Source organism: Oncorhynchus mykiss, chromosome 21 (genome assembly GCF_013265735.2).
Source record: "Oncorhynchus mykiss isolate Arlee chromosome 21, USDA_OmykA_1.1, whole genome shotgun sequence".
Taxonomy (NCBI): Eukaryota; Metazoa; Chordata; class Actinopteri; order Salmoniformes; family Salmonidae; genus Oncorhynchus; species Oncorhynchus mykiss.
Window position 1 is genome coordinate 40,370,491 of NC_048585.1, and position 70,968 is coordinate 40,441,458.

The window sequence follows — 70,968 nt, forward strand, 5'->3', positions numbered from 1 at the left end:
TAGCTCTTCAGCTGTGGCTCTGTCTCTGACATATTTACAAAAAAGTAGATCCTCACACAGGGAGTTTGTCATGTCAAAACGTACATAAGAGATAAACAAACAGTCTTTGTTGCTGTCAGTTGCTTCATCAAACTGTAAGGCAATACGTTTGTCTTTGAGTTTATCTACCAGCTGTTCTTTAAGATCGTTAGCAATGTCATTTATACGTCTGGCGACAGTGTCATTGGACAGAGGGATAGTTGTTATTTTTGCAGCACTTGCGTCATCCAGCAGGACAGAGACCATGTCTAATGCTGCAGGCAGTATCAGCTCCTCTGCTATGGAGTGTTTTTTTTGTTGCACTGAGCAATTTGGTACGCCACCTTATAGGATGCTAACAGTGCTCGCTGGTTTACTGAAGTAGCATTCACAAAGCGGGAGGATTGTTGGCAATATTCGGCACGTTTTCGCTGAAAAAACTCAAGCAGCTTATCAGCGTGATTGGGGTGTAATGTCTTTAAGTGACGCCTTCATTTATTTGGCTCCATGCTGTCCGCTGCCAACATTTTTAGACACAGTAAACATACCGGTCTTTCCTCGTCTCCCACCATAGTCACAGTAAAGCCAGAGGGCCAAGCGCTACATATGCTTCGTCACATTTCCTCGTCTTAGCTTTCGGGAGACTTACGTTTGTCTCATTATCTCCGTCTCTCTCCGCCTTACTTTTCATCCCTGTTAAATATTTTTCCATGGTGTCTCTTAAGGGTTTGTTATCTGCACTTCATATCTCCTGCTCTGTGCTGTGAGCTCTTGTTCGGTGCAAAAAAAACCTACTCCCTGCGGGAAAAAAAAGCTTGTTCCCCGGGGTCACCCCGGGGTGGCATCGCTCCGAGCCCCCCCCCCAGCTGATCTAGGTGTAATCATTAGTCCAACAGTTGCAAACAAGAGTTTCTATTGGACAAATTCTGGTAGGTTTATTTACATTTTGGCCTGTTTGCTTCTGTTTAAGAATTGTTTTTTCAGCAGAATGAATACACTCCTGATCACTCTCACACACAGTACACTTTCATAGCAGCCACATAGAAACAGCATCATCTCTTTGCTCTTTGTATTATTCCTTCTTGCATCTACGCGCTCTCCTCTCACCTTTTCCCTTCGCTTGTGGACTTCAATGCACAACAAAACAGCTGTCTGTGACCAGGTGAAAAAACCTTTCCAAGCCAAACTTTCATACCATAACCGCTAACCGCTACAAACAGCCTAAATCGTTGTCACCATATTAGTTAACAGCATAGCTACTAGAACATAGCTACTAGAAGTAACACGTTAGTAAACCCGCTACATCCATGCAGTACAGTGTACAGCAAACAATGAAATCTCTCTCTCTCTTTCTCTCTCTCTCTCTGCTGCTTCTCCTTAATTTTTTAAGAAATTATTTTGTTCAAAACTGTTCAACTTTTGTCTTTTGATCTCTTTGAGTCAACTACTCATCACATTTTATGCACTGCAGTTCTAGTTAGCTGTAGCTTATGCTTTCAGTACTACATTCATTCTCTGATCCTTTGATTGGGTGGACAATATGTCATGCTGCAAGAGCTCTGATAGGTTGGAGGAAGTCCTGGAAGGGGGTGAGAACCATGAGACACTGGGGTTTTGTATTGAACTCAATGTACCCAGAGAAGTACAGCAAATAGCTACACCACGGTGCTTCCACAGAGAATTGATTGAACATGATTTGGAAAGGCACACACCTGTCTATTTAACATCCCACAGTTGACAGTGCATGTCAGAGAAAAAAACCAAACCATGAGATCGATGGAATTGTCCGTAGGCACAGATCTGGGTAAGGATACCAAAAAATCTCTGCAGCATTGAAGGTCCCCAAGAACACGGTGGCCTCTATCATTCTAAATGGAAAAAGTTTGGACCCACCAAGACTCTGAGCTGGCCGCCTGGCAAACCTGAGGAATCGGGGGAGAAGTGCTTTGGTCAGGGAGGTGACCAGGAACCCTATGGTCACTCTGACAGAGCTGCAGAGTTCCTCTGTGGAAACGGGAGAACCTTCTAGAAGGACAACAATCTCTGTTGCACTCCACCAATCTGGCCTTTATGGTAGATTGGCCAGACGGAACCACTCCTCAGTAAAAGGCACATGACAGCCCGCATGGAGTTAGCCAAAAGGCACCTAAAGGACTCTCAGACCATGAGAAACAAGATTATCTGGTCTGATGAAACCAAGATTAAACTATTTAACCTGAATGCCAAATCAAATCAAATCAAATTTTACTGGTCACATACACATGGTAAGCAGATGTTAATGCGAGTGTAGCGAAATGCTTGTGCTTCTAGTTCCAACAGTGAAGTAATATCTAACAAACAATCTAACAATTCCCAACAACTACCTACTACACACAAATCTAAAGGGGTGAATGAGAATATGAATCTGTAAGTATATGGATGAGCGATGGCCGAGCGGCATAGGCAAGGTGCAGTAGATGGTATAAAATACAGTATATACATGTAATATGAGTAACGTAAGATATGTAAACATTATTTAAGTGCCATTATTTAAAGTGCCATTGTTTAAAGTGACTAGTGATTAATTTGTTAAAGTGTCCAGTGATTGTGTCTCAATACAGTATATACAGTGCCTTGCGAAAGTATTCGGCCCCCTTGAACTTTGCGACCTTTTGCCACATTTCAGGCTTCAAACATGAAGATATAAAACTGTCTTTTTTTGTGAAGAATCAACAACAAGTGGGACACAATCATGAAGTGGAACGACATTTATTGGATATTTCAAACTTTTTTAACAAATCAAAAACTGAAAAATTGGGCGTGCAAAATTATTCAGCCCCCTTAAGTTAATACTTTGTAGCGCCACCTTTTGCTGCGATTACAGCTGTAAGTCGCTTGGGGTATGTCTCTATCAGTTTTGCACATCGAGAGACTGAAATGTTTTCCCATTCCTCCTTGCAAAACAGCTCGAGCTCAGTGAGGTTGGATGGAGAGCATTTGTGAACAGCAGTTTTCAGTTCTTTCCACAGATTCTCGATTGGATTCAGGTCTGGACTTTGACTTGGCCATTCTAACACCTGGATATGTTTATTTTTGAACCATTCCATTGTAGATTTTGCTTTATGTTTTGGATCATTGTCTTGTTGGAAGACAAATCTCCGTCCCAGTCTCAGGTCTTTTGCAGACTCCATCAGGTTTTCTTCCAGAATGGTCCTGTATTTGGCCCCATCCATCTTCCCATCAATTTTAACCATCTTCCCTGTCCCTGCTGAAGAAAAGCAGGCCCAAACCATGATGCTGCCACCACCATGTTTGACAGTGGGGATGGTGTGTTCAGGGTGATGAGCTGTGTTGCTTTTTACGCCAAACATAACGTTTTGCATTGTTGCCAAAAAGTTCAATTTTGGTTTCATCTGACCAGAGCACCTTCTTCCACATGTTTGGTGTGTCTCCCAGGTGGCTTGTGGCAAACTTTAAATGACACTTTTTATGGATATCTTTAAGAAATGGCTTTCTTCTTGCCACTCTTCCATAAAGGCCAGATTTGTGCAATATACGACTGATTGTTGTCCTATGGACAGAGTCTCCCACCTCAGCTGTAGATCTCTGCAGTTCATCCAGAGTGATCATGGGCCTCTTGGCTGCATCTCTGATCAGTCTTCTCCTTGTATGAGCGGAAAGTTTAGAGGGACGGCCAGGTCTTGGTAGATTTGCCGTGGTCTGATACTCCTTCCATTTCAATATTATCGCTTGCACAGTGCTCATTGGGATGTTTAAAGCTTGGGAAATATTTTTGTATCCAAATCCGGCTTTAAACTTCTTCACAACAGTATCTCGGACCTGCCTGGTGTGTTCCTTGTTCTTCATGATGCTCTCTGCGCTTTTAACGGACCTCTGAGACTATCACAGTGCAGGTGCATTTATACGGAGACTTGATTACACACAGGTGGATTGTATTTATCATCATTAGTCATTTAGGTCAACATTGGATCATTCAGAGATCCTCACTGAACTTCTGGAGAGAGTTTGCTGCACTGAAAGTAAAGGGGCTGAATAATTTTGCACGCCCAATTTTTCAGTTTTTGATTTGTTAAAAAAGTTTGAAATATCCAATAAATGTCGTTCCATTTCATGATTGTGTCCCACTTGTTGTTGATTCTTCACAAAAAAAGACAGTTTTATATCTTTATGTTTGAAGCCTGAAATGTGGCAAAAGGTCGCAAAGTTCAAGGGGGCCGAATACTTTCGCAAGGCACTGTACATGTGATACGAGTAATGTAAGATATGTAGACATTACTAAAGTGCCATTATTTAGAGTGGCATTGTTTAAAGTAACTAGTGATCCATTTATTAAAGTGTCCAGTGATTGGGTCTCAATGTGGGCAGCAGCTTCTCTGAGTTAATGTTTGCTGTTTAGCAGTCTGATGGCCTTGTGACAGAAGCTGTTTCTCAATCTCTCGGTCCCAGCTTTGATGCACCTGTACTGACCTCGCCTTCTGGATGATAGCGGTGTGAACAGGCAGTGGCTCGGGTGGTTGTTATCCTTGATGATATTTTTAGACTTCCTGTGACATTGGCTGCTGTAGGTGTCATGGAGGGCAGGTAGTTGGTAACATTGATCTCAAATTTGCCTTGTTAAAATCCCCAACTACAATAAATGCAGCCTCTAGATATATAGTTTCCATTTTAGATAGTCATGTGAAGTTCTTTGAGGGCCATCTTTGTCATGTATTGTCATGTTGTGTCTTTCTGTCCTTTCCTTTCACCCTGTCTCCCTCTGCTGGTCGTATTAGGTTACCTTTTCTCCCCCGCTTTCCCCCAGCTGTTCCTTGTCTCCTCTTGACTACCTCGTCACCCCTTCTCCCACCTGTTCCCCTTTTCCCTCTGATTAGTCCACTATATCTCTCTCTATTTTTGTTCCTGTCCTTGTCGGATTCTTGTTTGTTGTGTTTCATGCCTGAGCCAGACTATCGTCATGTTTGCTGTAACCTTGTCCTGTCCTGTCGGAATCTGCCGGTCTATCTGAGCCTACCACAGTTTGGTTATTAAAGAAGCTCTGTTTAAGTTAGTTCGCTTTTGGGTCCTCATTCACTCACCGTAACAGAAGAATCCGACCAAGAATGGACCCAGCGACTTCGGATCCTCTCCACTCAGCCGTCGAGATCCAGGGAGCGATGCTAGGCAGACACGAGCAGGAATTGTCTGCTGCTCGACATGCCGTTGAGACCCTGGCCACCCAAGTCTCCAACCTCACAGAACAGGTTCACCATCTCCGCCTCGATCCACCGGCCACTTCCAGGGCTTTCGAATCTCCGGAGCCCAGAATCAATAACCCGCCGTGTTACTCTGGGGAGCCCACTGAATGCCGCTCGTTCCTCACCCAGTGTGATATTGTGTTTTCTCTCCAGCCCAACACTTACTCCAGGAGCACTGCTCGTGTCGCCTACGTCATATCTCTCCTTATTGGACGGGCTCGTGAGTGGGGCACGGCAATCTGGGAGGCAAGGGCTGAGTGTACTAACCAGTATCAGGACTTTAAGGAGGAGATGATACGGGTTTTTGATCGATCTGTTTTTGGGGAGGAGGCTTCCAGGGCCCTGTCTTCCCTATGTCAAGGTAATCGATCCATAACAGACTACTCTATTGAGTTTCGCACTCTTGCTGCCTCCAGTGGCTGGAACGAGCCGGCTTTGCTCGCTCGTTTTCTGGAGGGTCTCCGCGCAGAGGTAAAGGATGAGATTCTCTCCCGGGAGGTCCCTTCCAGCGTGGATTCCCTGATTGAACTCGCTATTCGCATTGAGCGACGGGTTGATCTTCGTCACCGAGCTCGTGGAAAGGAGCTCGCGTTCTCCGTTGCCCCCCTCTCCGCATCACTACCATCTTCCTCTGCCGGCTCGGGAGCTGAGCCTATGCAGCTGGGAGGTATCCGCATCTCGACTAAGGAGAGGGAACGGAGAATCACCAACCGCCTCTGTCTCTATTGCGGTTCTGCTGGTCATTTTGTCACTTCATGTCCAGTAAAAGCCAGAGCTCATCAGTAAGCGGAGGGCTACTGGTGAGCGCTACTACTCCTGTCTCTCCTTCAAGATCCTGCACTACCTTGTCGGTCCATCTACGCTGGACCGGTTCGTCAGCTTCCTGCAGTGCCTTAATAGACTCTGGGGCGGAGGGCTGTTTTATGGACGAGACCTGGGCTCGGGAACATGACATTCCTCTCAGACAGTTAAGGGAGTCCACGGCCTTGTTCGCCCTGGATGGTAGTCCTCTCCCCAGGATTCAGCGTGAGACGCTACCTTTAACCCTCACTGTTTCTGGTAATCATAGCGAAACCATTTCTTTTTTGATTTTTCGTTCACCTTTTACACCTGTTGTTTTGGGCCATCCCTGGCTAGTTTGTCATAATCCTTCCATTAATTGGTCTAGTAATTCTATCCTCTCCTGGAACGTCTCTTGTCATGTGAAATGTTTAATGTCTGCTATCCCTCCTGTTTCCTCTGTCTCTTCTTCACAGGAGGAGCCTGGTGATTTGACAGGGGTGCCGGAGGAATATCACGATCTGCGCACGGTGTTCAGTCGGTCCAGGGCCACCTCTCTTCCTCCACACCGGTCGTATGATTGTAGTATTGATCTCCTTCCGGGAACCACTCCCCCCCGGGGTAGACTATACTCTCTGTCGGCTCCCGAACGTAAGGCTCTCGAGGATTATTTGTCTGTAGCTCTTGACGCCGGTACCATAGTCCCCTCCTCCTCTCCCGCCGGAGCGGGGTTTTTTTTTGTCAAGAAGAAGGACGGGTCTCTGCGCCCCTGCATAGATTATCGAGGGCTGAATGACATAACAGTTAAGAATCGTTATCCGCTTCCTCTTATGTCTTCAGCCTTCGAGATCCTGCAGGGAGCCAGGTTTTTCACTAAGTTGGACCTTCGTAACGCTTACCATCTCGTGCGCATCAGGGAGGGGGACGAGTGGAAGACGGTGTTTAACACTCCGTTAGGGCACTTTGAATACCGGGTTCTTCCTTTCGGCCTCGCTAACGCTCCAGCTGTCTTTCAGGCATTAGTCAATGATGTCCTGAGAGACATGCTGAACATCTTTGTTTTCGTTTACCTTGACGATATCCTGATTTTTTCACCGTCACTCCAGATTCATCTTCAGCACGTTCGACGTGTCCTCCAGCGCCTTTTAGAGAATTGTCTTTTTGTGAAGGCTGAGAAGTGCACTTTTCATGCCTCCTCAGTCACATTTCTCGGTTCTGTTATTTCCGCTGAAGGCATTAAGATGGATCCCGCTAAGGTCCAAGCTGTCATTGATTGGCCCGCCCCTAAGTCACGCGTCGAGCTGCAGCGCTTTCTCGGCTTCGCGAACTTCTATCGTCGTTTCATCCGTAATTTCGGTCAGGTGGCAGCTCCTCTCACAGCCCTTACTTCTGTCAAGACGTGCTTTAAGTGGTCCGTTTCCGCCCAGGGAGCTTTTGATCTCCTCAAGAATCGTTTTACATCCGCTCCTATCCTTGTTACACCTGACGTCTCTAGACAGTTCGTTGTCGAGGTTGACGCGTCAGAGGTGGGCGTGGGAGCCATTCTTTCTCAGCGCTCCCTCTCTGACGACAAGGTCCACCCATGCGCGTATTTTTCTCATCGCCTGTCGCCGTCGGAACGTAACTATGATGTGGGAAACCGCGAACTGCTCGCCATCCGGTTAGCCCTAGGCGAATGGCGACAGTGGTTGGAGGGGGCGACCGTTCCTTTTGTCGTTTGGACTGACCATAGGAACCTTGAGTACATCCGTTCTGCCAAACGACTTAATGCGCGTCAGGCGCGTTGGGCGCTGTTTTTCGCTCGTTTCGAGTTCGTGATTTCTTATCGTCCGGGCTCTAAGAACACCAAGCCTGATGCTTTATCTCGTCTCTTCAGTTCTTCAGTAGCCTCCACTGACCCCGAGGGGATTCTCCCTGAGGGGCGTGTTGTCGGGTTGACTGTCTGGGGAATTGAGAGGCAGGTAAAGCAAGCGCTCACTCACACTCCGTCGCCGCGCGCTTGTCCTAGGAACCTTCTTTTCGTTCCCGTTCCTACTCGTCTGGCCGTTCTTCAGTGGGCTCACTCTGCCAAGTTAGCCGGCCACCCTGGCGTTCGGGGTACGCTTGCTTCCATTCGCCAGCGTTTTTGGTGGCCCACCCGGGAGCATGACACGCGTCGTTTCGTGGCTGCTTGTTCGGTCTGCGCGCAGACTAAGTCCGGTAACTCCCCTCCTGCCGGCCGTCTCAGGCCGCTTCCCATTCCCTCTCGACCGTGGTCTCACATCGCCTTAGATTTTGTCACCGGACTGCCTTCGTCAGCGGGGAAGACTGTTATTCTTACGGTTGTCGATAGGTTCTCTAAGGCGGCTCATTTCATTCCCCTTGCTAAGCTTCCTTCTGCTAAAGAGACGGCACAAATCATCATCGAGAATGTTTTCAGAATTCATGGCCTTCCGTCAGACGTCGTTTCGGACAGAGGTCCGCAATTCACGTCTCAATTTTGGAGGGAGTTTTGCCGTTTGATTGGGGCTTCCGTCAGTCTCTCTTCCGGCTTTCACCCCCAGTCTAACGGTCAAGCAGAACGGGCCAATCAGACTATTGGTCGCATCTTACGCAGTCTTTCTTTTCGCAACCCTGCGTCTTGGTCAGAACAGCTCCCCTGGGCAGAATACGCCCACAACTCGCTTCCTTCGTCTGCGACCGGGCTATCTCCTTTTCAGAGTAGCCTCGGGTACCAGCCTCCGCTGTTCTCATCTCAGTTCGCCGAGTCCAGCGTCCCCTCCGCTCAGGCTTTTGTCCAACGTTGCGAGCGCACCTGGAAGAGGGTCAGGTCTGCACTTTGCCGTTATAGGACGCAGACTGTGAGGGCTGCTAATAAGCGTAGAACTAAGAGTCCTAGATATTGTCGCGGTCAGAGAGTTTGGCTCTCCACTCAGAACCTTCCCCTTAAGACGGCTTCTCGCAAGTTGACCCCGCGGTTCATTGGTCCGTTCCGTATTTCTCGGGTCATTAATCCTGTCGCAGTTCGACTTCTTCTTCCGCGATACCTGCGTCGCGTCCACCCGGTCTTCCATGTCTCCTGTATTAAGCCCGTTCTTCGCGCCCCCGCTCGTCTTCCCCCCCCCCCCCCCATCCTTGTCGAGGGCGCACCCATCTACAGGGTCCGCAGGATTTTGGACATGCGTCCTCGGGGCCGTGGTCACCAGTACCTCGTTGATTGGGAGGGGTACGGTCCTGAGGAGAGGAGTTGGGTTCCCTCTCGGGACGTGCTGGACCGTGCGCTGATCGAGGATTTCCTCCGTTGCCGCCAGGTTTCCTCCTCGAGTGCGCCAGGAGGCGCTCGGTGAGTGGGGGGGTACTGTCATGTATTGTCATGTTGTGTCTTTCTGTCCTTTCCTTTCACCCTGTCTCCCTCTGCTGGTCGTATTAGGTTACCTTTTCTCCCCCGCTTTCCCCCAGCTGTTCCTTGTCTCCTCTTGACTACCTCGTCACCCCTTCTCCCACCTGTTCCCCTTTTCCCTCTGATTAGTCCCCTATATCTCTCTCTGTTTTTGTTCCTGTCCTTGTCGGATTCTTGTTTGTTGTGTTTCATGCCTGAGCCAGACTATCGTCATGTTTGCTGTAACCTTGTCCTGTCCTGTCGGAATCTGCCGGTCTATCTGAGCCTACCACAGTTTGGTTATTAAAGAAGCTCTGTTTAAGTTAGTTCGCTTTTGGGTCCTCATTCACTCACCGTAACAATCTTGGTGTTTGCCTGAGTGGGGGGTGTTTGCTTGAGGGGGTACACAGCTGTGACTATAACAGACGAGAATTCTCTTGGTAGATAGAATGGCCGGCATTTGAATGTAAGGAATTCTAGGTCAGGTGAGCAGAAGGACTTGAGTTCTTGTGTGTTGTAATGATCACACGATGAGTTGTTAATCATAAATCATACACCCCCGCCCTTCCTCTTCCCAGAGAGGTGTTTATCTCTGTCGGCGCGATGCATGGAGAAGCCCGGTGGCTGGACCGATTCCGACAACATATCCCGAGAGAGCCATGTTTCTGTGAAACAGAGAATGTTACAATCTCTGATGTCTCTCTGGAAGGCAACCCTTGCTCGAATTTCGTCTACTTTGTTGTCAAGAGACTGGACATTGGCGAGTAGTATACTCGGGAGTGGTGAGCGATGTGCCCATTTACGAAGCCTGACCAGAAGACCGACTGTATGTAATAAGACTTAAGATTTGCTGGGGTAACAATGTAATAAATAATACATAAAAAAATAAATGCTGCATAGTTTCCTAAGAACGCAAAGCGAGGCAACCATCTCTGTCGGCGCCATGTTCCAAGCATCACGCCTGGAGGAAACCTGGCACCATCCCTACGGTGAGGCATGGTGGTGGCAGCGCCATGTTGTGGGGATGTTTTTCAGCGGCAGAGGCTGGGAGACTAGTCAGGATCGAGGGAAAGATGAATGGAACAAAGTTCAGAAAAAAAAAAATCTGCTCCAGAGTGCTCAGGACCGCAGACTGGGGAAAAGGTTCACTTTCCAACAGGACAACGACCCACAGCCAAGACAGTGCAGGAATGTCCTTGAGTGGCCCAGTCAGAGCCCGGACTTAAACCCGATCGAACATCTCTGGAGAGACCTGAAAATAGCTGTGCAGAGACACTCCCAATTCAACCTGACAGAGCTTGAGAGAATCTGCAGAGAAAATTTTGAGAAACTCCCCAAATATACAGTGGGGCAAAAAAGTATTTAGTCAGCCACCAATTGTGCAAGTTCTCCCACTTAAAAAGATGAGAGGCCTGTAATTTTCATTATAGGTACACTTCAACTATGACGGACAAAATGAGGAAAAGAAATCCAGAAAATCACATTGTAGGATTTTTAATGAATTTATTTGCAAATTATGGTGGAAAATAAGTATTTGGTCAATAACAAAAGTTTATCTCAACAATTTGTTATATACCCTTTGTTGGCAATGACAGAGGTCAAACGTTTTCTGTAAGTCTTCACAAAGTTTTCACACACTGTTGCTGGTATTTTGGCCCATTCCTCCATGCAGATCTCATCTAGAGCAGTGATGTTTTGGGGCTGTTACTGGGCAATACGGACTTTCAACTCCCTCCAAAGATTTTCTATGGGGTAGTGTGTTTGGGATCATTGTCATGCTGAAAGACCCAGCCACGTTTCATCTTCAATGCCCTTGCTGATGGAAGGTTTTCATTCAAAATCTCACGATACATGGCCCCATTCATTCTTTCCTTTACACGGATCAGTCGTCCTGGTCCCTTTGCAGAAAAACAGCCCCAAAGCATGATGTTTCCACCCCCATGCTTCACAGTAGGTATGGTGTTCTTTGGATGCAACTCAGCATTCTTTGTCCTCCAAACACGACGAGTTGAGTTTTTACCAAAAAGTTATATTTTGGTTTCATCTGACCATATGACATTCTCCCAATCTTCTTCTGGATCATACAAATGCTCTCTAGCAAACTTCAGACGGGCCTGGACATGTACTGGCTTAAGCAGGGGGACACGTCTGGCACTGCAGGATGCGAGTCCCTGGCGGCGTAGTGTGTTACTGATGGTAGGCTTTGTTACTTCGGTCCCAGCTCTCTGCAGGTCATTCACTAGGTCCCCCCGTGTGGTTCTGGGATTTTTGCTCACCGTTCTTGTGATCATTTTGACCCCACAGGGTGAGATCTTGCGTGGATCCCCAGATCGAGGGAGATTATCAGTGGTCTTGTATGTCTTTCCTTTCCTAATAATTGCTCCCACAGTTGATTTCTTCAAACCAAGCTGCTTACCTATTGCAGATTCAGTCTTTCCAGCCTGGTGCAGGTCTTCAATTTTGTTTCTGGTGTCCTTTGACAGCTCTTTGGTCTTGGCCATAGTGGAGTTTAGAGTGTGACTGTTTGAGGTTGTGGACAGGTGTATTTTATACTGATAACAAACAGGTGCCATTAATACAGGTAACGAGTGGGGGACAGAGGAGCCTCTTAAATAAGAAGTTACAGGTCTGTGAGAGCCAGAAATCATGTTTGTAGGTGACCAAATAATACATTCATAAAAAATCCTACAATGTGATTTTCTGGATTTTTTTTCTAATTTTGTCTGTCATAGTTGAAGTGTACCTATGATGAAAATGACAGGCCTCTCTCATCTTTTTAAGTGGGAGAACTTGCACAATTGGTGACTGACTAAATACTTTTTTGCCCCACTGTAGGTGTGCCAAGCTTGTAACGTCATACCCAAGAAGACTGAAGGCTGTAATCGCTGCCAAAGGTGCTTCAACAAAGTACTAAGTAAAATGTCTTAATATTTATGTAAGAGAGTTAAATCAAGTAAATGAAAGCATGTTAAACGGTGATAGGCCTTCATCAGGGTTGCGGTCAATTTGAATTGAAGGAACTTAATTCAGGAAGTGATGATTTTTTTTGTTTTTCTTGTAATTCATTTTTCTTAAATTATTTACCCCTTTTTTTGTGGTATCCAATTGGTAGTTATAGTCTTGTCTCATCACTGCAACTCCCCCACGGACTCGGGAGAGGCGAAGGTCGAGAGCAGTGCGTACTCGAAAACACAAACCAACCCAACCAAGGCCCACTACGTCTTGACACATTGCCCACTTAACCTGGAAGCCAGCCACACCAATGTGTCGGAGGAAACACCGTACACTTGGCGACCATGTCAGCGTGCACTGCGCCCGCCACAGGAGTCGCTAGTGCGCGATGGGACAAGGACATCCCTGCCGGCCAAACCCTCCCCTAACCCGGAAGACGCTGGGCCAATCGTCTGCTGCCCCATGGGTCTCCCGGTCGCGGCCGGCTGTGATAGAGCCTGGACTTGAACCCAGAATCTCCAGTGGCACAGCTAGCACTGCGATGCAGTGCCTTAGACCACTGCGCCACTCCGGAGGCCCATGTTAATTTAAAATAGAAAGATTGAAAACTTTTGAAATAAATTGTTTCTACTTACACTGAACAAAAATATAAACGGCAAGTGTAAAGTGTCGGTCGCATGTTTCATGAGCTGAAATAAAAGATCCCAGAAATGTTCCATACACACAAAAACGTATTTTGCTCAAATGTTGTGCACAAATTTGTTTACATCCCTGTTAGTGAGCATTTCTCCTTTGCCAAGATAATCCATCCACCTAACAGGTGTGTCATATCAAGAAGCTGATTAAACAGCATGATCATTACACAGGTGAACCTTGTTCTGGGACAATAGAAGGCCTCTCTAAAATGTGCAGTCACACAACATAATGCCACAGATGTTTCAAGTTTTGAGGGAGCGTGCAACTGGCATGCTGACTGCAGTAATGTCCACCAGAGCCGTTGTCAGAGTTTAATGTTAATTTCTCTACTTTAAACCGCCTCCAACATCGTTTTAGGGAATTTGGCAGTACGTCCAACCTGCCTCACAACCGCATACCACGTGTATGGCGTTGTGAGGGCGAGCGGTTTGTTGCTGTGCCCCATGGGGGCGGTAGGGTTATGGTATGGGCAGTTATTAGCCATGGACAATGAACACAATTGCACTTTATCAATGGCAATTTGAATGCACTGAAATACTGTGATGAGGTCTTGAGGCCCATTGTGAGGCACATTTTTTTAATGTATCTGTGACCAACAGATACATATCTGTATTCCCAGTCATGTGAAATCCATAGATTTGGGCCTAACAAATGTATTTAAATTGACAGATTTTCTCCTACTAACTGTAAATCTGTAAAATCTTTGAAATTGTTGCATGTTGCGTGTATATTTTTTGTTCAGTATAGGTATTAAGAAGTCATTGAAAGTAGATTACCTTTAAAAAAATGTAAACGTTTAATTGAATTTTACTTTCTGAATTGACTGCCTTCATTTCCAATTCCAATTGACCCTAAACCTGGCCTACATGAAATCACATCTGAATACTCAAGCGTTCTCTCAAAGAGATCCTATTCAATTACTCTAATTCCTGATTCTAAACATTCCCAAACTTTAACTGGAGTTGTTCAGTCTGATGCTGATTCTCCTCTTCTTGCTCATGACCCATTTGACCTTGTGGAAGTGCCTTCTTAATGCTAGAGGGGAAGCACTGACACCATCTGGGAGTTTTCCAACACTAAACAGTCATGGGAAGATTATAACACTGATGTGTGTAATATTATCTAACGTCATCTTCCCCTTTCCCAGTACTCGTAAGGGCTGGGAACTCTCTGTGATAACTTATTTACAGTACTTTTACAGTACATCCTGCATTATACAACAATGAGAACACTGCAACTAGTAAAATACTGTTACTTAGTTGCATAACACTGTACATTTGGAAAACTGTAGAGCGGCTGCATTAGTTTGAAATTGTACGGTTAGGTTAATGAAATTATTGGAAGCCATTTATTTTTGCAACTCGCTGTTTTCTTGTTTGTGTATTTATGACATCAAAAAAGAAATGGGCTAATGTTGCACAATCCAGGTGTGGAAATCTTTTAGAGACTTCCTCAGAAAGACTCACACTTGTAATTGCTGCTAAAGGTGCTTCTACAAAGTATTGACTCAGGGGTGCTAATACTTACGTAAATGAGATATTTCTGTATTTTATTTGGGCCATTATGGGTTATTGTGTGTAGATTGTTATTTAATCCATTTTGAATTCCGGCTGTAACATGACAAAATGTGGAATAAGTCAAGGGGTATGAATAATTTCTGAAGGCACTGTAAGTGTATGTGTGGGGTACAGAGATGAGGTAGTCGTAAAAAAAATCATGTTAAACACTATTATTTCACAAAGAGTGAGTCCAATGTGACTTGTCAAGCTAATTTCTACTCTTGAACTAATTTAGGCTTGCCATAACAAAGTGTTGAATACTTATTGACTCAAGACATTTCAGATTTTCCTTTTTTATTAATTTGTAAAAGTTTCTAAAAATATAATTCCACTTTGACATTATGCGGTATTGTGTGTAGGCAAGTGACAAAACGTTTCAATTTAATACATTTTAAATCCGGGCTGTAACACAACAAAATGTGGAAATAGTGTGTGAATTTTCTGAAGGCACGGTGTACAAAACTATTAATTCAAATATTTATATGTGTAATAAAGTACAACATTTGTATCTGACCCTAACCCAACCCTAAACATGGCTGTAGCCCTAATCCTAGCCTGAAACAAGTCTTTCACCTTCAATGCCAAACAATGATTGATCAGCCTATTTCTGTGATGACCAGTGGATCTGAGTTCTTCTTTCCATTCAGAAGATGTGGGCTGAGATATGGATACATTTCCCCAGTGAAGGAATACCCAGTGAAAGAATATATATGAGCCTTAGCTTCCACATCATAAAAAGACACCAACCCTTCCTCATAATCCACAAACACCCCCACCTTCTGGGGTTTCTCCATCAGTGACAAGAGAAAAGGAGGGTCCCCCAAGGCTCCGTATTGGTCCCCATTATAATGCACTATTGCCCAGTAACCATTAGTAGGATTCACAGAGAGTTGCCCCTTCCTGTTGGCATCTCCTCTTGCAATTCCCAGATCCCAACCCGTCTTGTTCCCGACATCCACCTCCCAGTATGATCTCCCAGACGTTAACATGTTGTGCCCCAGCACGCTGCCGAAGTGATCAAAGCGATCCGGACGGTCAGGGAGGTCCTGTATCTTCCCTCCGTCTCTCACCTCTTTCCCGTCCTCAGAGAGAACCAGCTGTATGTTGGCTGTGTCTGGGTCCAGGGTCACATCAACTGAATAATATCAGATATGGACGTTATTGTTATGACAAGATACAGCACAGTATTTGGGCATGTACAAGGCCTATCAGTTGGCCTGAATGAAGTTAAAATGTGGCCTACTACAAAGTGAATGTGGTTGAGATCGATGTATGTTAATGAAGATTGAAGTCTTTATATACTAATGTATTTCTACCCTGAAATGTAACAATACACACCTGCAAACTTCAGGATCCTCTCAAGTTCTGTGGAAGAAACACATTTTTGTGCTGTCATGGTCAATTGTAGTATGACAAAGTTAAACAAAGAATACAGCAATGTATGCAGATTATATGTCTAAAATGTACAGTGCATTAAAAAAAGTATTCAGACCCCTTTGACTTTTTCCACATTTTGTTACCTTACAGCATGAACTGACAACTGTGTGACGTTATATAGACAGGTGTGTGCCTTTCCAAATCATGTACAATCAATTGAATTTACCACAGGTGGACTCCAATCAAGTTGTAGAAACATCTCAAGGCTGATCAATTCTAACAGGACACACCTGAGCTCAATTTCGAGTCTCACAGCAAAGGGTCTGAATACGTAAGTAAATAAGGTAAAAAAATAAATTAGCTAAAAAAAATCTAAAACTTGTTTTCGTTTGGTCATTATGGCGTATTGTGTGTAGATTGATGAGGAAATGTATTTATTTAATCCATTTTTAGAAAAAGGCTGTAACGTAAACAAAATGTGGAAATGGTCAAGGGATCTGAAAACCTTCCGAATGCATGTATATGTATGGTTTTCAACACTGTTGTCATCTCACCAATCGAGGAGAGCTTCTCAAGCTCCTGCTCAATTTTCTCCATCATGGCTGAACGGCTGCTTCTCATGGTACCAAAGGAGACTTCAGTATCAAGTGAGACCTCAGTCCAGTCTCTACCATCACCCAGCCCCGACAGAGATGGGAAGGTCTGGTGGAGAGACAGATGGAGAGGAAAGAGAGAAGAAAAAAAAGACTGTCACAGAGAAAGATGATTCAACAGTTTTATTTCGTTATATCATTATAGTGTATAATTATATAAATCAAATTTGAAAACAATTTGACAGACAATAGTCGCCCAGTCCAGTACAATCCATGCATTTCACACATACTGGTACACAAACACATGCATCAACCAACTTAGGAACAGCTTGCGGACTTTTCAGTCACCTAGCCCCATACAGAGTGCGAGCAGCTTGCAAACTCTTCAATCATATAGCGCAATAAAGAGTGCGAGCAGCTTGTAGACTGTTCAGTCATCTTCCCCAATACAATGCGAGCAGCTTGCAGGCTGTTCCGTCAACTAGAGTGATACAGTCCCGGGAGGAATCATTTGTGGGTGATCTATGCCGCTCACAGAGCAAAAGGGTTAAACGTTCAAGTAAAGTCGCTCACCTGCAGGAAGTGAATGTGATCCTCTAGGTTAGCAACGTCCTCCAGCTGACCGATGATGTCTCTCAGCTGTCTGATCTCTTTCTGCAGCTCTTGGGTGAGTTCTTCTGCCTCTCGCTCCATGTCCTGTTGCCTCTTCTCCAGGGGCCCGAGAGCCTCTCGCCGGGTCTCCTCTACAGTGGTCATCACTACTTCAAACACAGAGTCTATCTCCCTCCTCTCCCTGTCCAGTTGGGCCTAAAGGGATAGGTGGTGGACAACAACTAAGTAATACCTCAATGTCGATCTCATTCCCTCTCTGTTTTTCCCTCTCTGTCGGTCTCACTTTTCACTTGGCTTTTCTCTGTGCTTGTCTCACTGTCTGTGCGTGTACCGTATGTCTCATGTCTCCAGCTCTCTTTCTGTATGCACGTCTCACACTCTGTACCTCTTGTCCCTCTCTGTGTACAACGGGTCTCTCTGTCTCATGTTTAACTGTCTCACTGCTACAGTGCTCCACCTCTGCATGTGGACTTGTAGTACCGCACTCTGACTCACACAGGACTCCCCTTGCAGGCATATACCTAATGTATTTATGCATGCAGTCCTTAGTACAAAATATATATATTTCTCTCTCTCTCTCTCTCTCTCTCCCCCCCTCTCTCCCTCCCTCCCTCCCTCCCTCCCTCCCTCCCTCCCTCCCTCCCTCCCTCCCTCCCTCCAGAGCACTGTTACAGCACAGCTCTGTGCTTGCAGGTAGACATGTAGTACCTCACTCTGAATCACTCAGGACCCACCTTGCAGAGGTCCATGGATTCCCTGATCTCCTCCACCTTTCTCTCTCTCTCCAGGATCCTTTCCTGCATCTCAGCCAGGCTGCTGCCCAGCTCACCCTTGTAAATGAAAAAAAAACATGGAAAGAAAAAGGAATCATACATTAGTTTATCATTATTAATGTAGTAATCACGCAATACACACTCTCCTTCAGACTCACCCAATACTATACACATAGCCATAATTGAACCCTTAGGAATTATGACCTCACCTTCTTCTTGTCCCACTCCGTTTCTGTGGAGACGACCTCGTGACCCTCCTCCATGCAGAGGGCACAGACACAACGCCCCTCCGCCCTGCTGTACAACTCCAGGGGTCGACCATGGGTCAGACAGGCCCTCCCATCCAGGTCATCCACAGGGGCCACCAACCTATGTATACACATGTTTACACTTTCCAATCAAGAAAAGTAAGAATAAAAAACAAGTGTATCCAAGTGTGTTTTCTGGTGTATTTCCTATTATGTAAATTCAGAGTTTCTTCAAGTTCTTTGGTATGAACTGTGATTAAGAATCAATAAAGTCAACCTGTGGCCCTTCAGCCTTTCTGCAGAGGTGTGGGTTTGCAGGTGAGTCTCGCAGTATGAGGCCAGGCACAGCAAGCAGGACTTATGGGCCTTGAGTTTTCTCTCAGTGCAGACATCACAGGCCACCTCGCCCAAGGCTCCGGAATATTCCTCTGGCTTACTTTCCTGGGCCTTCTTCAGTTCTTGGATTAGGGACCTGAGGATGATGTTCACCTGTGGGTAACATTGTATTGCGCTATTATGCTTTGTTTATGCATTCATTATTCAATCTAATACAACTTTATTTATCACCTCAGGGACAATTAAGAAAAGCAAACCAGTTTTTTATTCCTTATTTTATCCGGTGAGTTGACTGATAATATGTTATTTACGTCAATGACTTACAGAAAGTTATAAAACATAGTCAAAATTTATACTTAACTGACAAAATATATAAGCAAGCAAAAAAACACAAACATTCGAAAATGTCATAGAAACATAAGATTGAGCATAGAATCATAAGAAACACGTTCTTCCTTAAAAAGGTCCTCAGACAGCCGTCTGAACTGCCTCAGAGGCACCAATTCCTCCAATTTCAGCGAACTCGGTAGACTCAGGCGTACTCAACTCTTACCCTACGAGGTCCGGATGACCGCTGGTTTCCTGTTCTACCTGATAATTAATCTCACACACCTGGTGTCCCGGGTCTAAATCAGTCCCTGGTTAGAGGGGAACAATGTCAAAATGCAATGGAACTGACTTCGAGGTCCAGAGTTGAGTTCGAGGGCTGTAGACCATTCCATAAGCAAGGTGCAAAATAGCCTTAAGGCAGATTTCCCTAACTCTGTTGAGATCTAAGGGATCTCCAGGGTGAGCCATCCCTGAGACCGTGTCTGATTTCTGTAGGATAACAGAGAAGTGAGGTACGGTGATTGTTTACGCAAGAGGGATTTATAAACAAAAAAAAGTGTGCAAATGCATCTATGAAACTTCAAACTTGGCCAGTCTACTTTCTGGTATAGAGTTCAGTGATGTGTGCTGAAACTAGCACCCGTAATAAAGTGTAATGCAGAAACTGCATCCAGTGGCCTCAATACAGTGGCAGCTGAGTTCATATTAGATGTTATCGCCGTAGTCTAAGACAGGAGTGAATATCGACTGAACTATTTGTTTACTGCTATTGAACGAAAGGTGTGGCATGTTCCGTTAAAAGAAGCCCGTTCTTAACAAACTCCTCTACATGCTCTTTGAAGGAAAGCCTATCATAAATCTAGATGCCCAGAAATGTATACGCGGTGACACGATCAATGAGAGCACCATCCAATGTATGTATGCATAAATCATCGGACACATTTTTGTGATTTGTGAAGAAAAATCCATATACTTGGTTTTTTACCTGCATTACATACCAATATAAAGCTCAACGAAGGTTACAAGTATCATTATCAACACATTCTCCACACAAAAAAAAAATTAAGTACACAACAGACATCATACCCCAATACAATACATCCACCCCAACCACATGTGACGTATTTATGTTGATGTAAATACTGCCAACTAGTGGGGGAAAATGGCTGAGACAGGATGTGTTATATTGAGTTTTTCTAGCACTTAACTGCCTTATTACTTGTGAGTTTGTCCATAAATGCATCGTGAAGAAGAAGAGGAAGACTAGTACTTCACCTGCGGGTTACCCCTCAGATGCTTCTTGCAGAGGGGGCACGTGAGGTCATTCAAGTGGAGGTTGCGGCCCAGGCAGGACTGGCAGAAGCTGTGGCCACAGTGGGTGGTGACGGGGTTTTCAAACAGGTCCAGACAAATAGAGCAGTAGAGATGGTGCTTGATCAGAATGGGGGTGTCCATGTTGACGGAGTGTAAGGAAGAGGAGGCCATGTCTGGAGCTGGAGTCCTTTAAACCTGTCAATATCAAGTATTTCAGAGTGTTGGTCGTCTGCAATTTGATAAATAAAAAAGTTGAAAGAGGTGTTGTTGGAGATTCATTATTTATCATTAATACCCTGCTGAAAAAAAAACAGCATTGACCAGCTGATCATGATGGTGACTTCACTGTGTTTTGGACAATGATGACCAGCATAAGCTGGTGATGCTGGTAACAATCATCAAAGTGCTTAATTATTTATTTTTTCCCAAATACAGTGGCGACAACAGGCCTGCAAGCAGTGTTGCCAACTCCTCAGTAAGGAAAGTAGCTATTGGCTGTCCTAAAAGTTGCTAAATGACGTCATCACCGAATTTGCATAATTGGCCATGTGTATGTAATTGCGATGGACGCTGTAGGAGAGAGGAATAACGTGGGTGCAATAATTGAATAACATAGATTTCTAAATTAATTTTGCAATGCTCGCGCACACGACACGAGCGGTGTGGTCAGCCCGTCCCCAAATTAATATAATTGGTTGAGAGTTTGTTTTGATATTTGATCACACCAAACGCGATCACCTGCATGTAGTGATCGCGTTTGGTGTGGGGGGGACAAAATACATTTATGCACGATGGGGCACAGCCGGTTTGGGTTCCGTGTAACAGGCTGACCACACCGTCTGTGTCGCGTGCGTTGCAACATAAATGTTATTCAATTATTGCACCCACACTGCTCGCTCGCAGCAACGAGCGTCTGCGTTGCCAAGGGCTAAAATAGAAATCTATTTCTGACACAGATTGCGCTGCAAGTCCTGCCTCACCCATCTCCTCATTGGTTTATAGAAGCGGGTACCAACGTGCCATCTCCTCATTGGTTATACCCACGTGGGCGACTGAGAGATGAACGTCAGTGGCGGTATTGCACCTAATTTATGAATGTTGCCAATCTCAATATAAAGTCAAGAGAAGAAAAAGCCTGGAAGGAAGAGAGATGACTAGAAATAATTCGGTTGACCGTTTTATGTGTGGATTAAATGGTGGAGTAGAGGACCTTGTGCATTTCAGGTAAAATAACAACTCAATGTTTATATCCCAGGACAAATTAGCTAGCAACAGAAAGCTAGCTAAATAGGACAAATTAGCTAGCAAGTGCAAGCTAACTAGCTAAATTGCCATAAATGTTTAATGCTTTTCGACCGGTCCCCAAATTAATATAATTGGTTCAGAGTTTGTTTTGATATTTAAACCTGCGTGTCATGATCGCGTTTGGTGTGGGGGGACAAAATAAATGTATGCACAATGGCACACGCGCGCAGCCTGTTTGGGTTCCGTGTTAGACCATGCTGGACCAGTATAGACCCGCATGGACCAGCATCACCAGCCTAAACTGGTCACCAGCATACCAGCTTGAGTAGCTAGTCGGCCAGCCTACCCAGCTAGATGATGCTGGTCGGCCAGCATAAGCAGATAGAACATGCTGGTCATACCAGCTTGAACAGCATCAGAACAGCATGGACCATCTTGAAATTTAGTCGAGTATATGCTGTTTTTTTCAGCAGGGTAAGTATTCATCATTCACTGAGAGACTAAAAGCATATCACCGATGTCATCTCTTTCCAATGCTGCCTCTCAAGTTTTGATGAAAGGAAGGAGTTTATGTGCTTTCTTGGTCTTACTTTTAACTACCCACAAGTCACAATTTTGGAGATTCTGGAAGGCAGTTGCACCACTGAATTACAGTGAATTACTGCCCTCTGGTGGTCGGAGTACAGTAAACTCCAGAGTACATTGTCTACTGAGGTAAATGAATTAGCCAAATGAGAGTGAGCAGTGAGCACACAGACATGCGGGTATGCCCACAGATGGTCTGACTGGCGCACCTAGGTAATGAGACAAGCCCGAAGGCACTTGTGTACCTACAGTAACTTCCGTATCACAATAATCAGAACACAATAAAGAATAAAACAACCACAAACATGACACATAATAGCAGTATATGTTAGAAGTGTTTTTTTTTAATATGTTTTGACTATATTTTAAAGAGTTATTAAATAAGGGAAATTGTTGACTGGTTTTGATACAGAAATGAGAAAAACATTGTCGTAATTATTGTAATGTGTCAAAATGTACAATAAGTATATCTATAGTACAGTACCTTATTTCATCTCATGTATTACATGTATAAGCATTGTACGTGTCAATCATACTTACATTGTACATCATCAACCAAAAACAATCAATTACAAATGACATGTATACCTAATTTCTTGACAGTAGCATAATGTACACTTAAAAGTAATACACTGTTATATATGCAACAAAGAAAGTATTGCCAGTACCTTTCAGATGATGTGAACTTCCTTTACTCTGGGCTCATATGGGCATCCTTTACTTTGTCCCATTCTTTTTCCCCTTTAAGTTTCATTTCAGCTAAAATAATGACCAGTTCCCTTTCCGTGAAGGAGGTATGTCTTCATCAGTAGTAGAATTGGCCTATGCATGGGTGTGTGGAAAACCTGTTTATGCGTGTGTGTCAGAGGAGCCTGGTGGGAGGAGCACGGGCTCATTGTAATGCCTGCAATGGAATTAAGTGGAACGGTATCAAACACAACCATATGGAAACCACGTTTGACTCGATTCCATTGATTCCATTCCAGCCATTACAATGACCCCATCCTTCTATAGCTACTTCCATCCGTCTCCTCTGGTATGCACATGCAGTTTCTTTTACTTGAGAATTGAAAGTCAAACACCTTTCCATTAGGCTAACGATAGGCTACAGTATTCACTTAATCCAATGACAAACTCTGCTAAATGCACAATCACAAATTCGTACAACCCTGCATAATACTTGATTGGTGGTCATACATTCTCTGGCACGGTACTAAACATTTTGAATAAATTCTAAGATAAATGATATATATATATATATAAATTAATTAATTAACATTTACTCTGGTCAAATTGTAACAAGACATAAATAATCCACCATGGCTGCACACTGTGGATAGGATAGGCACAATGATAAACTCGACATAAGCATAAATGATACACATTAAAGTCACATTTCCTTTGGTAAAATGCTAAGTCAAGGTTACAATGAACAAATAGTTCCCGATATTTCTCATTTCCCACTTGAGGACAGAACGATGTTAAACAATCATAAAATGTTCCTGAGTAAAAAGACGTGTCTTATTTTAGGAGGAGGCTCAATGTAGTTTTCTACTATCTCTTGAGGATATTTCTAGTTTCCCCTGTAGTTCTTGGATCAGGGACTTGATGATGTGTGACCAGTCCTTGTTGTGTAGAGGAGTGGACAGTGATGGAAATCTCTATATGTAGAGGGGGGAAACCCGTCAAAAAGAGTAACAACTTGTTGTTGGGCTCATTTGTGTTGTGAAATATATATATATATGTTATATATGTTATATGTTACAAATGTTAACATTTGATTTATAAAGACAGGAAATGGGGACACTGACTTGTAGAAGGGTGAGGTGGTCCTCGGTGTGTGAGAGCTGCTCCAGCGCAGTGCTTCTCCTCTGTAGCTCAGTGATTTCCTGCTCCATCTCTTTGACGAGCCCCTCAGCCCGCCTCTCTGCTGCTTTCTGCTTCTCCTCAGTCACGTCAACGAGCCCCGCTGATTGTTGGAGGTCCTCCATCTTCTTCAGTCTCTCCTGGATCATCTGCTGAAACTTCATCATGGACTTCTTTAGCTTAACCTGTGGATGAGTCAGTGGACTTCAAATCAGAAGAACGTACAATATCAGTCAACTCTCTAAGTTGGGAAAAAAACGTTTCAAAATATCTGCGGACTCAGTTAAATCATATCTGCATTTTGGCCTAATGTTTGAAAACCCTGAATCGCTTACAGTACATACTGTATGTACGGATGCATGTACAGATTCTTACAGATACAGTATCTCTGAATGTTAGGTGTATGTGCTGTACAAATGATTTAATGACTTTGTGACGGAGAAGTTCGTCACTGGCAGCGGGCAGGATTTGGTCAACTAACACACCCACACTCATCTCCCCATCCCTGCTCCGTTTTCAGCTACATTAGCAACGTGGGTAGGCACAAGTTAATTTAGCGATCTCAGGTCATACATTGCACACATCACTCTTACCTCCCGTCAGTAACAGCTGGGTATGGTATGAAGAATTTGCAGGCAACCTTTCATGTTTAATCTAAGTGATGTTTTTTTGTACTTTTGTACTCAATGTTTTGGATCACCGCTCTATTTGTGCCGGTTTCTCTCTCCGTCTCTGTAGCTTCCGGGTATGCTGGAATAAGGACTACTAAAAATGCTGACCCAGTACATCCTGTCCTTTGACCTTTTGATCAATCTGTGTAAATGGCCACAAAATCCTAATACACAGTATCCCGACATCTCTTAAACAAATCAGACGGATCAACACCCTCCTCACCTTCCTATAGTTTCTCCGAACACTTCTAGATCAACTACCGGAGGTGCGAGTAGCCATGGAGGATTGATAGGAAAAGCTACTTTTAGACTAAACTCCCTTCAACACAGTCCCATCTCCTTCGCCTCGGTATTACCCACCCACCGCTTGTGTTCTGTCTTCGCTTATGTTCCCTGCATGCCTGTAAAATCCCTTTCGCGGGATGAGACACCCCTTGTCCCGGTAGGTTGACCCAATAATCAATTGCCAGCTGCGGTCTTCTAATCTGCAATGGCATATCCCCCATCTCCACCTGTAGTGCAGCCAATGGGGAGGTCTGAAACATCCCACTACATACTCTGAGTCCTTGCCCCTGTATGACATCTGGCCTTTCCAATGAGGTGCAGGCCGGCTAAACCATACGCTATACTGCCAAGGTCTATTACAGATCGGATCAATGCAACATACATGGTCCTCAATGAGGAACGCCCAGCCCCCCCACTCTTTCCCCATCAAACAGCACCTTCTTACACTTCCCTACCACTCTCTCAATGTGTTCTGCACCAGGTCAGTCTAGTGTCAAACTATACCCCAAGGAACCTGAAAGAAACCACCCTCTCCAAGTTTTTCCTCATATAACCTCAAGCATACCTCATCTCTCACCTTCCTCCTGGTACAGAACATTAATGCCCACCGCTCTACCTCATCAATTGCTTCCTGTACCTTCCTGACTATGTATGGAACATTTCTTCCTCTCTTCCATAAGGCCCCATCATCTGCAAATAACATCCTCCCAATATCTGGCCGTACCTGAGAGTAAACATCATTGATAATGATTGAGAACAACAGAGGACTAATCATGCTCCCCTGTGGTGTACCGTTATCCACTAGGTAGCTGCCCCCAACCCCCCTTTACGCTGCTGCTACTCTCTGTTTATCATATATGCATAGTCACTTTAACTATACATTCATGTACATATGTACATGCTACCTCAATTGGCCCGACCAACCAGTGCTCCCGCACATTGGCTAACCGGGCTATCTGCATTATGTCCCGCCACCCGCCAACCCCTCTTTACGCTACTGCTACTCTCTGTTCATCATATATGCATAGTCACTTTAACCACATCTACATGTACATACTACCTCAATCAGCCTGACTAACCAGTGTCTGTATGTAGCCTCGCTACTGTATATAGCCTGTCTTTTTACTGTTGTTTTGATTTCTTTACTTACCTATTGTTCACCTAACACCTTTTTTGCATTATTGGTTAGAGCCTGTAAGTAAGCATTTCACTGTAAGGTCTACAGCTGTTGTATTCGGGGCATGCGACAAATAAACTTTGATTTGATAGAGACTTCCCCAACCTCACCTGGATAGACCTTCCAAACAGGAAATCCTTTATCCAGTTGTATGTTCTTCCGCCTACCCCCATAATATCAAGGTTGATTAACAAGCCCTCCTTCCACATCATATTATACAACTTCTCCACGTAAAAAAGTCAGCTACAACAGTCTCCATGTTCAGCTGAGCATTCCTGACTTCCACTTCTAAGCAGAGCACTGGGTCCATAGTTTCCCTACCCTTCCTGAACCCACTCTGATGTGGTGATACTAGCCCCCTGCTCTACAGGAAGTAAGTTAGGCTCTCCGTAATCAGACGTTCCATAATCTTACATACATTTTGATTTTAAAGCTATTGGCCGATAGGTTGTTGGCCTTGTTGGGTCCTTCCCTGGCTTCCGGATTGGTACCACTACTGCCTCCTTCCAGCTGGCTGGTAGTCTCCCCTCCTCCCACCCTCTGTTGTACAACACCAATACCTTATCCAGTGCCTCATCACTAAGACGGGCCAATATAACATAGCGCACCTTATCTTTCCCAGGTGGAGTTAACCCAGCCTTACCCATTGTCCTTTCCATCTCAGCCATGTCAAATGGTGCATTCAACGCATCATTTGCATCCTCTCTCCTATCCAGCACTCCAGGATGCTCCTCTCTCGTTCTCTTTCTCCCCACTACCCCTCCTCTGACAAATCATCTCTGCCTTCTCCTCATCTGTTACTGCCACATCCTTCCCCACTCGTCAACATGGGATAAGCCTACTCCCTTCTGACCCCACTCATCTTCTCAATCACCCCCCCCCCCCGACTCCCTCATCTACCCGTCGCCCTTCCAATGGTGTCACAGACCTCTCTCTCTAGACCTCTTGGCCTGAGGGACAGTTCTCCTCACCAGAGCCTGGGCCTGCCTTATACTGAATCAGATGGTGGAAGTTATGCGTCCTTTTCCGTACTCCAAATGCCCTGTTCCTGCTCCTCACCAACGCCCCACATTCCTCCATCCACCTTGGGACTGCTTCCCTCCTCGTCCTCCCTGAACTCTTAGGTATAGCGTCAGTAGCTGTCCCCACTAAAGCTGTTCTCACCCAGTTATTCATACTATCCACATCCCCTCTCATATCTACCTGAGCCATCACCTCCTCACTCAACTCCTGAAACTGATCCCACTTTGTCCTTCCACACAACCAACCTCCCGACTCCGTCCACTGACACCACCTGCTCCCTCCGGCCTACTGTGCATACTATGGGGTAATGATCACTCCCTACTGTCAACTCCCCCCCACACCCCACACTCACAGATTCCTGCCATGGCACTAGATACCAGAGTGAGGTCCAAGACAGACGTTTCCCCTCTGGCTCCATCCTGGTCCCTCAGCAATCATTCAGGCACACCAGATTCTCCATCACTTGGCCATTTCCACCCCCCCACCCCCATTAAAATCTTATAGTAGTTCACTACCATTAGCACCCCTCATCTCAACCACACCTCCACCACCACTACGAGCCACTACATATGCCTGTACGGTAAACTCCACAGTACATTTGAGCCATGTTTCCAGCACACAAATCACATCAGGCTTAGCTGGCATGTCTACAATGAACTGCTTGAACTCCTGCCCATTAGCCAACAGGCTTTGAGCCTTCCATTGTAGTACTATCACAATAACTAAGACCCAGTAAAAATTACTCCAAGACCCGAACTACGGCAATCAGGCTGGGTTTGTAGTGCCCAGCCACGATTCATGTGTATTGGTGTATTGAAAGATACCATGTCAGTAGCTATAGGGTTATGTAAACGTGTTATGTTGTGATATATTGTATTATGATAAACCAATTGCAAAGGTTCAATGAAGATATGTCTTGATATGTTTAGCTGAGTGGAAAATGTAGGCTTTGATGTTTGTGATGGCTTAATGAATTCATGAGTTCGGTATGTTCTGATGGTAGGGGCTTCCCCTACAAAATGAGCCTCTCTTTCAGTTCAAGGGGGGACCTTTCTCATTAAGCTGTTCATTGAGCGCTGGTTAGCTGTCCCCATAATGTGTACTTTTGTGGTAGTACGGTTTTCTTTCAGAATCACTATGTAAACAAACACACTTGCACAGAAGTGCTTTTACGGCTCCGCCAGCATTTTATTTGGTAGAGTTTAAGTTTAATATAGGCTTAAGTTTGAGTTAAGGTTTTTCAGTTTAGCCTTCCGGCCTACTCTACGCGACAGACTTGGTACATAAACTGTTGAATGAATGCAATGTGAAATCTCAACATGCTAACTATAATTTTCCACCAAAAAAAACATATTAATGTATTTGTCTTGCCTTCCTTTTTGTTGCTTCCATGGCGATGGTGACCACCCGATGACCCCTGTGATCAGTCTGGACACACATAGCACAGATGCAGGTCTGATCGCTCCGACAAAACCTGGCCAACTGCCTCCCGTGGAGTCTACAGACAGGCTCATCCAGGTTCTTCCACACAGTGACCAGTGGATGGCGCCCTAGAGCCGAGTCCCTGTAGTGAGGCTCCAGGTGCATCTCACAGTACGAGGCCAGGCACACCAGACATGACTTCACTGCTCTACACCGCTTTTCTGGACAGATATCGCAGGGCACCTCACCTGCTCTGAGTGCGGCTTGGTTTTCCTCCCGCGGTGCAACATTATGTAGGGTTGGCTTCGTTTTTAGCTGTGGCCTGATAGGGGAAGTGGTGTAAAAGTGTGTAAAAGTTGCACACACTCTATAGCTGTGTACCCATTTTATACTCATTCAACTATTTGGAGTTGAGCATTATATTAAGTGTGCAACTTTCTTTTTATTATATACTGTATTTAATGTACTATTCAGTCAGTGCCTCTCCTACTGTTTTGTGTGTGTGTCAATGCGTGGCTTTCTACCTTATGGGGAAACATGTCATACAGAGAGGACACTGGCAGGCACCATGGAGTCTCCAGTACTCCCCGATACAGCCCAGGCAGAAGCGATGGCCACAGGGGATAGAGACTGGATTGGTGAAGTCATCGAGACAGATGCAGCATTGAGGCAGTGCAGACATCCCTGAGAAAAGAACAGAGTAAATTGATTTTTTTTTCCCGTGGAGGAACTTGTTTTTTTTGGAGTGAAATCAGGAAATGGTTTGGTACATGGGTATAGAGGGAAAAAAATCCTGAAAAAATGAGCGTTGTTTGGAAGCATATCAGTTGTAGGATATTGGCTACAATGTTTATAGTTATTGTACAGATAAAGGAAGGCGGCATCTGGGAATTGACACACTCATACACAGGAATGCAAGATCACAATGTCATCATAGTGATGGTTATAAAACGTCATGGCTGAGTCCCAAATGTTATTCCCTATGGGCCCTGTTCAAATGTAGTGCACAATAAAGGGAATAGGGTGCCATTTAGGATGCATGCAACCCCATATAAAGAAAAAGTGTTCCCGGAACTGTGCGTTGTGTAACACTTTTTAAATCCTCAGTGTAATCTGAACATTAGTGATAATGCGGCTGGCTTCCTCTGTGATTTGGAACAGAGATAGTTAACCCATTAGTGACTAGAGGCCATTGGACAGTAAACCGTCCACAGCCATTCATACAAACAAAACAAAACAGACCACAGAACCGCTGAGACTCTTTGGATTACTTTAATAGGAACACTTATTGGGCAGGTTTCCCCAAACACAGATTAAAATTAGTCCTGGACTAAGAAGCACTTTTAATGGAGAATCTCCACAGAACGTGTATTTTAGTCCTGAACTAGGCTTCAAAAAAAGGCACAGCATCCATCAACCACAACAGAAGCAAATGACCACATACACATGTTAGATGACAGCTTACTTTTAGCAACTGTTCCCCCACCTCTGGCTCTAACTCCTTCTACAGGCACATACAGCATGGCACCACAGTGTAGAAAAACATCAAATGAAAAGTACTTTCATTTATTAATACTAGTGATGTTCATCTAATAATATAAATGATCCAAAACTCATTTTACCTACCAGCTCTGTGCCAAGGATGACGAATTGTCAAATCAGGTCCTAGGCTTATAGTGGCACAAGTGTGTATGTGCTATAAACTAGTACTCTCACAAGGCAAGGACACGCCTTATCACTGCTGGTAAAGGGGAGGTACATTTGGACTCTGAACGAGCTGTATTGCAGCATCCTTATAAACATATTCTTATAAACATTCCCTAAAGTGGAGTTGTTCCTTCCTTGTTCACTCTAATCAGTTGTACTTTACCCTCTTGCAAATCTTACATACACAACATTCAAAAAAAAAAAAAAAATGTAAATAAGGAATCATTTCACACACACGTGATCTCAGCAGTGACAACTTGTAATTCCTTTCTAACTTTTATCATTGCTTGTTATCAGGAAACGAACCTCTGTCACCAACAACTGGATTTTCCGGTTTTTGTAGTTTTTGAAACTAGATCCTAGTTTCATGCGTTTCTTTTACGTCTGCGACGTTAGGTTATGAGGTAACAGATTCTACATACACCTCCGCATTTCAATACATCAGAGGAAAATAGTAAGGTTTGCCACGTCCTTTAGTTTTGTGTTAACACCTTTCACGGTGTCTGTATCTTCATTTCGCGGTACTGGATAGACCTCTCAATCTGTACTTTGTACTTCTTTATCCAATCTATGAAAATGACCAACGACTCAGACTTCTTTTTCATGCTGTAGAGTTAAACATAGGGGTAAAGATTCCCGGCGGAGAAAAAGCCAAAGAATAAGTAGATGTGTGACTTTTCCAGCACGTCATAAAAAAGACACCTGTCCTTTCTCGTAATCCACACACACACACACTTCTTCTCGGTTTAGGGTTCAGGTAGATAGATGGTGGTGACGCTTCGAACACCCCGTCTACGTCATTGCATCACTGCTGCGTAACATTTTGCGCCCCTAGGCAACTACACTGATGCAGGTACCTTTTGCAAATGGTCGCATGCGATTGGACACATGGAGGAGAGAATCATTTTCGCAGTATCCTCAAAACCATGTACTTTTGACACAACTTCTGACAGCTACAGGGACATAAACACAACAAAAATGCTGATTGGAGACAAGTGTCCACGATAGTAGGATTGCCAGGTCAGTTTAGTAGTAAGCTTGTGCTAGATGTGGCTAGTTAGCGTTAGCTAGCTAGCTAACCTAGCCAATGAGGTGTGTGTGTTAAAGAAATAGTCAAATAAATTATGCTAGTTACTACCCCTGATAAGTACCAAATAATCATGTTTGAAAGAGTGTGTATGCTATATAAATAGTAATAGAAATGGTCGATACTACTGTACCCCTGATAATTTGGTCAGATAACCCTGTGTGTGTGTGTCTATGTGTACAGTAGGTGACATGTCCATGATAGCTATCTAATAACTATAGTTATGCTAGGTAATGGTTTGGCTTATCATGTTCATGTCTATGTAGAAGAAGACTGTAGGAGGAAGTGGAGAGGACTCAGGGACAGGTATCAGAGAGAGAGAAGGGCAGAGAAAGAGAAGAGGTCTGGGTCAGCAGCTTCAGGCCAGCAGCCTTGGCGCTTCTGCCACATTCTTTCTTTTCTGGATCCATTTATTGTGCCTAGGGCAATGAGTGGCAATTTTACAGCCAGACCCTCTACTACGTCATCCACAAGTGTTGTTGCCACCGGCGCATCAAGACCCTCAACGTCACCTACAAATGCGACCATCACCTCCACGAGTATGACCACTACCGGTGCAGCCATGGAAGACGATGAAATGGAGGAAGCACCTCTGGATCTAGGACCACCTGAGATAATTATGAACCTCACGGAAGTGACCACTGAGGACCTCGTTGAACAGGATGTGGCCGTGGAGAGAGACAGAAACTAAGAGAAACAACGTCACACCAGGCGTCATCGGAGGTACCAGCCCCCAGATCCACTCAACTCATTTCAGCAGAGGCTCTCCTCCAAGACGTCGAGAGGGATGCAGCCCAACCTGATGCTCACAGGAAGGAGGATGAAGAGACCCTCTTTGCCATGAGCCAGGTGCCAACACTGAAGAGGCTGCCTCAGCAAAGAAAAGCAGCAGTCAAGGTTAAAATGTATCAGCTGCTTTTCGAAGCCGAGTTCAATGGTACGTTTTTTTTCTCCACATCACAGGTAGTGTCATAAGTGTGCGACAGTGAAGTAAAGTAGGTCATTTTTACAGTATAGTCATGTAGGTTAATTGGTATTTCAGATCAAAGTATTAATATGAGGCAAATGTATAGCTGTTGTTTCTGGGTTAGAAAATATCCTAAAACAGTTTGCTGTCGAAATATCTGCCTGTCATATTCATCTTTTGATCTGAAATACAAATTCCATGAGTAAACAGCCAGTATTACCAACTTTAACACACTGTTTCTATATTTATGCCACTAACTACACTATACAAGCAGTATTTCGTTCACATAAATCTCACCTTTTATGGTGTCATATTATGTTAAGCTTGTATGTGTTGTTTTTCTCTTCCCTTTCAGAAATGGAGTCGATTTAGCCGACCAGCTCACAGGAAGGACAGGAAGAGGAGTTGTCTGGTTGTTGTTTTGACCTCCCTCATTGTACCTTTCTTTTCACACACGTCAGTTCTGTTTAAATTCAGTCAATACATAAAGTAATTTGTTTATAAAGTCTTAGGATAGCTTTCATTATTAGTGTTGCATAGATTTCTGAATTGAAACTCATACGTAGTTTTCACAGATGCTCTTGGTCTCTTACGAGACTAAAGGTCAATATATTTATTTCATTTAAAACCACTTGAAAACCAGGGTGTTGAAACATTTTGTGAAGTTATGTTCCATCGACTGGTCCGTGACGTCCAGGGGCCATTTGTTTGTTTAGCTGTCTTATGGCTACATATTATTCCCTTTTTCTCAGAGACAGAGACACACACACACCTCTTCGTACCTCAGATCTCCAGTGCCCTGCCCTCTCTCTCTTTATGGCCATGTCTGAAGTTCCCCTACTAAGTCTAGGCTTTATGAGTAGTCCCTGTATCGGTCTGCAGTTGTGCCAAAAATACATGCTCTTGCTGTTCTCTTACAGATTACAGGCTACACATTCATTTAAAACAAATAATAATAATTTACACGCACGTACACACCTCTTTCAGTAGTTTTATTTTTTTTTAAACATTTTTACAACACACTGTTGTTCTTGTCATGTTCTTTCCTGTACTTGAATACTTATTCAATTATAATGTTTTCATAGTCAGTTGTTTATTAATATCTAATTTAGACTTAATCTGCTTATTTCTTCCCAACACCTTTGCTGATCTAAGACAAGATGAAAGTAAAAGCACATTCTCTTCCTAATTAGTTTTTTTACCACCTGTATTTTGTCAGGCCAGTGAACATGGTGGTAAACTGTACTATTTGTATGGACCCTAGGTTACCCTTTCCCTTTGTTATCATACTAACTGTATGTCGTATAACCTTAATTAGTGCTCCCGCTCACCTGGTGTACCATGCCAGGTGTGTATAATACTGACGTTAATGGGAGAGGGACGGGGTTAAGGTGTGGTCTTTACTCCCAAATTTCACTTAAATATGGCATCCAAATGAATAGAGACAATGATACATAAAGTCATCTGGGGGGAAAAATGCAATTTTATGGACAACGGTGGATGGTTCTTAAAATAACCTTTGTGTTATGGGGCTCTTAAATTACCTCCGCAGGTATTTGTGGAGAATACGTGGCCTTCACGCAGGCTTCGACATTTGAGGGGCTGAGACCAAGCACTCTCCGATACATTCTCCATCGGGCTGCCAGAATCCCAGAGGCGCATTCAACAACTAACCCTGGACAGTTGTTTGTTAAAGATCCTTACAGGCTTTGGCAATGGCAGCTGACGTCCAGCGTAGGGCCTCATGAGGTTGGGTCTTAAAGGGAAGGCCTCATCGCCGACGAAGACGTGGGGAACAGGTCCCAGGTCTTCAGCCCCAGGGAGTGATGCAGGTGGTGGAATATCCAGGGTGCCATCCTGAAGTGCCTGGCCAAAGGCAGAGTCCCGGAGGGTCCCGCCATCACTTCCCTTGCCGTAAGCACCAACATCGACAACACGGAAACAGTAGATGGCATCTTCTACAGCCAAGAGTATAACTGAATATGTACCCTTGTAGTTGTAGAATTGGGAACCTGAGCACGGTGGAGCCTGGATTACTACATGTTTCCCGTCAAATGGAGCCAAGACAGTTGGGGAAATTCCACCTCTCTAGGAACTCGGCAGCGATGGCCCTCCAGTCTTCCTCCTTGGGGACAGGCATGTATTCACCAACCAGACAGTCCCAAATGGCTTGTGCGACAGAGGGGACAATGCCTGCCAGCGTGGACCGTCCAACTCGGAAGCTGAATCCTATGGTCCTGTAGGAGTCCCCTGTCGCCAAGAATCTAAAATATAATTCAAAATAATGATCAATATTGTGTATAACTTGAATTCCACCCACATATTATATCTACTCATATAGCTACCTCATTACTGTTTATTATGCTTTACTAATTATTTTGTAATACTCATCAACCATCATTAACAATGCCTTGAAACAGTACAATTCAGTCTATGACTATCAATAAACTGTAGTCCAAGCCAACTCTACTCTTAGAAAGAATGGTACTATCTACTTTCTCTGGCTGTCCACATAGGAGATCCCTTTTAGGTTCCAGGTAGTACTCCTTTTGGTTCCAAGTAGAACCCTATTGGGTTCCATGTATTATACCTGGAACCAAAAATGGTTATCCTATGGGGAAAGCAGAAGGACACTTTTGGAACCTTTTTCTCTAAGAGTATGAGTACAATAAGAATGTATGGGTCCTGGAGAAGACTAGCCTACCTTCATCAGGGCAGAAGGCACCTTTCTTTTCATTTGGTAACATTGTATAATTAAAAAAGGATTATAAACCAACTTTGGGAAAAGTTATAGTCCCAATGAACATTCTGTAAAAGTACATCTAATGTCAAATATGGACTATTAACTAGAGCCCTTTAGCTAGCACATAAAAACAATGTATCAAATATCAATCAATTATGGTATCAAAGGCTTTAAAAATGTACTAGAATGTAGCTTACCGGAGACAAATCGCCATGGGGTTCAAATGTGCTGATGGACTCCCGGTAGTTGGTATCCATCCGGGTGATCCTGGCTCCAACCATCTGGAGCAGGTGATCGAACTGTCTTCGGTCCAGACGAAAGTAACTTCGGAATTCCTCTCCAAACAGTCGAAGCTCTTGAATTAGACGGTGGAACTCCCCTGCCTGCTTTCGGTACTTTAACCATCTCTGGACCCACACAGACCTGCGCTTTCGGCGGGGCTGGTCCCGGCCCAACAGCGCGATCAAGACCACCTTCCTCAACGTTGGTCTCATTGTTGAAAGAGCCTACTCTGCTATCTTGACTATTTATTATTGCATTTCGCTCCAAAACTGCATTTTGGAGGGAAATTATATTATAGGCTCTCACAATTAATTTGTGGTTGTCATCTAATAAATAATATACTTGGCAAATAAATTAATAAAAAATGTAAAGAAATTATGCAATCAAACTGTTTTTATGTAATCCCACATTTTTACTGAATATGTGTGCAAAAAAAAAAAATCAACATTCATATTTTTTCTACTTTCTGTCAAGTCTACGCATACAATTTGACACAGAACGCACTGCAACTGCTTATGCAACGCTTCAAGGCAAATGCAGCGTTCCATTGGAAATTAATGTACTTCTGGTGTATCGAAACGCAAAACACAGTCGGTGTGTTCGAAGCGTAAGTCTTTTTGCCCGCCTTCTTCCTGTTGACAGTCTTTTTGGAAACTCCCAACTCTTCTTGGAAACTCCAACTTCCCACCAACGGCGTCTAGAGTGGAAGCCCTTCTCTCCCATGACCGCTGAGTTGTAGTCTAAACTTTTTGGGTTGTCACTGTCTGGGATATTTTGGTTTACTTTATTCGTGTCTTTCCTGGATACTCTTCTGCGCCTCTGCCTTCGTGGACCTATGCGCAGCCTGTGGGAAATGCATGTAAATAATGCACGAAGACAACTGCTAAAGGAGGGCTGAATTGCTTGCTTTATCCTTGGTTTCAATTCTCATTAGGAAATGCGACTGAGAACGAGATTTGTGTCTTGGAGGCATTCTTCGATGTGGGAAGCACTTGTACTTTCACTCTACCAATACACTACACAGTTACAGTCACTCATCCTTCTAAATAACTTGAACAAGTCTAACCATGTTGTGTATCTGGAAGTAGTCTAGACTAGCTAGCAAGCTAGCCAACTTTTTTCGTTTCAGCCGGCCGCTGGGCTAGTTAGAAACGGACAATAAATTACACAATGTAAATGGGACAATATTTTCATATCTTTTTGTTGTCTCAAATGCTTTCATCATTTGTATATGCATTTCTACAACATATAGATGGTTTGGGGTTTTTAAGTAATTGACATTTGGAGCTATTGGCATTTATTTATTTTGATCAGGTCGGGTGCAGCTGTGCTCCCAGCTGTGGGCAGGATTGAAATAAACCCAACCTAAGGAAAACTGTTATGGTCCCCTTCATTCTGTGACATAAAATTTCTTCCTAATCATTTTACAAATCTCTGTTTTGGACGAGATTGACTTTGTTACCAAAATGATCCTATTTACACTTTGTATTCAATTTTAATACTAGAATGTTTGACTAATATCGATGCTACGTATACCGTTTTCTACCAGATAAGTTGTTTATTGCCTTCAGTTTTTCTTTAAGGAGAGATCTAGAAAATAATGATTGAATAAATCTAATACATGTTTTACCTTTTTGTTTGACTCCCTCCTCAATGGCCACAGTATTGTGACACTTGTGGCCTGTCTCAGTACACAAAACATACACACAGTTCTGGTCACTCCTACAGAACAGCTCCAGGAGTCTTTCGTGCTTCTTACACATCCTGTTCTCCACATGGTCAATCAGCTTGTGTCTCTTCAGAGTCACCACTCTCTGATGAGGCTCCAGGTGAATCTCACTGTAAGAGGGCAGACACGCCAGGCAGGACTTAGGGGCCTTGAGCTTCCTTGTAGTACAAACATGACCAGCCATTTAACAGTGTGGAGACTTCAGGTTTCACATAGAACCGTTTCTTACATTTTGGACATTGGCATATCTCACTGTCACCCCAGTGTCCACCAATACAGGCTTTGCAGAAGGTGTGGCCATAAGGACCAGTAACTGGATCAGTGAACACATTCAGGCAGATATAGCACTGGAACTGCTCTTCTGGCAGAAGGCTTCTGTCAACATTCAATGATGAAACCTCTATGGGGGGGGGGGGGGGGGGGATTATGCTATTATTACATTATTTTGGATCTTGAATCATCCATATACCTTCAGCACAGTATTGATGAGGTTGATAAGAAATTACTACAACTCAAATAGTGTAAAATACCCATGTCAAATATGTAAAAACATATGTATAACATTTTAAGCAGGTAAAGTTGAACTAGACTGCAAGCAAAGGCTTGTCCCTGTATCATCAATAATACGACTGGTCTCCACCCTTTTGATAATGACTTACTGTATGAGTTTAACCCAACACCTCTAACCAATTAACCGAAACCTCAACATAAAAGCATCAGTTTCTTCAACTTTATCAAAGCAAAATACTCTGTTGTATTTCCACGAAACAAGTAAAAAGTAAGCTGAAAAATGTAGGTATACCTGTTTTTTATGTTTTCATTAGCAAGATTTGTCTGGGCTCACATTTTTTAATTCGGATGGAAATCATCACCAGAACATACAGTTGAAGTCGGAAGTTTACATACACTTAGGTTGTTTACAGACAGATTATTTCACTTATAATTCACTGTGGGTCAGAAGTTTACATATGCTAAATTGACTGTGCCTTTAAACAGCTTGGAAAATTCCAGAAAATGATGTCATGGCTTTAGAAGCTTCTGATAGGCTAATTGACATCATTTGAGTCAATTGGAGGTGTACCTGTGGATGTATTTCAAGGCCTACCTTCAAACTCGGTGCCTCTTTGCTTGACATCATGGGAAAATCAAAAGAAATCAGCCAAGACCTCATCCTTGGGAGCAATTTCCAAATGCCCGAAGGTACCACGTTCACCTGTACAAACAATAGTATGCAAGTATAAACACCATGGGACCACGCAGCCGTCCTACCGCTCAGGAAGGAGATGCGTTCTGTCTCCTAGAGATGAACGTACTTTGGTGCGAAAAGTGAAAATCAATCCCAGAACAATAGCAAAGGACCTTGTGAAGATGCTGGAGGAAACAGGTACAGAAGTATCCATATCCACAGTAAAACAAGTCCTATATCGACATAGCCTAAAAGGCCGCTCAGCAAGGAAGAAGCCACTGCTCCAAAACGCCATTAACTTCGAGATAGGGGGCGCTCTTTTAATTTTTGGATAAAAAACGTTCCCGTTTTAAACAAGATATTTTGTCACGAAAAGATGCTCGACTATGCATGTAATTGACAGCTTTGGAAAGAAAAAACTCTGACGTTTCCAAAACTGCAAAGATATTATCTGTGAGTGCTACAGAACTGATGCTACAGGCGAAACCAAGATGAAACTTCAAACAGGAAGTGAGCAAAATTTGAGGCACTGTTTTCCATTGTCTCCTTATATGGCTGTGAATGCGCAAGGAATGAGCCTACACTTTCTGTCGTTTCCCCAAGGTGTTTGCAGCATTGTGACGTATTTGTAGGCATATCATTGGAAGATTGACCATAAGAGACTACATTTACCAGGTGTCCGCCTGGTGTCCCGCGTCGAAATTGGTGCGTAATCTCCAGCTGCAAGTATTCTTCCATGTGATTCAGAGGAGAAACCAGACTTCCACGAACGATATATCATCGAAGAGATATGTGAAAAACACCTTGAGGATTGATTCTAAACAACGTTTGCCATGTTTCAGTCGATATTATGGAGTTAATTTGGAAAAAAGTTTGGCGCTTTGATGACTGAATTTTCGGTTTTTTTTGGTAGCCAAACGTGATGAACAAAACGGAGCGATTTCTCCTACACAAATAATATTTTTTGGAAAAACTGAACATTTGCTATCTAACTGAGAGTCTCCTCATTGAAAACATCTGAAGTTCTTCAAAGGTAAATTATTTTATTTGAATGCTTTTCTTGTTTTTGTGAAAATGTTGCATGCTGAATGCTAGGTTTAATGGTATGCTAGCTATCAATACTCTTACACAAATGCTTGTTTAGCTATGGTTCAAAAGCATATTTTGAAAATCTGAGATGACAGTGTTGTTAACAAAAGGCTAAGCTTGAGAGCTAATATATTTATTTCATTTCGTTTGCGATTTTCATGAATAGTTAACGTTGCGTTATGCTAATGAGCTTGAGGCTATAAATAGGATCCCGGATACGGGAATTGCTCGTCGCAACAGGTTAAAAAGCCAGACTATGGTTTGCAAATGCACATGGTGATAAAGATTGTAGTTTTTGGTGAAATGTCCTCTGGTCTGATGAAACAAAAATAGAACTGTTTGGCCATAATGATCATCGTTATGTTTGGAGGATAAAGCGGGAGGCTTGCAAGCCGAAGGACACCATCCCAACCGTGAAGCACGGGGGTGGAATCATCATGTTGTGGGGGTGCTTTGCTGCAGGAGGGACTGGTGCACTTCACAAAATAGATGGCATCATGAGGCAGGACAATTATGTGGATATATTGAAGCAACATCTCAAGACATCAGTTAAAGTTAAAGCTTGGTCGCAAATGGGTCTTCCAAATGGACAATGACCCCAAGCATACTTCCAAAGTTGTGGTAAAGTGGCTTAAGGACAACAAAGTCAAGGTATTGGAGTGGCCATCACAACACCCTGACCTCAATCCCATAGAACAATGGTGGGCAGAACTGAAAAAGCGTGTGCGAGCAAGGCCTACAAATCTGACTCAGATACACCAACTCTGTCAGGAGGAATGGCCCAAAATTCACCCAACTTATTGTGGGAAGCCTGTGGAAGGTTTCCCAAAATGTTTGGCCCAAGTTAAACAATTTAAAGGCATTGCTACCAAATACTAATGGAGTGTATGTAAATGTCTGACCCACTGGGAATGTGATGAAAGAAATAAAAGCTGAAATAAATCATTCTCTCTAATATTATTCTGACATTTCACATTCTTAAAATAAAGTGGTGATCTTAACTGACCTAGGAAAGGGAATTTTTACAATGTTTAAATGTCAGGAATTGTGAAAAACTGAGTTTAAATGTATTTGGCTAAGGTGTATGTAAACTTCTGACTTCAACTGTAAACTGAATAATATTCCCTTTAGAAGGGAGAAGAATGAATGTTTGAGAGGGAGGAGCTAACCCATAGGAAAAAATCTGTTGCTCACTCGGATATCCTCCAGATCTTTTGAGACTACCTAGAGCTTCTCAATTTTGAATCATTCTGTGACCGTTTGTGTCTGGGCTATTGCTCCTAAAGGCCCCTTAGGAGAAATACTGAGATGAAGTTAGAGACTTCTATGAGACATGTATAGGACACATGAAGTTGAATTGAGATAATTGTTTTAGCGGTATTGGGGAAGTATGATCAGCAGGGGAGGTCTTGTCATTGTATACCGTTGAGCTCCTTCTTGCCTCTTTATTTTGTTGGAGCAATAATGATGAGTTCCTGAGACAAGTTTGAGACTTTTATTGGGCTAAGGATCTGTCTGTGGTGATCTTTTCAGAAATAAGTATGAGCCATAAAGGAGATCTCTACATTGTATGTGCAACGTCTCCTCCGTGTCTCATCTATTTCTCTTAAAATTACTACAGAAGCTATACATGAGCCTGATTAATGAGATATAAGACACAATTGAGAATTGAATTTGTTGGCATTAATTTGCAGTCTTAATTATGATTAGCTGTTAAAAACAAGAATGAAAACTGATGTAGTTCATCAAATGTACAGTATTCAACAGTGCTTATTACATTAAACAAGCATCTAACTTTTCATTCCCAGCACAAATTGGGTTCCAGTAACTGTAAGAACGCAAATAAAGTAAATATACAGCATATGCTCTTGTACTTGATTTGAAACATTAGGTAAACCCCAAAATAATATTGTAGAGATGAAAATAGGCTGTTGTCACCCACCAGATGTAGTCAACAAAAAGTCTAACCTACATGTAACGCCAAGCACATAACAGTAGGTTCTTAAATGAACCTTATGGCAAATATGAACATTACACATTGTACACAAACAAAAATATTTGAGTCACTACTCTGTCCTGCTCTGGTCCTACATTTGTTGATGAATGCCTTTCATCGATTCCGGTCCAACCATCCAAGGTAGCAGATCGCAAGACGTAGGCTGGAATAAAGTATATAAAACATTTTATGAATATTTTGACAAATAACACATAAATAACACATGACAATTCTACTCAAGGACTCACAGTATGCGAAACACAAACGTCTCAAAAGGACATTGGGGATTTTGGTTTGTTTTAGAGGTATTTAAGAAACAGTTTTCAGAAACTCGATTTGACTTGATTGCAGTGATGAATTAGCAAATAACATACGTAAATCCTTTTCATCAAGAATCAATCCTAATTTGCTGTAGGCAGTTTTTTAAGTAACCTAGCTTTGAGAAAATACTTACTCAGAAAATTCTTACTTGGAATTCCGCTGACCTTCCTGTCGAGGACTCTTTGCCATGGTGTCCAAAGGCAACTGAATTAACATTCTTCCACTGAGGAAAAAATGGTCAAAAAGCAAATCAAACAGATGCAAGCAATGTTGCCTAGATGCCTGATGGATGGCAGCAAGGCGGAACGGTGAGAGGAACATGCCACTGTCAGGAAACAACTCTTGCTCGCCGGACGGCACCGATGGCCTTCTCTCCTGTAGCTCACATTGTTTCTTTGTAGCTCACAGTGTTTCTTTGTAGCTCACAGTGTTTCTTTGTAGCTCACAGTGTTTCTTTCCAACGATGTCAATGAGAGCGTGCAGCTCTCGGATCTGGACTGGGTCTGAGAGGAGACAATAGCACATACAGGTCATTCATTATTATGTGTTCAAGGCCCAATCACTGTTCCAAATGTCAACATCAAAAAACCCGCAACGGAAATGGGGTTGGAGAAGTTTTTCAAAATGAATTACAATTGAACTTCACAAAATAAAGTTTGATAGGTAACATGATATGAATTACTTACCTATTCTCAGAATTACTTCCTCCATCCTTCCCTTGTCACCTCGTCCCTGCAACCATCACATGGAACTTTTGCTCTCAAATTAGTAATCTCTATGGTAAGCGTTAACAAACTGAAAATATTCACCTTCTTGTGCACCTGGCAAACACCGTCAGAGCCCTTGGCCCACTATGGACTCATTCATATTTCCATTTTGAAAACAAAAATGACTATTTTTTTTTAAGGCTCATACATGGTACTCCAAATATACCCATGCAAATGGTCCGTGCAGTCTATCCCTGCTATTTCGCAAATCATAAAGCCAGCTAATGCCATATCTGACTTTCACGCACGGAGGACCATATTTTTTGTGACGAAAACAGCGATAAGTCGAGAACAAACATAATTGGAGCATCAAGTGAACTTCAACTGGAGGCAAGGCACCTCTCCACAATGGAAAAACATGCTGGTCGCCATATTAATTCACCGCATTCAGTGAGAGCATTTCACAGGGCACGAGTTAAGAGAACTCGTCTCACATCAAGGCATTATGGGAAAGGAAAAAGAATGAACAATTTGACCGTTTTTTTTCCCCCCTTCTAAAGTAGCACAAATAAGGTATGGACAGATTGAATTCTTCTTTACCTCTGAGGAATCAGCTGACAAATGGGCACTTATTAGCGAATTTGGAAGTGCAGGTCTTTCTTTGCTGCAAGATACCATAACACATGGTACCTGCTTTCATGTTGTGCCGCTATTGGAAACCCCTGTCAACGCAGTTGTAATTGCCCTTGAGCATGTTGAATTGTTTTCCTTGACATTACATCTATGTCCGGTATTGTGTTTGCAGCTCATTTCCCAAACACACTTGAGAAGGACTTGGTATACTCAACAAATGACTTGTGTTGGAACAGTATAAATGTACATTGAATGATGAATTAATGGAAATAAATCATATCTGCTCCACTTTTAGGATTATTTTACACTTCGGCACCGCTTTGAGGTCATGCAGAGATATGTCTGAGATTACATTTGCGATGATTTGATCAGACCTGTTAATAATTATTCTCGTATATAGTTCGTAGTGAGATAGGTCCAAGATGACAATGTATAAATACCACTGAGATCTGTATGGGATAAATGTAAGATATGTTTGAGATAGAGCATCTAATTGTTCGTATCACGTTGAGACTCATTTAAGATCTTGTACTACTCTCCTTCATCCAGTAGCTGAGACTGAGAGAAGAGACACTTGTGAGAGAGTTCAGAGAACTCATACAGTGATCACCGTGAGACAGATCCATGTCTACTTCTCACGAGTGACAATTGAGAGGTATGAGAAAAAGCACAACATCTCACTGTTGTATAGACCAGTGCTCTTTTTTTTGTCTAGGAGATTGACATAAGATCTAAAGGAGATCTCATCGTGGATGTGGCTTTCCTATGGGAAGTGTCATCATTTCGCTGATGGTGAAACTTAAAACTCTCACACAATGCATTCACAGGTGAAACCTACGTTTTCAGGATTCGTGTTTTCAAACCTTTCTAAATCTCACAAAGACATGGACCAAAGACAAACACATTTATTGTTGAAAGTCCTTGTCCTATTTCTACAGTGTACATTGAATATGTAAATAGGCATGCAATGCTAAAGTGCAAGTCAGTAAACAATACTGTCTTCAACATAGATACAATTAAGGCATGTTACATTTTAGACCTGGGTTCAAATACTTTGAGCGTTTGCTTGAATCTGCCAGGAGTGCCAGATGGACGGGATATGCCGTTTTGAGACGTATCTATTGGTTTATTAAGTCAGACAAGCTGAAATAGGCACAGATAAAGAATTTGAAATTATTTTCAAGTATTTTAAACCCATGTCTGTTAGATTCATATTCCTTTTGATGTTTAATCTAGACTTTAATCAACAAGATATATGCCATTAAAAAAAAACACAAACAAAAAACAACACTATCATCCTACCTACCAGTCTATTAGGATTATATGTTAAAGGTGCAATATGCTAAAATCGAATAGTTCACCTAATTTCAGTTTATGTAACAAAACAATCAATGTATAGTGTAGTTGAATCATTGTACCATATAATAACTGAAAATAGTGCATTTTCAGCTGTTTGAAGCTGGTCTGCAAAACCGAAAGTAAAAGATGCAAAAACTAAACGTAAGAATGGGAAGCATAGAAAAGGCACACACAGAACAGATCTACTGCTTTTTAGACTTGCTTTCAATGAGTGACAGATCTATAACTCACATTTCTATGTGAATTTGAAATTTCAATTTCAAAAAGTTACATATTGCAGCTTTGAGGTAGGGTAGAGTGGGGAAAGTTGAGTAAAAAGGTTCGTTGAGCCACCCCTTGTTTCTAGGAAAGCATACATCAAATGAATCAAGTGACCAAATATTTAGGAAGAGGTCATCATTTCATGGAGTCTGTGAAGGAAGAAACCACATGGAAAAAGTGGCAAGCAAGTTAGGTCCAAAAAACGGATTTTCACAAAGCAAATGCATTTTTTGTTCATAAGTTTCATGACGCTTGTATCTAAAGCAAAGTAGATAGTTTTATGATTGTTTTACACATCAGTTGGGATCTGATGAATATGAGGTCCTAAACCTTTCACAAATGTGCATTCTTGTTTGCCTTGGGGTTAGTGGAGCCAATGCTCATGGGTTAAGCTGAACCAATGGCCACCATACCCCTAACAAATGATTACATTTAGTCCGTTTTATGCATAGCATGCATAGTATTTTTGCAATGTGTCTGAACATATGAACTCAAGAGAGTGCATTTCTATTGTTACAGAGCAGACATCATGTCCCGTGTACACAAACGTAAAACCAGCAGGGTTCCAGCCACAAAGAGGTTCTCGAGCGAGCAGCCAAGGAAGTGAGAGAAGGGAAGAAGTCCCATCTCAAGCAGCAGCAAGGGATGAACAAATAGACAATGACCGAAAAACAAAATGAACATGTAGCTGTGTGAAAGAGAGGCTATGACAGGAGTAGCAGATGCACATTCTGTATGGTCTTATCTGATGACATAGAGTTTGAGCTTTGCTAAACGCATCAATAATCTTTTGGACCAGTTTCATGGGCTTTGTAGCCTCAAATGCAGAGAACTAGCCGACAAATTGGCACATCAAAACAACATCCCTGTCCCAGACAACTGGTCAAGAAATAGAAGGGAATGGGATATTGAACAGAGTGTTCTATATCTGAATGTAGACATATATTTAACATATACAGTATACCCATTCCATGAATTCAACTTTGACCTAACAGCACCATCAACCGCTGTCACAGGACACCATCACCCACTTACCCCAAGGCTGCTCGACTTACCCTGTCCCGATGCTCAACTTACCCCATACCCAGGGTAAGTTGAGCAAACCACTTTTTTATTTGGAAAGGCTATGTTTTCAAAACCGTTATGTTTACATTAATTCTAATTATTTTCATGGATAAACAACATTGTGAAATATATGTGGATATCTTTGTTAGAAAGAATACTATATTTCCCTTGGCGTAGTGACGCTGAATGTAAACAATGGTTAAACATACCCCACTCTCCCCTATTTTCTGCATACAGAATTGTAGTCTTTCAGAGTTGCTGCCAGAGTTGCAATCTTTCTCAACAGGGTTCAACTGACCAGGGGCCTAGGGGGGCTGGACAAGAAAATAAATCAGCTTGTTATCACCATAACAAATATCAATAAGGTCAAGGATGTTGACGTTGGGCACTCACCCCCAAGGTACTTTAAGCCACCACTAAGTGTCAATGTATAATTGTTTTACGGTTTCCCTACCAAGATCATATGTCACAGTATTTTCTGCAGACAGAATTGTAGTCTTTCAGAGTTGTTGTCAGAGTATTTCTCAGCATTGCTTGATCAGACTCTTTTCATTGATCGGACAGATCACCATGGCATCCGACTGTTTATCACAACAGTACAGATAAAAGAACGGAAACAACTTATCCTTAAAGTTGTCCTCCATGAATGTATAGATATGACTCCTCTCCTTCACGTCGTAAAACGAAACCTGGCCCTCTTCACAATCCACATACACCCCAACCCTCTTTGGCTTGGGGTCAAGGGTTAGAGGTAACGGTGGGGTCGTGGAGGCCCTATATCCCTGGTCTTTCTTCATGGCCAGTGCCCAGTAGCCCTGGGAGGAGCTGACGGCGATACGCCCCTTCCTGTTGACTGATGCCTTGGCCACACCTAGGTACCAGTCATCCTTGTCCCCCACCTGTACCTAGATAGATGGATGGATGAATGGATGGATAGGTGGATAGATGGACAGACAGAGCGATAGACCTTGCTTTGTATGTTGTTTTGTTTTTGAAAGCTAGGCAAAGAGACAACAAAAAAAACATAATCATAATCAACAAACCTCCCAGTAGTGGCGTCCCGCCGTGAAGCCCTCGCGACCCAGGACAATGACCACAGTGTCAAAACGCTCTGGGATGTCCGGGAGGTCCTGCCAAGTTCCCAGGTGCCTAACTTGACGGCGGTCTTCCGAGAGCTGGAGCCACGGGTTGGCTGAGTCTGGGTCGAGGGTCAGGTCCACTGGAAACAGCGAGTGTGAAATTATGGAGGATGTGAACATGTAATAATATCTACTGCTGTACATATCATTGTTAGCATATCGTTTTGGTGTATATAAACATAGATTGATTTTGGATTACTGATATAATGTTAATTGGGTTGTTAACTGACTTCATCCTGACATTTGGGATTTCTTGTTTCTAGTTTTGATTATTGTTTGTGTACTTGTTTGACATTTTTAGAGCTAGTATTACAAGCATTTCACTGCACCCGCTATAACATCTACTAAGCTGTGTACGGGACCAATAAACTGTGATTTGATTTGATTTTGATTTGAATGCCGACCTGTGTACTTAAGAATCTTCTTCAGCTCTGTGAAAATGGACACAAACCACAATTCAATGATTTAAAAACAAAACACATCACTTCTTGCTCAACAATTTGCAGAGAACAAGAGGTTTGGAAATAGGGTAATAGTGAAAGAAATCACACATATCAGTCTTTTATTGAAAAACCTACCAGAGTCCACCAGTTTGTCAATTTCCTCACTCAGCGTCTCTTCCAATTTGGACACAGCTCTCCTGATGATCCCAACACACACTTCAGTATGTACACTGGTCCCAGACCAGTCCTTAGTGGCTGGAGGGGTACACAGGGCTGGGAAACTCTACAGCGAGAGATAGGGAAAACAATGGGTCAATTTAGTCAATCTATACAATGTACACTGAGTGTACAAAACATTAAGAGCACCTTATAATATTGAGTTGCACCCCCTTTTACCCTCAGAACAGCCTCAATTTGTCAGGGCATGGACGTTGAAAATGTTCCATAGGGATTCTGGCCCATGTTGACGCCAATGCTTCCCCCAGTTGTGTCAAGTTGGCTGGATGTCCTTTTGGTGGTGGACCATTCTTGATACACACGGAAAACTGTTGGGTGTGAAAAACCCAGCAGCGTTGCAGTTCTTGACAAAAACCGGTGCACCTGGCACCTGCTACCATATCCCGTTCAAAGGCACTTAAGTATTTCGCCTTTCCCATTCACCCTCTGAATGGCACACGTACACAATCCATGTCTCAATTTCCTCAAGGCTTAAAAATCCTTCTTTAACCTGTCTTCTACCCTTCATCTACACTGATCGAAGTGGATTTAACAAGTGACATCAATAAGGGTCCATAGCTTTCACTTGGATTCACCTGGTCAGTCTATGTCATGGAAAGAGCAGGTGTTACTAATGTTTTGTACTATCAGAGTATTTGTGTGCAATATTTCTTATTTTGTGAAAAAATTTGGGACAAAGAAAATAATGACAAGACCGAACCAAATTTGTGATCTATATTTCTAGACTACAATGTGTGCATATTCTGCTATGTATTATTAATGAAATCGGCAACCCCTCCCACCTGTAGGAAGTGGATGTGGTCCTCTGTGCGTGAGAGGTGCTCCAGGTCTGTATTCCTCCTCTGTAGTTTAGTGATCTCCTGTTCCAGCTCCCCTATCAGGCCCTGGGACCACCTTGTACGCATTAACACGGAGGTCAGACACCATAATGTTAGCTCCAGGAACCTTTTTCGTAAGATAAAACCGGATACAAGGTACAGAGCATGATGGGTAATGTAGTACTTCCTCTACACACCTCTCTGTCTCTCTCTGCTTTTCCTCTATAGCCAGCACCAGCTCAGCCTGGGTCCTCTGGATGGACCGAATCAGCTCCTGGAACACCTGCATGCTGTCCTCGATCTCCCTCTGGGCACTGGACTAAAGGGGAAAGAAATCGTCATGACTTAAAGCTGGTGTCTTTAATGGTGAAACTGACACGTCCGTTTGCGATATTAGAACAACAAAGAAGTTATTGCAAACAACAAAAATATATATATTTTTTCTCTCTCTCGGACATCGTTGCACGCACGATAGAACAACAGCATATGTAATGCTCCTCACCTCTGCTTGTCAACAAAACAAAAACAATAGTATTCCCTTTTTGGGTGTCATTTTCCCTGGACATTTTCCAGAATTCATAATACAGGAGATGGTCATATTGAATAATATGGTAATAACCATTTTAGTACAGTGTAATTACACATTTCAGCATATTTCTTACTTGTTGGTAACTGGGTATCATCAATGTTATTATTATACTGTATTGGGACATACCCCTAGAGGGTAGAAGATTATATAATTTATTGAGCAGCAGCTGTATACGACAGTATTCTGTCTAATGTACTGTGGTAGACACATCAGTAATAACACTGCCAAGAGGTCCAAATCGCATCCCAAATGGAACCCTATTCCCTATACAGAGCACTACTTTTGATCAGAGGCCTGGGGCTGTGGCGGTCATGAAGGCGGGTTATTGGCACGCAACAAACTGCTGGTCTCACGATAATTGACCGTTAATTAACTTAGGCACGCATCCCCAGGCCTCCACGCATGCAAGCCGCGGATGCACGCCTTTGGAATATCTACCGTTAAATATGGCTAATAAATGAATTGAATACACACCATCACAATAGATACATGATTTAATTGAGTCAGGCCTGAACAAACATTATGATATGGAGAAAATGCATTTCAGAAGAACACAGTATGAATTGGCCTACGTTATCTGTCTAGGCTCCTTGTTTACATTTACATTTGAGTCATTTAGCAGATGCTCTTATCCAGAGCGACTTATAGGTAGTGAGTGCATACATTGTAATACTTTTTTCGTACTGGTCCCTCGTGGGAATCAAACCCAAAACCCTGTCGCTTACACGCTCTGCCAACTGAACTACGTTATTTGATTTTATAGGATTTTATCGTAAGAAGAATATAATTGAACTTAGCTTAATAAAATAGAAAGGATAGTTTTGTTTTCGGTTTTTCTGCCATGCGTAATATGCGATAGGCTATGTATTGTATAATCATAATTTCAATGGGGGGGGGGGGGGGGGGGGGGGGGGCTTGGGCTCATAAACCTATTCATATGCGTGTTTTGAATTAATCGTCACCTTAGAAAGCCCTGTCAATTTCATCGTGTCAGGCTTTGAAACAACAAATCAAATGTTATTTGTCACATGCGCCGAATACAATCCGGTGTAGACCTTACAGTGAAATGCCTACTTACAAGCCCTTAACCAACAATGCAGTTTTTAGAAAAAGAAGTGCTAAGTAAAAAATAGATGAGTAAAAAGCACAAAATAAAAGTAACAAGTAATTAAAGACATTCACAACAAACATGTTTTACTGTTTCAACCTGCTGTTGAACTTCTTTCTTCAAATGGATCATCACAGTAAGGTGAGTTTCAAAAGTATGATAGACCGACTATTTTGATGACAAGTGTTTTATGTGATTTTCGATCGCATTTGCATCGATGTCAGAGTGGTTAAAGGGACTATAGAGCCCTGAGTACCAAGCCATTAGCAACCTGTCGTTAACAAGTTGGGTACTATCAAAGCATGGCCAGAGTGGATAAGAGTAGATTATCCCGTGACAACGGTCAAGTGTATATTTACTGAGGTCATGACTCATGACTGCCGGTGTGGCGGTAATATGGTCACCACAACAGCCCTAATCAGAGCCCTATGCAACCTGGTCAAAAGTAGTGCACTACATAGGGAATATGGTGCCATTTAGGATGCAAATCTTTCGCCTTTTATGGCTGATAAATTCGCTTTGGATGTGACAGGATGTTACGGAAGACCCATAACTCCTCCCACAAGGCAACCATTAGGTTGCCTGACTAGAGACCGTTTCGATTTTGTTTTCCTACATCTCAATAAAGTTTGCAAGTGCTTCGAAGCAAAGATCAAATATATCCAGCGAAGAACAAATAGATCCAGAAGCCATGTATTCTGGTCCCCCACATTGGGTTAATGTTCAAAGCAAAATTATATTCTAGAATCCAGCAGCTTATTTTGTCAGTTACATCAGATGTTGACTATGATCAAAAGTGTTTTGCAGTGTAAATCCCAACTGTCAACATGACAAATTAGCATGTATTTTACCACTTGGACTAATAAAGATTGCGTCCGGAATAGCACCCTATTCCCGATGTCGTGAACTATGTAGGGAATAGGGCACCATTTCGGATGCATTTCAATAGCTCACCTTATTCAGCTCCGCTGAGTGCTTGATCTCCTCCATCTTCTTCAGTCTTTCCTGGATCATCTGCTGTACTTCTATCTCTGTCTTCTTCAGCTGAGCCTGTGGAGAACATTCAGTGCCTTCAGGAGGTATTCACACCCCTTTACTTTCCCCACCTTTTTTTTGTTTGTTACAACCTGCATTTAAAATGGATTCAATTGAGATGTTGTGTCATTGGCTTACACACCATACCCCATAATGTCTAAGTGGAATTATGATTATATTATGTTTTACTAAATGAATACAAAATGAAAAGCTGAAATGTTTTGAGTCAATAAGTATTCAACCCCTTTGTTATGGCAAGCCTAAATAAATTCACGAGTAAAAATGTGCTTACCAAGTCACATATTGCACTCTGTACAATAATAGTGTTTAACATGATTTTTGAATGACTACCTCATCTCTGTACCCCACACATACAATTATCTGTAAGGTCCCTCAGTTGAGCAGTGAATTTCAAAGAGAGATTAAACCACAAAGACCATGGAGGTTTTCCAATGACTTGCAAAGAAGGGGACCTATTGGTAGATGGGTACAAATAAAAAAAAGGAGATATTAAATATCAATTCGAGCATGGTGAATTTATTAATTATACGTTGGATGGTGTATCAATACACCCAGTCAATACAAAGATACAGGCGTCCTTAGTTGCCAGAAAGGAAGGAAACCGCGCAGGGATTTCACCATGAGGCCAATGGTGACTTTAAAACAGTGACAGAATTTAATGACTGTGATAGGAGAAAACTGAGAAATTGCAATAAGTGGAAAATCCAACAAATCACATCACATTTTCAAGCACGGTGGTGGCTGCATCATGCTATGGGTATGCTTGTCATCGGCAAGGACTTGGGAGTTTTTTAGGATAAAAATAAATGGAATAGAGCTAAGCACAGACAAAATCCTAGAGGTTAACCTATTTCAGTCTGCTTTCCAACAGACACTGAGACAAATTCACCTTTCAGCAGGACAATAACCTAAAACACAAGGCCTAATCTACACTTGAGTTGCTTACCAAGACGACATTGAATGTTCTTGAGTGGCCTAGTTACAGTTTTGACTTAAATCATCTTGAAAGTGTATGGCAAGACTTGAAAATGAAAAATATTTAAGACTTACCCAGAAAGACTCAGCTGTAATTGCTGCTAGAGGTGATTCTAACATTTACTAACTTAAGGGTTGAATACTTATGTAAATGAGCTGTTTCCGTATTTTGTTTTTAATACATTTGCAAAACTGTCAAAATACATGTTTTCACTTCATCATTATGGGGTATTGTGTGTCAATGGGTGAGAAAAAAAATCTATTGAATTCAGGCTGTAACACAACAAAATGTGGAAGAAGACAAAGGGTGTGAATACTCCTGTATCTAAGGCACTGTGGGTGAGAGATAATTAATCTTACATTTGGCAATCTATAGCCTGGTCCCAGATTTGTTTATACAACATGTTAACAATGACTGACAAGGAAACAGGCCGAAATTCCGGCTAGGCAGCCTACTTTCAACAACATCTAGAGCTCGACCTCACAAACTATAGTGTGTTATTGGTGGATTTGTGTACCAAATACAGTTGACCTCTTCTAAAATGTACTTTTACAGCTTCAATGACAATCATTGTGTCAGTTTTATTAGGAGCTGACCATAAATGTCTGCAAATCGTGTGGCCAAAATGTGACTAGTTTTTTATATACTGTAGCTGCATAGGCACAATAGTTACTGTATGTCTTTGAAAATGATAAACCAATTGACAACGGATCCTCGATATATATACTACCGGTCAGAAGTTTTAGAACACCTACTCATCCAAGGGGTTTTCTTTATTTTTACTATTTTCTACATTGTAGAATAATAGTGAAGACATCATAACTATGAAATAACACATATGGAATCATGTAGTAACCAAAAAAGTGTTAAACAAATCAAAATATATTTTATATTTGAGATTCTTCAAATAGCCACCCTTTGCCTTGATGACAGCTTTGCACATTATTGGCATTCTCTCCACCAGCTTCACCTGGAATGCTTTTCCAACAGTCTTGAAGGAGTTCCCACATATACTGAATACTCGTTGGCTGCTTTTCTGTCACTCTGCGGTCCGACTCATCCCAAACCATTTGGGTTGAGGTCGGGGTATTGTGGAGGTCAGGTCATCTGATGCAGCACTCCATCACTCTCCTTCTTGGTAAAATAGCCCTTACACAGCTTGGAGGTGTGTTGGGTCATTGTCCTATTGAAAAACAAATGATAGTCCCACTAAGCGTAAACCAGGTGGGATGTCGTATCGCTGCAGAATGCTGTGGTAGCCATGCTGGTGAAGTGTGCCTTGAATTCTAAATAAATCACAGACAGTGTCACCAGCAAAGCACCCCCACACCATAACACCTCCTCCTCCATGCTTTACGGTGGGAAATACACATGCAGAGTTCATCCGTTCACCCACACCGCGTCTCACAAAGACACGGCAGTTGGAACCAAAAATCTCAAATTTGGACTCATTAGACCAAAGGACAAATTTCACTCTGTCTAATGTCCATTGCTCATGTTTCTTGGCCCAAGAAAGTCTCTTCTTCAAAATGCTGTCCTGTAGTAGTGGTTTCTTTGCAGCAACTTTACAATGAAGGACTGATTCACACAGTTGATGTTGAGATGTGTCTGTTACTTGGGCTGCAATTTCTGAGGCTGGTAACTCTAATGAACTTATCCTTGGCAGCAGAGGTAACTCTGGGTCTTCTATTCCCGTGGCAGTCCTCATGAGAACCAGTTTCATCATAGTGCTTGATGGTTTTTGCGACTGCACTTGAAGAAACTCTCAAAGATCTTGACATTTTCCGTATTGACTGACCTTCATGTCTTAAAGTAATGATGCACTGTCATTTCTCATTGCTTATTTGAGCTGTTCTTGCCATAATATGGACTTGGTCTTTTACCAAATATGGATATCTTCTGTATACCCCCCCTACCTTGTCACAACACAACTGATTGGCTGAAACACTTCCACAAATGAACTTTTAAGAAGGCACACCTGTTAATTGAAATGCATTCCAGGTGACTACCTCATGAAGCTGGTTGAGAGAATGCCAAGAGTGTGAAAAGCTGTCATCAAGGCAAAGGGTGGCTATTTGAAGAATCTCAAATATAAAATATATGTTGATTTGTTTAACACTTCTTTGGTAACGACAGGATTCCATATGTGTTATTTCATAGTTTTGATGTCTTCACTATTATTCTGCAATGTAGAACATTGTAAAAATAAAGAAAAACCCTTGAATGAGTAGGTGTTCTAAAATGTTTGAACGGTAGTGTACTTTACACTTGATTAATCGCATCAAAACTAACCTGGAGGAATGACGTTTCACCATATTTATATATATAAAAAATGTAACATACACTGTAGCCTTTATACTGTAATAGCCTCTACAAATTCTTCTCACCTTCTTTTCAGTCCACTCCCTCTCTACAGGTACAGTAAAGTGAGCTCTGTGGTCCGTCTCCGTACACAGCACACACACACAGATATGGTCTTTCTTACAGAACAGCTCCAGAAGCCTCTCGTGCTTGGGACACATCCTCTCTTCCAGGTTAGTCACGGGTTCGATCAGCTTGTGTTTGGTGAAGCGTGTGTTGTGGTTCTTGATGTGTTCCTCGCAGTATGAGGTCAGACACACCAGGCAGGACTTGACGGCCTTCATCCGGTCACCCATGCAGACATCACAAGACACCTCGCCCCATGGGCTGTGGGGTGGGGATGGAGGAGCATCGGCTGGAGGTTCCTCTGGCTCTCCCTCTGGCTTCTCTTCTATTGGTTTCTCTGGTTCCTGGCTCGTAGTTCGTTGCAGCTGTGGCAGCTGTAGCTTTTGCATCTCCTGCTTCAGTCTCAGCTCCTGGAGAAGTTTCTGCTGCTTTTGAACCAGCTCCTGTTGCTCTTTCTTCTTCGTTTCCCGCTCCATCTTTTTCTGCTCCTCCTCCTTCTGTTTCTGCTCTTCCATCTTCTTCTGCAAATCTCGTTCCTCTTTCAGTTCCTGCCGTTGGAGACGCTCGGCGTTGCTAACCCTGATGTCCTTAAATTGCTCAGCGATCTCCCTCAGGACGGTGTTGATGCTAATGTCGGGCCGCTTGAAGAAGGTCTTCTTGCACATGGGGCATTGGAACAGGGCGGTGGTCTTCCAGTAGTCTAGGATGCAGCAGCGGCAGAAGTTGTGTCCACAGGGGATGGAGACAGGGTTGGTGAACACGTCCAGACAGATGGAGCAGTGGACCTGCTCCTCCGTCAGATTTCCATGATTTCCTGCAAGGTAAGCCATTACTGGCAGAGAAGACCGTGCACGGTCATACTTAACATTACAGTGTTCTGTAACACTTCACATTGGGATCGTTGTCTGACCTGTCATATCGGACCTGTGAGATCCAGGCCATAAAGCAGGCAGTATATCAGATCAGGTTTATTTTAGTGTGGATGTGTTGTAATGTGGATGTGGATGTGTTATAATGTTCCTGCTTCTCTTTGGATGTTAATTGGATGCTGACTTGTATGGCCTCCAAAATGTATTTCTGGAACCCTAACAGCAGATTCAAACTTAGATATTAGCTTCTATTGCTTCTCAAAGGTCATATTACAACCCTAACCACATCTAGTTGAAGTCCTGGCCACTTCGATCACGAGCCAAGTGAGAGCTATTGAAAAGCATGTGGGCATTCTTTACTTAAATTATCCCCCATGCTAAATATACTAAGCAAGAATTGTTTGGTTTAGAAAGCGGGCTGTCAGCAAGTTAAAGCTATGTGCACCCGCAGGCCGCGCATGCACATAGCTTTTTGAGCAGTGAGCATTTATGAACACATGGGCTGCTTTCCAAATTGAACCCTTTGCCCTATGGAGTGCACTACTTTTGAGCAGGTCCCCTATGGTCCTGGTCAAAAGTAGTGCACCATGTAGGGAATAGGCTACCATTTGGGACACCCGCCGTGGCTAGAAGGTTGGCTATTCATAGATGTAAAAGATTAGCATCTTTCCAAAAATATCGGTCTAGTCGCTCTCCTGCTCTGCTTTCTTTCTCATAAACAACAAGTGTCCCAATAATCTCTCCTTTCTCCTGAAGTGTGCACTTGTTCACTTGCCTTCATGGATTTGAAAGAAAAAGATGGATATATCAATACAAAGATTTTACATTTGATTTATTTTTTATTTAACTAGGCAAGTCAGTTAAGAACAAATTCTTATTTACAATGACAGCCAACACCGGCCAAACCCAGACGACACTGGGCCAATTGTCCGCTGCCCTACGGGACTCCTAATCACGGCCGTTGTGATACAGCCTGGATTCGAACCAGGATTTTCTGTAGTGACGCCTCTAGCACTGAGATGCAGTGCCTTAGACCTCTGCGCCACTCGGGAGCACCCCAAAATAGTGAACAAGTGCACACTTCAGTAGGAAGGAGAGATTATTGGGACGTAACCAAGAACTGACGTTCTGTATCTTCTCAATCCATTCAATCCTCACATAATTCCATTTCCAAATAATGTGTTTTTTTATTCTTCCTCCATCCCGCCTGCAGTACGAAATCAAGATATTTCAACAACTTAGAAGAAAAAAGAGAAAGTTCAGATCAAGCTTTTGTTGAAGCCTCACAATGTAAATGTTATTAATCTCTTTCCTATCTGTCCTGATTGAACTTAAACAGTCGAAAAACTATTATTGCATAAAGCAAACCTTACGTGTATTTTTACCGACGCAGTTAAAAGGTAGAGAGAAAACATGCAAAGAGAGAGAGAGAAGAAATGCGGACACTCACCAGAGAGAAGCAGCTGTTGCAGAAAGCCACTGTACAGAGTGACCGCTCTGGCCAAACACTGACACATGACACTGCTGCCACTAGCCCCCAGCTACTCGGCCCTAAAATATGCCCCTCTCCCTCCCCTTCTTATCCCAGTTACCAATTTACACTTTCATGGCATGGACCGCTCTGCTCGAAGGAGAACAGCCCTAAATCCGACACTGGGGTCGTTTTTCTGTCTTTGCTTATAGCCCTAGATCTTCTTATTAACATTTGTGTATATTTTTCACACACTCAACACAATAATGAACAAACACAGACAATACCCACAATGTTGTATAACTAGGTCTCTCACTTTAGGTGTAAGTTACATACCTCCAAGTCTACTCTGAATTTGCTGTAGTTATTTCAGTTCCTAGAACTTTAGATGGATATCATGTCAGGGGTAATTTATTTATTGATAGAAAATCTTTATTTAGAAGTTTCTGATTGAAGTACAAAAGTAAGAATAATGTATTATCTGTGAATTTATAGAAGTACTGTGTCACGAATATCACCGAAGGTGGCTCCCCTTCCAGTTCGGGTGGCGCTTGGTCTACTAGCTGCTACTGATCTCTTTTTCCATTTTTTGTTTTGGTTAGTCTAATTGGTTTCACCTGTTCCTTGTTGGGGTTTTTGGGTTGAGGTTATTTAAGTTAAATTAGCCCGCCTGTGTTCGTAAGGGCTAGTTTGCTGTTTTGTCAAGTAGTGTTCCTGTTTTTTGTTGGGATTACCGCTGTACAGCGTATGTACCAGTTAGTACATTGTTGGAGTGTTTTACGCCTGTGTTCAGCGTCACTTGTTTGCTCGCTGTTACTGTACGGAGAATAAAGCGGTTTCCCGAATCCTCTGCTCTCTGAGCCTGACTCTACACCCATCACTCTTCAAGCATTACAGAAGCCCGCACCCATCTACGATGGAGTCAGCAGGAGCAGCGACCACCCTTCTCCCCACGATGGAAGAGCGTGTCCTTCATCACATGTCCATCCTCAATCACATCGGATCAACGATGAATCAGATGATGGAGAGGATGGACCGATGGGAGAGGACTGGTCTCCCTACTTCCCCTCCACCCCCCCCCCCCCCTGAAAGCTACAACCTCCTCCAGCGGTATCCGGTACCAGCGCCCTGCGTATTGCGCCTCCAAGGGAGTACGATGGAGCGGTGGTGATGTGCCAGGGATTCCTGCTCCAACTCGAGCTTTACCTGGCCACCTCGGCCGGCTCCCTCGGACGAGGAGAGCGTGAGTGTCCTCGTCTCTTGCTTGACGGGTAGAGCCCTGGAGTGGGCCAATGCCGTCTGGAACGGGCCCGACTCAGCGAGGGGCCACTACCCGGAGTTCACCTGCAACTTCCGGGCCGAGTTCGATCACCCTCCGGAGGGCCGAGCAGCGGGTGAGAGATTGTTCCATCTCAGGCAGGGACGAGGAGCGCGCAGGACTTCGCGCTGGAGTTCCGGACCTTGGCTGGGGCAGGGTGGAACGACAGGGCCCTAATCGACCATTACAGGTGTAGCCTGAGAGTGGACGTTCGCAGGGAGCTGGCTTGTCGGGACACTACGCTCACCCTGGACGAGCTCATAGACCTGTCGATCCGGCTAGACAATCTGATGGCTGCTCGTAGACGTTCTGAAAGGGTCCTGTATGTTCCACCTCCTGGACCTCCCACTCCCATACCTATGGAGCTAGGGGGGAGGGCTGCATCTAGGGAGACCGGAGGAGGAGGCTCCTCCTGCACCAGCTGTAGCCGGAGAGGGAACACTTCCGGTCGGTGCTGGAGGAGTCCATCTGGGAGTCGAGAGGGCAGGCAGAACACTTCTCGGTCACCCTAGGTGAGTCAGCACCACACTCACCCAGAGCTTCCTGTTGGTCACATGTTTTTATTAATTTGTTTCCCCAAGTTCTCCTTCTCTCCAGCATAAGGCGCTAGTCGATTCAGGCGCAGCTGGGAACTTTATAGATCGCAGACTCGCCCAGAGGTTGAGGATTCCGTTAGTACAGATAGATCCCCCCTTCCCCGTGCACTCCTTAGAGAGTCTACCATTAGGGTCAGGGCTGGTCAGGGAGGCCACGGTTCCACTGGAGATGATTATGCGGGGGGATCATAAGGAGCGGATTAGTCTGTTCCTTTTCGATTCACCTGCATTTCCGGTGGTGCTGGGGGTTCCCTGGCTGGCTAGTCACAATCCTAGGATTTCGTGGAGACATGGAGCTCTCCAGGGGTGGTCTGAGGAGTGTTCAGGCAGGTGTGTAGGAGTTTCCATCAGTGCGACGACGGTGGAGAGTCCAGACCAGGTTTCCACCGTGCGCATTCCCGCTAAGTATGCCGATTTGGCTATCGCCTTCTGTAAAAAGAAGGTGACCCAATTACCACCCCATCGACAGGGGGATTGCGTGAAAATCCTCCAGGTAAACACTGCACTGCCCAGGAGTCACGTGTACCCATTGTCCCAGGAGGAGCTGTGGAGACATATGTCACGGAAGCTCTGGGACAGGGATACATTCAGCCCTCCATGTCACCCGTCTCCTCGAGTTTATTTTTTTGTGAAGAAAAAGGAGGGAGGTTTGCGTCCGTGCATTGATTATCGAGGTCTCAATTCCATTACGGTGGGTTTTAGTTACCCACTGCCTCTCATCGCTACGGCGGTGGAATCATTTCACGGAGAGCGGTTCTTCACGAAACTGGACCTCAGGAGAGCGTATAATCTGGTGCGTATTCGGGAGGAAGATGAGTGGAAAACCGTGTTTAGTACCACATCTGGCCATTACAAGTACCTCTCCATGCCGTATGGGTTAAAGAATGCTCCAACCATCTTTCAATCCTTTGTCGACGAGATTCTCAGAGACCTACACGGACAGGGTGTGGTGGTGTATATTGACGATATCTTGATCTAGTCCGCCACACACGCCGCACATGTGTCTCTGGTGCGCAAGGTTCTTGGGCGACTGCTGGAGCATGACCTGTACGTTAAGGCGGAGAAATGTGAGTTTTCCAAATGAGCCGTTTCCTTCCTGGGTTATCGCATTTCCACCTCGGGGGTGGTGATGGAGTGTGACCACGTCAAGGCCGTGCGTAATTGGCCGACTCCGACCACGGTAAAGGAGGTGCAGCGGTTCTTAGGGTTTGCCAATTACTACCGAAGGTTTATCCAGGGTTTTGGTCAGGTGGCGGCTCCCATTACCTCACTGCTGAAGGGGGGGCAGTGCGGTTGCAGTGGTCGGCAGAGGCGGACAGAGCTTTCCTACGTTTGAAGGCGCTGTTCACCGACTCTCCGGAGTGGGTGCATCCGGATCCCTTTTTGGTGTTCATAGTGGAGGTGGACACATCCGAGGCTGGGGTTGGAGCCGTGCTCTCACAGCGTTCGGGTACATCACCGAATCTCCGCCCCTGTGCTTTTTTTTCGAAGAAGCTCGGGCCGGTGGAGCAAAACTATGATGTGGAGGACAGGGCTGTGGTTAAAGCCCTGAAGGTGTGGAGACACTGGCTTGAGGGGGCTAAGCACCCTTTCCTCATCTGTACTGACGACCGTAACCTGGAGTATATCCGAGCAGCTAGGAGACTGAATCCGGGCGCTAAAGGGGGATCCTGCGCCTCCACAGTGCCCGGAGGGTCGTAGGTACGTGCCACTTGCTGTCCATGATCAATTGATTCGGTGGGCTCATAGTCTACACTCGTCGGGTCACCCGGGGATTTCGAGGACAGTGCGGGGTCTTAGGGGGAAGTACTGGTGGCCCACCTTAGTTAAGGACGTGTGGTTCTATGTCTCCTCCTGTTCGGTGTGCGCCCAGAGCAAAGCTCCTAGGCACTTGCCAAGAGGGAAGTTACAACCCCTCCCCGTTCCACAACGGCTGTGGTCCCATCTATCGGTGGACTTCCTCACTGATCTTCCCCCGTCTCAGGGAAACACAACGATCCTGGAAGTTGTGGATCGTTTCTCTAAGTCCTGCCGTCTTATCCCGTTGCCCGGTCTCCCTACGGCCCTACAGACTGCGGAGACTCTGTTCACCCACGTCTTCCGGCACTACGGGGTGCCCGAGGACATCATTTCTGATTGGGGTCCCCAGTTCACATCCCGAGTGTGGAAGGCATTTATGGAGCGTCTGGGGGTCTCGGTCAGCCTGAACTCGGGGTATCACCCGGAAAGTAATGGGCAGGTGGAGAGAGTGAACCAGGAGGTGGGTAGGTTTCTGCGGTCGTATTGCCATGACCGGCCAGGGGAGTGGGCAAGATACGTCCCCTGGGCTGAAATGGCCCAGAACTCACTCCGCCACCAACATGTCACCGTTTCAGTGCGTGTTGGGCTACCAGCCGTTCCTGGCACCGTGGCATCAGAGCCAGACCGAGGCTCCTGCGGTGGAGGAGTGGGTGAAGCGCTCTCAGGAGACCTGGAGGGCCGCCCAGGAATCACTAAGACAGGCGAATGGACGGCAGAAGAGGAGCGCTGACCATCACCGCAGGGAGGCCCCCGTGTTCGCACCGGGGGACAGGGTCTGGCTCTCGACCCGAAACCTGACCCTCCGCCTGCCCTGCCGGAAACTGGGTCCGCAGTGTGTGGGGCCATTCAAAGTCCTGAGGAGGATAAACAAGGTGTGTTATCGATTACTACTTCCTTCGTATTATTGTATTAAACCCTCGTTTCATGTGTCCCTCCTCAGGCCGGTGGTAGCTGGTCCCCTGCAGGATGGTGAGGTTCCGGAGGTACCTTGTTGGGGTTTTTGGGTTGGGGTTATTTAAGTTCAATTAGCCCGCCTGTGTTTGTAAGGGCTTGTTTGCTGTTTTGTCAAGGAGTGTTCCTGTTTTTTGTTGGGATTACCGCTGTACAACGTATGCACCAGTTAGTACATTGTTGGAGTGTTTTACGCCTGTGTTCTGCGTCACTTGTTTGCCAGCTGTTACTGTACAGAGAATAAAGTGGTTTGCTCCTCTGCTCTCTGCGCCTGACTCTACACCAATCACTCTTCAAGCGTTACAGTCTGTAGTTATGTTAACAGCTTCCAATTGACTTCTAGACTTAAAAATGTCCAAGGAATAATAAACACAGTGTTTCACAGTGAGGATTTTTAGAATATATGTTTTTTATTCAAAGAACCATCTCTTTAACAGATCCTTAACATGTTTAGTTGCTTAGCCTAACGTATGACCAGGGAAAACTCTGGGCTGTAGTTATAGGTAGGCCATCATTTGGGTCCCAAAATTTTTCCTGTTCCGATCACACCGTGAGGAACAACTCAGGCCCTTTTCAAGTGACTAAACTGTGATTGGTCAACCTCTGAGCAGAAGGGGGCACGTCATGTCATGGTTGTGTCTTAAATGCACTCCGACATAGTGCACTACTTTTGACTGAAGCTCTATGGGCCCTGGTCAAAAGGTAGTGCGCTCGCTACATAGTGTTAAAAGTAGTGCACTATACATCGTGTCAAAATTAGTGCACTCTAGGAATTGGGTGGCATTTGGCATGTAGGCTATGTCTCATCTCAGCTATGCTTCACTGCACTGATGATGAGCGGGGCTGCGTTCTTTCCCTCCTGATTGAGACAGGGGCTAAAGATGGGGTACAAACTCTCATTAAAGGTATCATCAAATGTGAAGAGGTGCGTTTGCTTCTTGACGTCGTAGAACGACACCTGGCCGCCTTCGTAGTCGAGGAAGATCCCGATCTTCTGGGGGTGAGAGGCCAGCTGCAGGGACAGTCGGGTGGATGCCAGAGCCTTGACCTCCCCACCTTTCAGCCACAGGCACCAGTATCTATGTGATGAGATGAGATTATTATTCTTGCTAAATATTACATCCATACAATTATGGGAGTTGATCACTATATATTTCGATTAAAATTAGATAAGTACTTTGCCACACTGATAAGTCATGATCTCTCCTAAACGGTTTGAATTCCGTTGAATGTGAAACCCTGTATGTGCTTTGTGCATACATTTGTTGAGGGATGTGTAGATTTAGATTTTTACTTTTGAATCCTTCAAAATGTATGGAATTTCAATTCAAAAAGTATAAACATAATAAAAAAAGGCCCCCAGTACCCTCCATCGGGGCTCAGCTTGATCTCTCCCTTCCGGCGGGCCGATGCTCGCACCACGCCCACAGTCCAGGCAGTCTTACGGCCCACATCGACCTCCCAGTAATGGCGTCCCGAGGAGAGGCACTCGCATGCGAGCACGAAGAGGGCGGGGTTAAAGCGGCGAGTGCCTTCTGACTGGTTGTGCTTTCGTTCCTCGTACATCACCTGGCGACCATCCTCTGACAGGACCAGGTTCCTCTGGGCTGTGCCCGGGTCCAGGAACACCTCACCTGGAGGGGAGGAGCAGAGAGAGAGAAGCGGGTTGAGAACACTGCTGGTTCTATTGAGAACAGCATTGATTCTAATGAGAACATTGTAAGTCCTATTTAGAAGAGGATCGGTTCTATTGTAACCAGTCTGAGTTCCATTTAAAGCAATGTAAAACACTCTAGAGTAAACAACATATCACTTTCTTTCCACTAATACTGTATAGGTTTGTATCATTCCAAACTGTTATGACCCAGTGCTGCCACCATGTGGTGCGGAGTAGACAGAGCAGAAAAACTGAGGATCAACAAAGCCTCTGCTAAGTCAAATTCCCACCAATCTTTAAAAAGAGAAAAAGGGAACTCTAACTGTACTCACTTGCATAGTTCTGCAGCTTCCTTAGTTCTGTAAAGGAGAGGGAGAGACACACACAGTCAGAGACAGAGGGAGAGAGAGAGAAAGAGGGGGAGAGAGCGACAGTCAGAGGGAGTCAGAGTGAAAATCAGTCAGAGTTAGAGAGAGAGAAAGAAAGAAAGAGGGAGAGAGAGGAGGAATGAGAGAGAGAGAAAGAATGAGAGAGAGAGAGAAAGAGAAACAGTCAGAGAGGGAGTCGGCTAGTCAAAGTCACAGCAGACACATGTTGGAATTGGAGGCAAACAGACAGTGCTAATCCCACCACCTGTGAGGGTATCAGTATGACAGCCTGTTGTTGCCATCTCATTACTGACAGATGGCTGAACTTTGGCATCTACTATGCTTCACTATGTATCCCATCTGATGACTCACTCTCTATATAGAGATGACCTAGATATCTCTGATTGAGTCGCACCTAGACATTGATCTAAGGTCAGTTTTGTGTTTTTTTCCTGCACTATAGTTGAGGTAAGGATTTGAGGAAGGGAATCTGATCCTAGATCAGTGCTTATGGCTATAGCTAACTTGTACCTGGAGAGATGGGATTTGGACACATGAAGTGAGGTCACACAACAGGAAGCAAGTGACTATATTTGTCTCTGGAATTACACCTTTTTAAAACATACTGCTCCACTTTTTAATAATGCCTTATACTGCAGGAAGTGCACTACTGTACATGGCAAACAAGGTAAGATTTGCTCTATGTAATAATAGCAGATTTTGCCCACCTTTTCCATACAGCCTCTTGATTTCTTCCTGGAACTTGTCGACGAGAGCACTGACGGATGATTGGATGGTACCCAGGTACAGGTCAGTGTTCACACTCACTCCTGACCAATCAATGGGCTCCGGGAGGAGCGCTAGGGCGGACAGTCTCTGCAGGAGAGGACAAGGCGGGGTTTAAGCAATGGTGGAAAAAGTACTAAATTGTCATACTTGAGTAAAAGTAAAGATACCTTAATAGAAAATCACTCAAAAGTGAAATTCACCCAGTAAAATACTACTTGAGTAAAAGTCTAAAAGTATTTTGTTTTAAGTGTACTTAAGTATCAAAAGTAAATTGAATTGCTAAAATGTACTTAAGTATAAAAAGTAAAAGTAAAATAATATATAATTTCAAGTTCCTTATATTAAGCAAACCAGATGGCACGATTTTTTAATATTTGTTATTGACGGATAGCCAGTGGCACACTCCAACACTCAGACATAATTTACAAACAAAGCATTTGTGTTTAGTGAGTCCCCCAGATCAGAGGCATGGAGTAAAATGTACATTATTTTCTTGAGGAATGTAGTGAAGTAAAAGTTGCCAAAAATATAAATAGTAAAGTAAAGTACAGATACCCTAAAAAAACAACTTAAGTGTTTTTTACTTAAGTACGTTACACCACTGGGTTTAAAAGAGCGTGTGGGTCTCTCTCTCTGTGTTTCTGTGTGTATGTACAGTGCCTTGCGAAAGTATTCGGCCCCCTTGAACTTTGCGACCTTTTGCCACATTTCAGGCTTCAAACATAAAGATATAAAACTGTATTTTTTTGTAAAGAATCAACAAGTGGGACACAATCATGAAGTGGAACGACATTTATTGGATATTTCAAACTTTTTTAACAAATCAAAAACTGAAAAATTGGGCTTGCAAAATTATTCATCCCCTTTACTTTCAGTGCAGCAAACTCTCTCCAGAAGTTCAGTGAGGATCTCTGAATGATCCAATGTTGACCTAAATGACTAATGATGATAAATACAATCCACCTGTGTGTAATCAAGTCTCCGTATAAATGCACCTGCACTGTGATAGTCTCAGAGGTCCGTTAAAAGCGCAGAGAGCATCATGAAGAACAAGGAACACACCAGGCAGGTCCGAGATACTGTTGTGAAGAAGTTTAAAGCCGGATTTGGATACGAAAAGATTTCCCAAGCTTTAAACATCCCAAGGAGCACTGTGCAAGCGATAATATTGAAATGGAAGGAGTATCAGACCACTGCAAATCTACCAAGACCTGGCCGTCCCTCTAAACTTTCAGCTCATACAAGGAGAAGACTGATCAGAGATGCAGCCAAGAGGCCCATGATCACTCTGGATGAACTGCAGAGATCTACAGCTGAGGTGGGAGACTCTGTCCATAGGACAACAATCAGTCGTATATTGCACAAATCTGGCCTTTATGGAAGAGTGGCAAGAAGAAAGCCATTTCTTAAAGATATCCATAAAAAGTGTCGGTTAAAGTTTGCCACAAGCCACCTGGGAGACACACCAAACATGTGGAAGAAGGTGCCCTGGTCAGATGAAACCAAAATTGAACTTTTTGGCAACAATGCAAAACGTTATGTTTGGTGTAAAAGCAACCCTGAACACACCATCCCCACTGTCAAACATGGTGGTGGCAGCATCATGGTTTGGGCCTGATTTTCTTCAGCAGGGACAGGGAAGATGGTTAAAATTGATGGGAAGATGGATGGAGCCAAATACAGGACCATTCTGGAAGAAAACCTGATGGAGTCTGCAAAAGACCTGAGACTGGGATGGAGATTTGTCTTCCAACAAGACAATGATCCAAAACACAAAGCAAAATCTACAATGGAATGGTTCATAAATAAACATATCCAGGTGTTAGAATGGCCAAGTCAAAGTCCAGACCTGAATCCAATCGAGAATCTGTGGAAAGAACTGAAAACTGCTGTTCACAAATGCTCTCCATCCAACCTCACTGAGCTCGAGCTGTTTTGCAAGGAGGAATGGGAAAAAATGTCAGTCTCTCAATGTGCAAAACTGATAGAGACATACCCCAAGCGACTTACAGCTGTAATCGCAGCAAAAGGTGGCGCTACAAAGTATTAACTTAAGGGGGCTGAATAATTTTGCACGCCCAATTTTTCAGTTTTTGATTTGTTAAAAAAGTTTGAAATATCCAATAAATGTCGTTCCACTTCATGATTGTGTCCCACTTGTTGTTGATTCTTCACAAAAAAATACAGTTTTATATCTTTATGTTTGAAGCCTGAAATGTGGCAAAAGGTCGCAAAGTTCAAGGGGGCCGAATACTTTCGCAAGGCACTGTATCTCCTCGTTGTGTTGGAGCCAACCTGGAGGAAGATGACTTTGTCCTGGTTCTGTGCCAGGGCTTCCAACTCTTCGTTCCTCTTCCTGAGATGACTCAGGTCGCTCTCCAGTCCTCGGGCCAGCTCCTGGGCATGCCTCTCAGCCTCGCGCTGCCTCGTAGCGATCAGCTCCACCAGCTCAGCCTGGCTCTGCTCCACTAGACACTGAAGCTCCGCGTACACCTGCCAGCTCTCCTCCAACTCCTTCTGAGCACTGCTCTAAAGACATAGTAGAGGTTATGGCTAGACATACTGAGAGGTTATAGTGGCATATTGTTGCAAATTGTCGTGCAATTAAACAGAACGCCTTTACTTCAGATCAACATGTTAACAACTCCTCCAAAACTCACTCATTCAATCCTCACACCTCAGTTTATGCACAATGTGCCTGATACACTCTTAACCGAGATGAAGTGGCATACAGGGACACATCTCTAGCTCCTTCTGAGAACTGCTCTGAAGATACATAGAGATGGTAGAAGAGGTTATAGGGACAGAGACATACTGCAGAGACATACAGCAACACCTGCCAGCTCTCCTCCAGTTCCTTCGGAGCCCTGCTTAGTCAGAGATGGACTAGGTTATAAAGACATACTGCACATAGAGTAGCATACTGCAGCATCAATGCAGCTACAGCTGGCAGCTCTCTCCCAACTCCCTCTGGGCACTGCTCTTAAGATGGGGAGATACGGGAGAGAGGTTTTAGAGTTAAAACACACAGCAGCCTGAGGTCGGTGTTTGAGTGATGTAAAATAACTCTAAAGCTGTTAAAGCTCTGTTTGGCACACATGCAGCACAACTGGCCTAACCGGTTTGTCTGTCCTATAGGCAAATATCTACCTGCTTGAGTTGGGGGAACCAGTACGTGTTTTGTTATGTTTCCTTTCCAAGTCACAAGTCAATGTGATAACATATGGAAAGAGTGTTATATTACCTAGTTGTAGACATTTGAGGACAAGAGATTGAAAGATTATGAGAGCACAGGAAATCAAAACCTATGGGGAAAAAAAAAAAACAAAGCAGATTGTCTCTCCCTCTCTCCCTTTCTCTAAGTCGGAAAGTCACCCACCAAGATATCCTCGCCCTCAGTAACCTCATCCCCATTGTATTTCCAAATACGGGTCAAGCGGACCACGGTCTGCACTCTATTTACAGTCAATATCTGACCAGGAGACTTGTCACCCAGTGTAGCTGTGAACCTAGGCTGGCTTGGTAAATAACCAACACTGCTTATGAATTTGAGAGCGGTTACATTCTACAGGCCTTGTCTCTCAAGCTGTTGCCCTAAACAAGTGGCGGGGTGACCGTTTTGTTGTGTTTCGAATCCCGGATTTCTTCACACAGTAATTCTATCTGCTGACCTCTTTAATCTGCGAAGGGAGTTTCCAGGAGGTCGTAGGTAAGGACTATAGGGTAAAAACAGGGTGAGGGGGACACAAGTAAATGTTTGCACTTGCCACACCGGTTAGTCTGCCTTGGCTTATGGGGTTGGACCAGAGCCATTACAAAACAACCAAGTAACGATTTCTGTGGTAGGCTAGAGTATGGACACTGTGTTATATGGGGACACTGTGTTATATGGGGACACTGTGTTATAAGGGGGCACTGTATTGTATGGGACACTATGGGGGGATGCGACTATGTGGATTGATTTTATTTATATATTGTAAGTTTATTCATCCATATGTCCGATCAAGACCAATATTTATTTTACAGAAATAATAGAACCTAAAAAACAAAAAGCCAGGGTCAAGAGGTAGTTTGACAATCAGCCATAGCTTACTGTAAAACGGGTAGGCAACTGCAGGAATTCTGCATAAAAAAAAAGGCGTGATCGTTTCTCAATGTTATCAAGGTATGAAATTATTATTATCATTATTATATTTTCTAATTCAATCTCTTTTTGTGCTTAGTTGTGGTAAATTTGCGTGCAGCTTGCAAATTATTATAATTATGTTCCCGCCACCGACCATCCGTTCTGACAAAAATCGACCTGCGGCTGAATCTAGAGGCCTGCCCCTGCTGTACTATTGACTATTGTTGTTTTTCTATTTTTCTATTGTTGTTTTGCCCAGATGAACACAACCCAGCTCACTCTCACTCAACCAAACAGCACAAAAGACAAAGTTGATGCATTTCGATGACATCAACATTTATACAATGGACTCACTTTGATGACCCGTATTGACTGTTTGATCTCCTCCAGCTTCTTGGTCCGCTCCTTGATCATGTATTTCAGCTCCGACCTCCTCTTGCCCAAATAATTCTGTGTGAGAGCAGGGTTCATTTTCATAAAACATCTCATGGTAGCTAATCTGGGGTCAGTTTTGTCTATTAAATCATAAGATTGCATCGGCCCTAGATCAGCACCCAGATCCAAGAGATACTGTTTAATACTCTACATTATACACATAAGGCAGGTTCACTGGACTTCATTTATCAATTTTTACATGTAAAGACACAAGCTGATATGGAGTAGTCTATGGGCTATAAACAGCTGTATAGTTAAGCAATAAGGCACGAGGGGGGTTGGTATAGGGCCAATATACCATGGCCAAGGGCTGTTCGTATGAACGACGCAACGCGGATTGCCTGGATACAGCCCTCAGCCGTGGTATATTGGCCATATAGCGCAAACCCTGAGGTGCCTTATTGCTATTATAAACTGGTTACCAACGTAATTAGAGCAGTATAAATGTATGTTTGTTACGAGGAGTGGAACAGCGGAACCCAAGAGCAGACTCAGACGAGGAGACTGGGATGAAGGTATAGAAATCCCATAAGAGGGAGGGGCCCAGAATGTGACGGCTGGGCACCCAGCAGCACTCCTCTGGCCCGTATCCCTCCCAGTCCACCAGGTACTGCCAGCCACGACCCCGACGGTGCACATCCAAAAGTTGCCGGACGGTATAGGCAGGATGGTCATCGATGAGCCGAGGGGGTGGCGGAGCTGCTACAGGAGGAGACAGGGGACTGGAGCAGACAGGTTTATCAGGGAAACATGGAAGTTAGGATGGATCCTGAGAGAGGCTGAGTATCAAGGGTTAATGACACGGGGCACAAACGAACAGGCTGAGACAAACTCCCGGACATCTCTCTACATGGTGGGCCACCAAAAGTGCTGACGCAGGAAGGCGAGGGTCCGGGTCATTCCAGAGTTATAGGTGAGGTGGGTAGAATGGCCCCACTGAAGAACATCAGAGCGAACACAATCAGGAACAAACAGAGCATTACTAGGACCGTTACCCGGGTCAGGCTGGTTGAAAAAAAGTGGAGACAAAGTGACCAACCTGGCCACAGTATAGGCAGCTCTTAGCGCCAATTCGCCACTGACTCTTCTGGAGAGAGATTGGCCGGACGAGCTGCATGGGTTCCAGATCTGGGAGTGCCTTGGAAAGGGATGCAGTCAGAGAAGGAGGACAAGGCACTGAAGCAGATGTTATGGGGCATGCAACGATAACCTACCCTCTCCCTCCGACGCTCACGGAGACGGTTGTCGATGCGGATAGCAAGAGAGTTGAGTTCATCAAGTCCATCAGGCTCATCCCTGGGCACAGTGAGCGCGTTCCGGAATGCTCCTTGAAGGGCCTCCTCATTCCAGCCACTCTTAGTGACGAGGATGCGAAACTCACATGCCATCTCAGCAAAACTATGGGAGCCTTGATGGAGGGACAGGAGTCAATTAGCGGCATCCTTACCGCAGACCAGGTGGTCGAAGACTGTCTTCATCTCCTACGTGAATCTGGAGTACTGAGAGTACTGTCTCTCCCACACCGCCGTGGCCCAGGAAAGCGCTGCTCCATGGAGGCAGCCAATCAGGAAGAAAATCTTGGCCTGTTCGCTAGCATAAGAGTAGGGCTGTTGCTCAAATACTAGTGAACATTGTACCAAAAATGCTCTGCAAGCTCCGAGGTTGCCATAGTAATGCTCGGGAGTTGGAACAAACGGCTCCTGGAGTGGAGAAGAATGGCTTGGGACTGGTTGTGAGCTCTGGGCGAAGGTTCCGTGAAAACTCCTTGATGTGCTCAAGAAGGGTTTTTAGGGCTTGGTCATGTTGCTCGAGCAGGGCACCTTGGCCAGCGAGGGTTTGGTAGAGAGTATTTGAGTCTGCTGGGTTCATCTCTTTGGCCAGATCGTACTGTTACAATGAGTGGAACAAGGGAACCCAAGAGCAGACTCAGATGAGGAGACTGGGATGAAGTAACCAAGGTATTTATTGAAACACAGGGGGAAGACGGAGTGCAGGCTAGGGGAAGCTCGGGTGGGTTGCAGGAAACCAGGTGTGGAGGCTGAGGCTGGAGCGAGAGGGGTTGGGACAGGGTAAGCAGGTCCGGAGGGGAATCCAAGGGAGTAGTAGAGTGGGGAATCCAGGACAGAGTAGCAGGATGATGAGACGTGGAACTGGAGACAGGGACCAGAGTCAGAGCGGGAGGAATGAGCATAGATTATGATCTGGCAGT

The 70,968-nt window shown here is 43.9% G+C and overlaps 3 protein-coding genes and 2 long non-coding RNA genes across 9 annotated transcripts in view; 1 reads left to right on the plus strand and 4 right to left on the minus strand.

The window, feature by feature from the left end:
- Positions 1–14,880: 14,880 nt before the first annotated feature.
- Positions 14,881–22,815, minus strand: LOC110500407 (E3 ubiquitin-protein ligase TRIM39). 2 transcript variants are annotated; one of them, XM_021577767.2, is made up of 9 exons: positions 22,679–22,815; positions 20,142–20,375; positions 18,478–18,689; positions 18,162–18,321; positions 17,914–18,009; positions 17,141–17,374; positions 16,529–16,676; positions 15,936–15,962; positions 14,881–15,732 (listed from the first exon to the last, which is right to left on the minus strand). In XM_021577767.2, the coding sequence occupies exons 2-9, from the start codon at positions 20,349–20,351 to the stop codon at positions 15,194–15,196; spliced, it is 1,626 nt and encodes a 541-aa protein (XP_021433442.2). In that variant the 5' UTR covers positions 20,352–20,375; positions 22,679–22,815; the 3' UTR covers positions 14,881–15,193. The 2 variants fall into 2 exon arrangements, with proteins under 2 accessions (XP_021433442.2, XP_021433443.2); XM_021577768.2 differs by having other exon boundaries at positions 20,142–20,409; positions 22,679–22,796.
- LOC110500408 (E3 ubiquitin-protein ligase TRIM47) lies at positions 22,496–30,915 on the minus strand. Of its 4 annotated transcripts, none has more exons than XM_036957817.1 (5): positions 30,468–30,915; positions 28,979–29,138; positions 28,404–28,776; positions 23,822–24,061; positions 22,496–23,671 (listed from the first exon to the last, which is right to left on the minus strand). In XM_036957817.1, the coding sequence occupies exons 2-5, from the start codon at positions 29,134–29,136 to the stop codon at positions 23,549–23,551; spliced, it is 894 nt and encodes a 297-aa protein (XP_036813712.1). In that variant the 5' UTR covers positions 29,137–29,138; positions 30,468–30,915; the 3' UTR covers positions 22,496–23,548. The 4 variants fall into 4 exon arrangements, with proteins under 4 accessions (XP_036813712.1, XP_036813713.1, XP_036813711.1 ...); XM_036957818.1 differs by lacking the exon at positions 30,468–30,915 and adding an exon at positions 30,077–30,301; XM_036957816.1 differs by lacking the exon at positions 30,468–30,915 and adding an exon at positions 30,081–30,298.
- A 46-nt stretch (positions 30,916–30,961) lies between these two features.
- LOC110500409 lies at positions 30,962–34,350 on the plus strand. Its single transcript, XR_002470100.2, has 3 exons — positions 30,962–32,185; positions 32,571–34,129; positions 34,212–34,350. It is a non-coding gene; the product is annotated as an uncharacterized LOC110500409 (long non-coding RNA).
- On the minus strand, positions 33,195–36,408 carry LOC118942928. Its single transcript, XR_005038600.1, has 2 exons — positions 35,156–36,408; positions 33,195–34,479 (listed from the first exon to the last, which is right to left on the minus strand). It is a non-coding gene; the product is annotated as an uncharacterized LOC118942928 (long non-coding RNA).
- A 9,694-nt stretch (positions 36,409–46,102) lies between these two features.
- LOC110500832 overlaps positions 46,103–70,968 on the minus strand; it is a 27,972-nt gene continuing 3,106 nt past the window's right edge. Inside the window, exons 5-20 of the mRNA XM_036956507.1 lie at positions 68,679–68,774; positions 66,494–66,727; positions 64,138–64,285; positions 63,374–63,400; positions 62,751–63,018; positions 62,196–62,463; positions 58,285–58,545; positions 57,841–58,018; positions 54,340–55,211; positions 50,875–50,970; positions 48,421–48,542; positions 48,188–48,299; positions 47,304–47,451; positions 47,130–47,156; positions 46,630–46,805; positions 46,103–46,491 (exon numbers count right to left, since the gene is read on the minus strand). Of these exons, the coding sequence (XP_036812402.1) occupies positions 46,111–46,491; positions 46,630–46,805; positions 47,130–47,156; positions 47,304–47,451; positions 48,188–48,299; positions 48,421–48,542; positions 50,875–50,970; positions 54,340–55,211; positions 57,841–58,018; positions 58,285–58,545; positions 62,196–62,463; positions 62,751–63,018; positions 63,374–63,400; positions 64,138–64,285; positions 66,494–66,727; positions 68,679–68,774 (3,414 nt within the window). The 3' untranslated portion in view covers positions 46,103–46,110. The remainder of the gene's footprint in view (positions 46,492–46,629; positions 46,806–47,129; positions 47,157–47,303; positions 47,452–48,187; positions 48,300–48,420; positions 48,543–50,874; positions 50,971–54,339; positions 55,212–57,840; positions 58,019–58,284; positions 58,546–62,195; positions 62,464–62,750; positions 63,019–63,373; positions 63,401–64,137; positions 64,286–66,493; positions 66,728–68,678; positions 68,775–70,968) is intronic.

What these genes read in the sequence shown, in the direction of transcription:
- LOC110500407 (XM_021577767.2), bottom strand. Translation starts at nt 20,351, where the DNA reads ATGGCCTCCTCTTCCTTACACTCCGTCAACATGGACACCCCCATTCTG. An exon ending in ATCTGAGGGGTAACCCGCAG is followed by an intron (nt 18,690 to 20,141) that starts GTGAAGTACTAG and finishes TGTTACCCACAG; the next exon opens with GTGAACATCATCCTCAGGTC. An exon ending in AATCCATGGACCTCTGCAAG is followed by an intron (nt 17,375 to 17,913) that starts GTGGGTCCTGAG and finishes CTATCCCTTTAG; the next exon opens with GCCCAACTGGACAGGGAGAG.
- LOC110500408 (XM_021577769.2), bottom strand. Translation starts at nt 29,977, where the DNA reads ATGCTGTATGTGCCTGTAGAAGGAGTTAGAGCCAGAGGTGGGGGAACA. An exon ending in TGGAAGCAACAAAAAGGAAG is followed by an intron (nt 24,062 to 28,403) that starts GCAAGACAAATA and finishes ACTCATCCACAG; the next exon opens with GTTAAGCTAAAGAAGTCCAT. An exon ending in ACCACCTCACCCTTCTACAA is followed by an intron (nt 23,672 to 23,821) that starts GTCAGTGTCCCC and finishes CTCTACATATAG; the next exon opens with AGATTTCCATCACTGTCCAC.